Source organism: Magallana gigas, chromosome 3 (genome assembly GCF_963853765.1).
Source record: "Magallana gigas chromosome 3, xbMagGiga1.1, whole genome shotgun sequence".
Taxonomy (NCBI): domain Eukaryota; kingdom Metazoa; phylum Mollusca; class Bivalvia; order Ostreida; family Ostreidae; genus Magallana; species Magallana gigas.
This window is the reverse complement of record NC_088855.1, coordinates 20,670,177-20,731,124: the sequence shown is the minus strand read 5'-3', so window position 1 is coordinate 20,731,124 and position 60,948 is coordinate 20,670,177. Positions and strand designations below refer to the sequence as shown.

The 60,948-nt window shown below is 33.9% G+C and overlaps 4 protein-coding genes and 1 long non-coding RNA gene across 11 annotated transcripts; 1 reads left to right on the top strand and 4 right to left on the bottom strand.

Annotated features, from left to right (window-relative positions):
- Nucleotides 1-20,224: 20,224 nt before the first annotated feature.
- LOC117692637 (uncharacterized) lies at nucleotides 20,225-22,264 on the bottom strand. Its single transcript, XR_010711925.1, has 3 exons — nucleotides 21,977-22,264; nucleotides 20,802-20,962; nucleotides 20,225-20,498 (listed from the first exon to the last, which is right to left on the bottom strand). It is a non-coding gene; the product is annotated as an uncharacterized lncRNA (long non-coding RNA).
- Nucleotides 22,265-22,856: 592 nt separating this feature from the next.
- LOC117685302 (putative nuclease HARBI1) lies at nucleotides 22,857-28,770 on the top strand. Its single transcript, XM_066078853.1, has 5 exons — nucleotides 22,857-23,690; nucleotides 24,758-25,095; nucleotides 25,190-25,441; nucleotides 25,650-26,421; nucleotides 27,634-28,770. The coding sequence occupies exons 2-4, from the start codon at nucleotides 25,010-25,012 to the stop codon at nucleotides 25,891-25,893; spliced, it is 582 nt and encodes a 193-aa protein (XP_065934925.1). The 5' UTR covers nucleotides 22,857-23,690; nucleotides 24,758-25,009; the 3' UTR covers nucleotides 25,894-26,421; nucleotides 27,634-28,770.
- A 419-nt stretch (nucleotides 28,771-29,189) lies between these two features.
- On the bottom strand, nucleotides 29,190-32,854 carry LOC105328116 (uncharacterized). Its single transcript, XM_066078854.1, has 7 exons — nucleotides 32,758-32,854; nucleotides 32,563-32,667; nucleotides 32,123-32,313; nucleotides 31,508-31,994; nucleotides 31,071-31,159; nucleotides 30,732-30,853; nucleotides 29,190-30,615 (listed from the first exon to the last, which is right to left on the bottom strand). Exons 1-3 carry the CDS (start codon nucleotides 32,780-32,782, stop codon nucleotides 32,126-32,128), a joined length of 318 nt encoding a protein of 105 aa, XP_065934926.1. The 5' UTR covers nucleotides 32,783-32,854; the 3' UTR covers nucleotides 29,190-30,615; nucleotides 30,732-30,853; nucleotides 31,071-31,159; nucleotides 31,508-31,994; nucleotides 32,123-32,125.
- Nucleotides 32,855-32,914: 60 nt separating this feature from the next.
- LOC117690941 (uncharacterized) lies at nucleotides 32,915-34,884 on the bottom strand. Its single transcript, XM_066077757.1, has 5 exons — nucleotides 34,829-34,884; nucleotides 34,397-34,631; nucleotides 33,628-34,026; nucleotides 33,171-33,357; nucleotides 32,915-33,103 (listed from the first exon to the last, which is right to left on the bottom strand). Exons 1-5 carry the CDS (start codon nucleotides 34,882-34,884, stop codon nucleotides 32,937-32,939), a joined length of 1,044 nt encoding a protein of 347 aa, XP_065933829.1. The 3' UTR covers nucleotides 32,915-32,936.
- Nucleotides 34,885-35,320: 436 nt separating this feature from the next.
- Nucleotides 35,321-43,759, bottom strand: LOC105345752 (uncharacterized). Of its 7 annotated transcripts, none has more exons than XM_066078850.1 (7): nucleotides 43,347-43,759; nucleotides 42,584-42,759; nucleotides 42,205-42,291; nucleotides 41,596-41,658; nucleotides 36,948-36,995; nucleotides 36,669-36,764; nucleotides 35,321-36,250 (listed from the first exon to the last, which is right to left on the bottom strand). In XM_066078850.1, exons 2-7 carry the CDS (start codon nucleotides 42,594-42,596, stop codon nucleotides 36,009-36,011), a joined length of 549 nt encoding a protein of 182 aa, XP_065934922.1. In that variant the 5' UTR covers nucleotides 42,597-42,759; nucleotides 43,347-43,759; the 3' UTR covers nucleotides 35,321-36,008. The 7 variants fall into 7 exon arrangements, 5 of the variants coding, with proteins under 5 accessions (XP_065934922.1, XP_065934923.1, XP_065934924.1 ...); XM_066078851.1 differs by having other exon boundaries at nucleotides 42,584-42,726; XM_066078852.1 differs by having other exon boundaries at nucleotides 42,535-43,759.
- Nucleotides 43,760-60,948: the final 17,189 nt, after the last annotated feature.

Here is a 60,948-nt window from a genome sequence, read left to right as displayed (position 1 = left end):
CCCCCCCAAATCTCGGTTTCTAAGCCAAAATTTATCTTGTGTCAAAGTTTAAGACAAATCTGATTGTTCATTTGATGACCACCCAGCCTCCTTTATCTTTTTTCTTTTATCTTTAATCTCTGAATTTTTACATAAATTTATTTTAGTAGATTCTGAATAGAACAAATTTAATGAAATTTATGATAAGGAACAATTAAATCTTGTGTATATAAATGTATATTTTAAGGTTGTATGGGAGACTTCAATGTTGTGATGTATTGTTCATCGAAATAAACAAAGTAATGAAGTGTAATTATAGAAGTAGTTTCTTTCCCAATATTGTTACCTAACAGCATAGTGCAGTGGGTTAGAGAGTTTACTACGAATCTTTAAGTCATGAGTTCGAATCCTGCTCGGGGTTTACAATGTTTACCTCTCCAAATATTTTTAAAAGATATTTTTTTGGTTAGATATTGTAAAATTTGAAAATTCTAAACCAGTGAAAGTATTTTAATTATAAAGAACTTTAATCCACTTTAATATCGACAGATGTCCCATACCACCTTAATGATTTTGAAAGACTTTAAACTAATTTTGGATTAGAAAATCTTGTGTTTTATATCTTGCTTTATTAATGTTATTGAAATTCCTTTTCTGTTTCAATGGGATGAATAAAGCATGTGTAAAATACGGTAAGATAAAACTGCATTATGCACAAGCTGCTTTCTTTTGTAGTAAAATAATGCTCTTGTTTTACTGGGAGAGAAAGTAAACTGTGTGTAATTTAGTTTTTTTGTGATGTGTATGAATGAAGAACTTATTCTTATGTCAGATGTCATTGCTTAGAGAGGATGTAAAATGTATAGTTAATTTTTACTGTTTGCTAGTAAAATAATGTTAAATACGAAGGGTTCTTCTTCATTTGATTGCTTGAATTTAATTTTTAACCTATGTGTTAATTAAGACTTCAAGAATAATTGCTGACACTGAACATTGCAAAACTGCGAATGATGGCGGAAAAGAGAAGATAATGACACTTTTAAAAAACGCTTTATGTAGAAAAAAGAACTTGCCATTTTCCCCCCAAGTGCCGGAACTGCCTAAGGATTAGGGTACGCACTGCTAGTATTTGATGTGTGTAAAATGAATTTGTAAGAAAGAACTCTGATCTTGGAAAGAATTTTGATTTATATTGAAATATTGAGGAAGGACCACACTTTCATTTGTGTATTCACGTGATGGAAAATCCACTATCAGATTTACATAAGGTGTGTTGTGTAAACACCTTTTGTAACAAAGGTTTTCAAATTTACAAGGAATCAGGTTCCATATGCCTCAAAGAATGAACAATGAACGGACATTTAAATCACTATCTGGTATGATGTGTCAGAATCAAGGAGCTGAACACTGATGCTTTATATAGAAGAAAGGATCACAGTACACGTTCAAAAGTGATGAAATCCCACATCTTGGATTTAAAATTCATGTGACGGAGATATCAACAAACCCATTTGATGTTGTTCCATAAGTATCGAGCATTGTTACAAAACAATTTTCTTTTTCTTTTTTTGTGTTTAAAATATTGTTGTTTTTTTTTTATAATAGTTTTATCACATATTAAGATTTCGCGACTAAAAAGTGGGTGGAGCCAAGAAATTTTCTATCCCAATGTGATCTTAGAATTAAGATTTTGAAAATGTTACATAAACATGTTGTAATAGTTAAAAACAACAACAACCCGAATGTCGAAAATTTATTGGTCCTTTTAAATGACTGATTGATGCTCTTGTAGTTATTGTAGTTTTAAGTTCCTCAGATAAAAGGTCTAACAAAAACTTTCCGATTTTAAGACTTGGAAAACTGTGGTTAGCATTGTATAGTTATAGAATTTTAATGACCACGAAAATTCATGGAATAAAGTGTGCATGGAAAACCCAAGGGGTATATGGGCCCCTTTTCCAGAATATATGTCAAATAATATTCTGAATTATCATAATTGACAGTCAAATTTAACGAACCATTTAAATCCCTAATTTGAACATTTTAAACCAGGTAATCAAAGGAAAAATTCGAATATTGAAATTGTGTAAATTGCGGGCAGGCGGGGGTTGGGAGTGGGCGGCTGCCAAAAGGGTTCCATTTTTGTACGGAAGTTGTTGTTTTCCAGATCAATTGTACATATATCGAGATGTGCATATTGCTAGGATTATGGTTTTGGTTATTTATGGAAAAAAATGGCAGTTGTTGAACTGAAGTATATTTTACAGAGATATTTCATATATATATATATATATATAGAATACCCCCATTTCTCTTAATAGGTAGTGTTTATCAATTCAGGGTTTACAGATTATAGATGGTTGTCACAAATAGACAGCTTTTCTTTTGTTATATACTAAAAAAATGGAAATCCCCCATTTCCCGCAAAATAAGACCAATACACAGAATTGTGTATCTCTCTGTAGTTTACTTGCGAATCAAGTCTTATTAAAAGAGGTTCAAAAGAGTTTAAAACTTTACACAATGACAATGAACGTCGAATTCAAGCAAAAATGTAAATTATTTGCTATATCTGCTTGTTGGATCGGAAGATGGCTGAACAATTTTAATATGCCTTTTTTTTTATTCATCATTTCTTTCATTGACATTTCTGGAATTTTTTCTTGCATAATGACTGAAAATATAGCACAATTTTTAGGTGCTTATTGTTAAAAAAAAATGATAAGACAAATACCACTCTTTTCATTCTTGCATAGGAGTGTCTATTTTTACAGGCTTGTTCTCACTATATAATCTAGCTTACTTTGATATGATATTCAGCAACCTTTCCGAACTTATTTCCAGTAGTTCTTTAACATGTTCTTCAAACAAAAAGGTTTTTTTTAGTGTTAAGTCCAATACCTGTCTTAGTGGATGACTGTTACAAAGATGACTACATCTTTTGATAAAAAGACTTCACAAAACCTATTTCTAATATAAAATTTTTTTAATTGCTAACAGCAGAAACAATTTGGATTTCAATTTTTTGTGTACCGTTGAAAAAATGTCTTAGATCATAATTCGGTTCTTCTTAAACAAAAAAAGGCTGGATCCAAAGTGGTCCCAAATCTTCGACTTTTGAACACAAGTGTAGAAGACAATAGGCATTAAATGTGGCGTAACGCTCTGTATAAAGTTCTTGTATGCCAATACTAAACTTTTAAACAACATTTAGGTAATTTCAGATCAAATCTGTAAAATAAATATCTTTAATAGTAAGAAAGCGCCATGTACTTACGTACAAAAATGGTCATAATATTTTGAAAGGAGAGAATCTTCCGAAAGGGGTAGAGAGTAAAATGTTTTAATTTCAGATGCTTTCCACCCACCATATCAATTTTGTAGGCTTGAAATCAAACAATTTGGTCTTAGTTTATTTATTCTTGCATTATGTACATCAATATGTCTTATAAGAGACCATTGCTCATTTTTGTGATCTAGATCTATCATCGTAACACCACCAACACGAAGTGGAAATCTTCACAGTGTGGAGAAAGGGGAAAAAAAGAAGATAGGTCGCGTCTGACATTAAATCAAACTTAGGAAATGACAGCAAAAAAATATTCATTTGACTGCCATTTCTGGCACAAGATCTCGTCCTCTTATGATTATTTGATTTCACCATGTAGAGTCAATGCAATGAAATTTATGGTTAAACGTCAGTTACATCTTTAAGAATGATAAAATAAGTCTAAAATAAAAGGGACATAATTTTCAAAATTGTTTCCATTTGGTCCTTTAGGGATATGGTGATGAAATACTTTCCGCTAGTCAACGAAGAGTTTGGTCATTTTTCACAGTTCCCATCCTTTTTAATGCCAAGGAATCACTTTTCGTCTGACCAAGATGAAGAAAACCATAGTCCTCTGAAGTATCCTCCGTATCCGATGGTAGCTGATGCATCTGTATACAGATTAAGTTCTTCTGATGTGATCTGCGAAACATTGTAGAACAGATTAATTCCATTCCAACCATTTAAGAATGTTAGCCACATCCTTATGTCTTCCCTGCACGCTGCGTTAATTGTAATGTGGTAGTGCAGTTCTTTGACAGTTGTAGACAATCGAATGAGATGAGACACAAAAGATCTTCCTGGTGGAATAACTCTGCTTGCAAAATTCAGATGACCTAATAATTGTAAGAGTTCCCTTTTTGTACAGCTTTTCCGTGAATAAAAGGAAGTTAGAAACTCTTTAATTCTGGACAGTTTGTCACCTGGTAATCTGGCTTCCATAGCTTCAGAATCTAGTATTATGCCCAGGTATTCTAGGCACGTTGTAGGTCCTTCAGTTTTATTCAGCGCCATGGGTATGTTGAGTGAAGTAAATATATGAAACAAAAGTTTCATATTTGTTTCTCCGTCTTCTTCTGGACGCTCAAAAGTGATGAAATCATCCAGCAAATGGAGTATATGTTTTACACCATAGTTATTGGTGGCAATTTAACACACTGCTTGGGATAAATAATCAAAGACTTTAGGGCTAGAACGGCATCCAAATGATAATTTGTTGTAGTAGTAATAACTTGACTTCCACTTGATGCAAAACAAATGCCACTGAGAGGGTAGGATTGGTACCAATTTGAAAGCGTCAGATATATCGGTTTTGCACATGGTTGTTCCCTTTCCCAGGCTTTGAATTATTTTGATGGCATCATCTATCTTCACATATGACAGGGAGCATTCCTCTTTGTTGATCAAAGAATTAATACTATTTTGTTCACTGTCATGTGGTGAAGAGAGATCAACAATTAACCGAGGTTTTTTGGAATACCTCCCTGTTGCAACACCAATAGGACTCACTCTATAGTTGGTAAACGGGGGTTCTTCAAACGGTCCTGTCAAGAAACCTTTTTCCAGTTCGCTTTTCACAAGTTTATCAACAACTTCGGGTTGTTTTCTTGCAGATAATAAGTTTTTGCATTCTAATGTGTCTATTCTGGTATTTGAAATCATAGTGTCGAATCCTAAAATGAATCCTTCGCACAAATATTGAATAAAGTTTTTATCTGGATGATTACAGAGTTCTGATCTCAAGTTACTAACATTTACAGGTGTTGAAACTTGCAGCGATGTTCTTTCGGATTTCGATAGTCACTTTTTACTCTGAGAGGGATTCGTTTGGCTTGTCTTACACTGTGAGGATCCATGGTCATTTTCATGACATGCGGTACAAATGTGCTTAAATTGGCAGTTGGATTTAAAGCATTTGTTCTCGTTGAAGTTGTTACAAACTTCTTTGCGGTTGATAATTTTACGTTTTCTACCGTACTTGTCTGTTGTTTTCCTGTTGGTGGGATTATTCTGTACGTTCTGGCCAATTACTGGAATGTAATTGTTATGTTGACCTTGCGGGCAGAACGCCGACAGATGCATGCTGGATGTACAAGTGGAGCACTTGTTTGCTGTAGCATTACCAACTACCATCATAAGGAGGCCAAGATCTTTCATTGACCAGTCAATTTTCACATTGTCTCTGAGGGCGGTTGCAGCTCTTGAAGAAAATTGACAATGGTAGTCATAGAATTTGCCACCATATACGTTATGGATATCGACTATGATTGCTTCATATCTATCCAATTCAACCCGTCTCTCCGGATATCGTTGGCACATGACTCTTTTATATTTACCAAATGCGGTAATAAATTCGGCAATGGAAAGCCTCCTGTGGAGCCGTTGATCTTCCTGCTTTATCAAGTTGATAGTGATGTTATTCGGCTTGTCCGATTCGAATTTGGGGATCAGCAGTTCTGCCATATTCACGTCTTTCCCCTCCCATATTTTTTTTTTAACTTCTCGCTAACCATATCGAGGTGCGAAAGGGATTCTGATGGGACGCCAAATTCTGTTCTAGGGAGTGTGTACCCACCTGCTGTACATGTAGATGACGTTGGTGACGCTTGTTGACGGATCGCTGCCATTGCCGTGTCCAATGTGCATGATGTGTGGTCATCCTTTTCCTTTCTCCTCTCCGATACAAGGGTCATTACAGTATTTTGAAGACCTAGTACTGTCTGCTGCATGCTCTGCATAGTATTGAGCATGCTGCAGACTATGTCATTGTTCATAGTCGCGGCCGCCATATTGGACGAATTTGCACTCGATCCCGATTGAATAGTGAAGGATGGGCTCGATCCCGACCCCGACTGTGAAACATTTACTCCCAATCTCGCTGTTTCAGTAGGCCTAGAGTTTGCCTCTGGGATAGGTTCAGCGCTCGGAGGATCACTCGCGGCATTTGTGTTTTCCCCGTCTCCCGAATTGATATTGATACGGGCATCTGAGGAGTTCGCGGGGGGCATTCCTTGGTTTTCCAAATAAAGTTTTTTCATTACAACTTTCCCGATATTCGACGGGACACGAATGCCGATTTTAGCAAGTTCTTCGATGTAACGCTGGGTTGTCCAATTGTTGATGTGGCCATCGTCCCAGCGATTTGATTGTATGCGTCGGTTTCGATTTCGTGAACGATCAGCCATGTTGATGAAAGTAACTTGATCCTCAGCGTCCGAAGTTAAACAATCAGCGTGATACTAAATATCACTGTAAATATCCACAATTTTGCACAATCACATTCTACACGAAAACGATATCTTCAACGAAGGTTAGTCTTCAGTAGGTAGAGTAATAGAAAAGTCCGTGAAACGGGCCAAAAAATTTGAAGATCACAATTTCTTCACAATTTTATCGCACTGCTTACATGTAATTGAATCTCCACTATAAAATAACAGCCAATCAGATTGAAGCAACATAAATTTAGAATCAATAATGGCGGAAAAGTCAAATCCGAAATAAACCTGTCTTTCCAACATAAACCTGGCTTATTCCATAAGCCTCAATTTATTTCTGAGATCACTGTTTCATTAATTTGTTCTTCATGTAATTTGGTTATTTGTTCATCGAACTGCCTTTTTTCTTGTTCAAAGTTGATTGAGTGTTTACAAATTTTTTGCAGAGTCTGTGTTCTCACGGAGTTGCTCTCCATTTCTCTGCATTTAATCTCTCCTTCAATGTATACGAGTGCTTTTTGAGCAACTTCTTTGGTCTGTTGGGCGACTGTGTCTTGCCAAAACTTCTCGAATTTTTCGTTTTCGTCACCAACTAAATTTAGGGTGCACACGATGCGATTGTGGACCGTGTTGGGAATTTCCCGGTTTGAATTCCGTACCTTAAACTCTCTTTTCTCTTTGCCAGTACCAGTCTCTGTTCTAGGATGGGTTTGATGAGCTTCATCCCTTTAGATAGGTTAGTGGATACGTTAACGCTATCGTTGGACTCGGGTGCAAAAAAACGACGGCATCCTAACATCCAGGCATGTCTTAAACTTATTAGAACCCGACACGCTTAATGAAGCATTTGGTCAATTGCTTTTATGTCATAGTTCCCGGCTGTAAAACTTTCATGGAAATCTATGGATACCCGGCTGTAAAACTTCCACGGAATTCTATGGATATTCCATGAAAATCCATGGAAAAAGTGTCCATGGAAAAAGCCTGGAGTATTTGGACTCCCTGTCCAGGATATATTTGACAAAATAAGGGTGGAAAATAACTGGAAAATGTCCATGGAAATATAGCAAAAAATTCCATGGACAAGCCATGGACTTGTCCATGGAATTACACTATATATCCATGGACAGCTCCATCTGTCCATGGAATTACATGGACTGATCTATGGACACCCGTCCATGGAATTACGTGGCATTTCTCTGGAAAGCCTGGAAATCATTACATGACAAATATTGCTTCATCATGAAACAGGCTTAATCCACTTAAAAAAAGGTTCAATGTACATGAACAGTAGTATTGTCCAAGAATTATACAAATCTGCAGTATAACTACAAATAAAAGACTACAAAATTTTAAATGTTATAATCATGTATTCTTAAATTTTAAACAGTTTCAATAAACAGTATTTTATCTCTCAAGACAAAATATATTATGAACAAACAATGCTGAATCTATATCATTAAAGTTTAACAAGATATCTGTGAGCCAATGCTCACTGGTAATACCCCCACTCTGATGTGAATATGCATAATGAGCAAAGTTGACATTTAACAGAAAGCTGACATCTGATTGGTACAAAAATAGATCCCAATGCATGCCTAAACAAATAGTGTGTAAAAATTTCAAGCATCTGCAATAAATGGTTGCTGAGAAGTCTTTGTCGAAAATTTGAAAATTAAAGCTAAAAGTAAACAACGTCGTCATTTACAGAAAGTTGATGTTCGATTGGTACAAAAATATAACCTACTATATGGCATGCCTAAACAAATAGTGTGTTACAATTTCAAGCATCTGCGATAAATAGTTGCAGAGAAATCTTTGACGAAAATTTGTTTGAAAGTTTTGGCTTAAAATAAACAAAGTCGTCATTTAACAGGAAGTTGACGCCCGAATGCTACAAAAATATATCCCACTATATGGTATGCCTAAACAAATTTGACGTTTCCATGATTTCATGTTTCTTCAACAGAGAAGGTGGTGGGGAATCAACGCCCATAGCTACTGTTTTCCTTTCCATGGTTTCATGTTTCTTCAACATAGAAGGTGGTGGGGAATCAACGCCCATAGCTACTGTTTTCCTTAAAGTAAATTGACAAATTACATGATAAAGCTATATCTGTATATCTTATATATTTCTTTAACTCTAAGACTTTTTATCAAATGATTTAATTCGATCATTTTACAGTTTAATATTCCCTTTTCAATACTCACTGCAACTGAGTCATCTCCAATTCTGCTGCTATATCTTCTAACTTTTTTTGAAATCAAAAGCATTTTTAATATACAAAATATTGATACTGCTTATATACGGTAGCTGCATTAATTAATGTAGCGCTCCAACTTTTTTTGGAGGAGATCCATTTGGGGGACCTCATAGGATCTCCCGTTAATGGTACGGGAGTGAATCACTCCTGCAACAATTTTGGTTTAAGTCATATAAAAATGATATTATTGTTTGCATTGATTTTCTTATCTGAACTCTAACATTGAACTTGTATAGTGCATACATATATTAGTCCAAAAATTTCAAGAATAGTCCTTAACTCCACATATTGGTTATTTTTATTGTAATTGTCAACAATTCTATTTGAATTTGTCCAATGAATTGTAGCCCAACTCTAGGAAATGTCGGATAACAAAAAATTGGAGAGTGCTACTTTGTAGCAGCTTCTGCTTTATATAATAATACTGGTTTGCAAATGTTTTCAACTGAACTTCAAGATTAGAATTATATGTGTACTTACTTTTTGCTTTCGAGCAACAACATTTTTAGTGTTTGAAGGCGAGTCTTGCACTTGTTTCCTTTTTCGCTCTCTGCAGTTATAAGAAAACAAAGAATAAGTAAACTAAACTTCATCCGAAGACCTAACTTGTCAGTTGTCATCTCTTTTTTTGCGAAGCATTTATCAATAAAAAAACAAAGAATAAATCCTTTAAATGTCCAAACTCAGAGATGGTAGGTTACTATTTAAGTTAAATTAGATGAAAAACATACTTTTTACTGCTTCCAGCTGGGCTCCCTTGTGAAGCTTTACTACTTGTCTCTTTTAATCCTGGATATAAAAAATATTATTTGTCTTGTTGCAATTCTGAGTATATAGTCTTGTAAGGCCACAAAAAACGAATATTTAGATTCTCATCCTGATTTTAAAAAAAACCATGGGGCGTGTGGTTGGATTTTATTTTCTTAAAAAACTCTTTTTCACCATTCATGTTCTAGAAATAACAACAGCTCTATTTTTTTTAAATTGTTAATGCTAATATGAGTAAGCACAAAAACCAATATGTATTCTTTTAATTCCATTTTATTTCAACTTAACTGTAAATGCATGAAGACATTAGTATCTTATATCACGCAGGACTGGAATTAAATGATGATCCACATGTTAAGCAGCCGTTAAAATGTTTTGAATTTTTTGTAAAGCAACCCAATTTTTAAAAAAAATAAAATACGTCGGGGCAGGCAACTTTCAGAGGGGCTGGCGGGGATGAGAATCTAAAGATTAATTTTATGTAGCCACACATATGAACATTTATTTTAAATGAATTATTTGTAAACAGTAACATGACTTGAACTTAATCAAGCTTTGTTTACACAACCATGGCATGAGTTTTAAGTTCAGTATATTGTTTGTAATTGATATGGGACTTTGAATTAAATTGTATAACTTGCAAAAATTTTCTAACTTACCCGGTAGATATATGTAGATCATCACACTTTAGACACAAAGTTTAGGTCGGGATTTTATAAACCATTTATTGATATGTCTAGTTACATTAATAATACATACACAATACAAACCTGAATATGGCTTATTTGTTGTCAATGTGTTTTCTGAGTCATCTTTACTTTCCCTGGTGTCCATGTATTTATGTTTGATCTGATAATTATCAGCAAGTTTTGCTTTTAAAACTGATCGATCTTCTGTAAAGTATAAAAATAGCTCGAATGTCATAACACATTCACATAAATATCTTGGTGCAGACTCAGGCACGTAGCATCCTAATTTCCTTTTTTTTTTGCTTGTCAGGATTTTTTGGATGAGTCTGCCCCCCCCCCCCCCTTTTTCAAAAACGATGCTACGTGCCTGAGACTGTAGTCATATGAAGATTGAAGAACATACGTCTATATCTCGTCGTATCCATTTTGAAAAAAAAATTGTGACGTCATACACAAAGAAATGGGGGCACTTTTTTCCAAGTTTATCTACTTGATTACTATAAAAGTTAGAAAATATAATGCATTTGACTAATATTGCACTGATCGATTGTATTGATATGTATAAAATTATAATACTTGTTATGTATAGACACCATAATATACGTACCATTTATCACCGAGATCCGGGCCTTGAAGGGTCTTTTACCGTAGGTAGCCAGTATGTAGTCACCCTCCGCATACTCTTGGAGGGGTTTTCTTGGATGTTTAACGTTTTCTAAACTTATCAAGCTCACGTAAAGACCTTCCCAATGCACGAGAACGTACATTGCGGTTATAAATTAATTTCCCGCTCAAAAAAGCGCGGTTTAGAAACTTTGGCCAATCGGATCGATTAATACGGATTCTGACCAATTAATCTATTAGACACATTCTTTAGCGACTTCAGTAGATTTGTACACAAACTGATTCGTACATTTTTTTTTCATCTTACAAGTTAAAAATATATATAAACAATTACAAATGGACTCTGCATTTTATTCTTGTGAATGTATTGTAAATTTTACAGATTCAGTGTGGAATCATGGCGGTTTACGGCTCGAAACATTTAATTGATTCAATGACGGCTTTTTATACTACCTTTATATTTAAATTTTGATAAAAAAATGAAAACAATGGTTTTATTTTGGATATGACTCAATTCTCTAATGCACATTTACCGTTATATTTTAAAATGTAAAATTATGGCTATATGAAAGTATTGCAAACATTTGAATAAAAGTTACTGTGCATTTGCAGCTAAAATAACTCACATTACAAACAATTTCGACAAAAAAATACTGAAAAAGGGGATTGGATAGCCTTAGATGACCTGATAGTGGGAAAGGCTGATACTGTTGCATGCAGGCTCGTCAGGAATGAACTGGTGTATATTGGAATCATTTGCATAATCTTTTTGAGCCTCCCTGTTTTTATCACTCGGTCATTTAGGATATGGAAGAATTCCTAAACCGCCTTGATTATCAAATTCCTAAATTGATAATTAAAAAAAATTACTTAAAAGGAATAAGTCGCTTCTGTTTAGAAATTGGAAGGGCATATACCATTGACAACCATGATTAATATCTATTTTAATCAAATCTGTCTTAAATGGATATAATTCTTACATTTGTCATGACATGTTGTTATTAATAGGTCATTCATATTCAACGCTCGGTAAATTGTGGGTTTTTATTTATTTTTTTACATATGCAAGGTTTTAAATGCTTAGTATGTGTATAATAATAGACATTGCAGTAGTTATCCCGGTCAATTAAGCCAAATTTCAATAAAAAAAAAAATGTACAAAATTTGTTAGCAAAACAAACGACATAAAAGGGTATCGCGTTATTTCGCCTATGTTAAATTTCGGCCCTGACGTCGAGACCGGCATGGTTGTATTACGAGTTTGTCATTGCTATAAATAAAGGTCATAATGTTCAGGCAAATTAAAATTACCATGTGTACATTTTGTTCTCTAATATTTCTTAAGTTTGCTTTGTTTACAATCGATGCATAACATTCGGGTTGAATAAACCTAATCATTCAGGGACGAATCCAAATAGGTCCCTTCTCTCAACATTCCCACGATGCATTTTGGTTTGTTTTTTATTGCCCAAAAAGAAATGATTTTATTTACTTTGAATATTTCTATTTTAAACGGAGACCGATTCTGCTGATGTAAATAGGAGAAAAGCCATAACTTTTTAAAATGATTGATCTGTATAAAAAATTATTTAATACTGTACTAACAAAAAATCGGACCAAGCAGCTTTAAATTAAAAATTTCTGCAAGCATATTACCTGTGAATCAAATAATATTCACAGCATCTTTTATTCCTAATATGCACCTGTTTAATATCCATCAGGGACTACTTATGTTCGGGACTGAGGCAATATTGTGCCTAAGTGCTTTAATTAGTTTACAACGACAAATTTATTTGCAAATGAAAGAAGGTTCTGAAACTTGCAGACATTTCTCGTGAAAAAAGTTAGTTTACAGTATGATATAAAATGTTTCTAGCTGACCTGACCCAAAACTCAGTTGAAATGAATTTATCAATTGCGATAGTTCTTCAATACGTTTTGAATTTTAGTAGGGTTTTTTGAAGGGGGAGGCTGTAAAGTGCCTTAGAGATTTTTTTACTCATATTGACGCAACCACTTGCCAATTTAGACCTGAACTCAGTCTGCATGCCAAAGATCTTGATATTTGCAATTTGTTTTTTTCTTTTAGATGTTGCTCTACACATCTTTTCCCACCGATGTGTTTAACATAATTGACCAGATTCTCAAACGCATGGCACCATTCAATTTCTATGATGAATGGGAAGTTACCAGTTTTAGCTTAGAAGACCAGCTGCTCATTTGTTTGATGAAACTCTGTTTGGACTTTAAAGATTTAGATCTTGCTGTCAGATTTTGGAGAAGCCGTGCTACAATATCAAATATTGTGAACACATTTATTTCTGTCTTAGACGACATTCGATTGCGTATTAAAGGCAATAGAAATACACTCTAAAATGTAAAAGTTTCTATGTCAAAATCCTTTAAAGATTTTACATATGCAAGAATAGCCATGAATGCTGAGGAAGTTACTCAAGATATTCCATTCAATGTGAACGAACAATCGTTAACATAAAGTAACTACAAAAGCTGCCACACTGTTAAGGGCGTAATTTGTGTTACTTCAAATGGGACACTTCTATTTACATCCGATTTATATCCTGGATCATCTTCCTATGCTGCTTTAGTAGAGCACTGCGAAATTCTCCAGTTACAGCCTGGAAATCTTGTTTTAGCGGATAAGTATTCAATATTTATGACAAACTTTCTACAGGGGTATCATTGAACTTCACTCCTTTTTTGTCAAGTAAATCTGATTATACTTGAGGAGAAGCAAAACAGTTTAACAAAATAAGACGTAGTAGAATACATGTAGGGAGAGCGAAATATGTGGAATATGCGATGTGAATGAATAAATGTATCAAATTAAAAAAAAAAGAAAGTATGTTCCATCTCAGTACAGACATTTGACAACAAAAATATTTCAATTGTTCTGCTGCTTAGTTAATCTTCAGGCTTCTTTTCTTAACGAAATTGCAGGCAAATATGAAATAGGGAGAAGAAATGTTTTCATTAATATAAATAATGCAGTAAATTACATAGAATGTACGGATCAAGATGCACTTACAACCATTACATGTGTGTAAATTATACAAATATATTATAAACAATAATATTTTGTTCTTTTGTTAATAACGTGATGACAATAGGAATTGTAAAAACGATTTTGATCTACTAGTTTATGTTTTTATATGCCAAAGCTTTCAAAATTATTTAAAATGAATAAAAAAATACAAAAAAAAATTATGAATATTTTAATTTACAACCCATTTCACTTCATTATTAGATGTGTGTGCAATTACATGTAATTGTATTTTTTAGGAAATATTATAGTAAAGAATCATTATATAAAAAAAATATTTCAATATTTTAAAATGCGTTGACTGTGATCAAATGATGATAGTTTGTTTTACCGTAAACATAATTCTGTAACTTAAATCCAGGTTAATAAAAAATAATATATATATATATATATATATATATATATATATATATATATATATATATATATATATATATATATATATATATATGTATCACGTGTACATACAGTACCGATCAGACCCAACCTAACACCAGACTAAACCCCGGGTTTACTTTTGGGGTTTACTTTTTGAAAATTTGGGTCCACTCGGGGTTACTTTGGGTTTACTTTGGATTTACTTGGAAATTGCTTTTGAGGTTAATTGTACGCACTGAAGTGTGAAGCAGATCCGTGTTTTATATTAGCATTCTATGCCTGTTATTCCCGCCCCTTGTATATTCCGAATACACAGTTAGCGTGTTTTCAGGGGTAAACCTCTGACTGGGTTTACTCTCTGTGTCCACTCTGGGTTTACTTTGGGTTTACTCTGGGTCCACTCTAGTAAACCCAGGGTTTAGTTGAGGTTTACTTTCTGTTAGGTTGGGTCTGATCGGTACTCTATATCATGCATATGTTACCAATTGATAATTCCGACAAAGATGGCAGGAATTTTGAAAAATAAAAATCTAACATTGTTGAAATGTTTTGAGCCAATGTGTCGTTATTCAATATCCTGACAATTTTCATATCTACTAGAGTATAACAAGATCACAGCAAGAAGTTCTTGAAAAATGAAGTTGTATTTGAACCTGATGCCAGTAGTCGTGTGTTTTCTTCAGAGTCAAACTCCCATCTTCATCAGTGACTGAAACAGTTCATTTTTCCTGAAAATTAGAACAACTAATTTTATACAATAACGTTAGACTAGTTTTGTACAAAAATAATACATATTATTTACTAAAACCATAGAAAAACCTTCAACAAGGAATGCAATGCAAGTTGTTCTACATTGACGAAAAATATACCTAGCACAAAGGAGTAGATTATGCCAAATTAAATTAATTCCCTGATTCTCAGGCCAAATTTTTCAAAAATAGATGAGGGAGGAAGGCTTTTTTCTTTTTTCTTGGTAAAAACAGATGAGGGAGGCTCTTTTTTTTTTATCTGAGAAAGAAACTAATTAACTATCTAAAATTAAAAAAAACAAGATATTCTTTATTTAAGCTGCTGTTTAATTATTTAATAAAGGTTATTTATTAAATATTTAAACAGATAAACAGAAACCAATGTATACTATGAAAATACAGTCCAACTTTCAACATACAACAATTAATGTTTAATATTTAAGTCAAATCAAAACATTTAGTCCATATCTCGTTAATATGTGAACTGGGTTTTTTTTCTCATTTTTTCTGTTTCTATGCTCTCGAGCTTTGAACATTCTTGCGTTTTAATGGGGGCTGTCGTTGTGAAACAACACAATCATGACACATTGGGTACTGTCCTTCTGCATCTGTGTCTTGTGTCCCGTAGTGATAGCATATTGGGGGAAATACATCAGAGCTGTAGAAGGGGTTCTCAATTGGAGATGCACAGGCCAAATTTGATCTCGCATAAACTTTCTCCAACAGAGCACATATACGGGATGCTTTCTCGGGATTATCAGGTTTTTATTCCTAAAGTTCAGATCCACATACAAACTGATAAAGTCCAACAATTTTGCCAATAATATATCCGAGAGCGAGAAAGCTTCTAAAATGGCCGAAAATTGGAATTGTTGTAGCTGCAATATTGTAGGCTTCTCCCGATTTTTTTTCTTTTCTCTTTCTGGGAAAGGGCTACTACGTACTCCATCCCAGTCAGCATCCATATGTTGGCCCAATGTAAAGCCAACAATACTCCTTTTGTTGGCCCAATGTTGAATTCCAACGTTGGGCGAATTTATTGGTTTAACGTTGGTGCAACATTGGAAGCAGATTATATAGACGTTGGCCCAACATCAAATATATGTATGTTGGGTTAATTCGCAAAACTACTTCCTTTAGCTTTGGTTTATCTTGTTTTGGTCCAATGTTTCTCTCGCGTTGGCTCAACGTCTCCTTTGGTTGGTCCAACATTTCTTAACGTTGGTCAAATGTTTGTTTCACCGCACATTTTGCCAAACATTAGTTTACATGGAGGATGGACCAATATCACAACACACACACCTGTTCATTCAAAAATCTTATCAAATAAAAATAAACGAACATCAATTAATAAGTGAAAAAAAAACAAGATTATAATATTTAGATGGTATGTTTATTATTGAATGAAGAAAACTTTTTATCTAATTGATTTTTTAAGGATAGTTAAAGCCAAAATAAGAGAACTACGTTAACTGTTTAGTTAAAAAAATATTAGCTGGACTACTTCCTCAGCAGCCTTTTTCTGCTTTCTGTCTGCTTTCCCCATCTCTGTCACAGGAGTACCGCAGCCAATCTTTGGCAGCATCCTCGATGTCTTTGTTTGTTGCATCTCTACAACACCGAGTTTTCCTCACAGTAAATGTCAAAATAGAAAATTAAACAACACCTGTTAGTTATTGAATGACACACTACATGTACATCATAATAAGCATTTGACTTCTGCAAATTACCATATACTGTGGTTTTATCAATATTCGTTGAATACCAGTTTTCGTGGATTTCGTTGTTAAGTTGATCCACGAAATTAAATGTTTAATGAAGTGCAATTTCTATTAACATTTTGTATTGATAGGGTCATTGGCCACGAATTTACGTATCCTTGAAACTGTGATTTTCACTATATCCACGAAAATTGATACCCTCAAATATTAATAAAACCACAGTACATAAAGTATTTTATAAGAAAAAAAATGTGTAAAAGTCTCAATAAAGAAAATGTTAAACATGTGTTTATTAAATTATTGATGTTTCAATATTTCAACCTTTAGACTTTTAATTTAGTTTATATTGTGTTTGTTGTTTTCATTTAATTATCAACACGTAATATTTTATCAAATAGTATTTTTGCATTTGTAAGTTAAAATAATACTTATAAACATATATTTAATATGATTTCAAAATATCAGGATGTAGTTATAATTTTGGATTTTAACTATGTTAACAAGGAATTCATTTTACCAAATTTGTCGGGATTACCTCCCTTCATTTTTCATAATTTATTTTACCAAGTCTGTTCGGATTACTTTTCTTAATTTTTCATAAGTGCAAATGGAGAAAAAAATCTTTTGTGATAGAATGTGCCCTATCTAAATGGAAAAAGTTCACAATTCCATGCATACAAATTTCAGAATAATCCATACAGTAGTTTAAGTCAGGTCAAAGTTATCTCAAAGAAAACTTCAATCATTTCATTTGGGAAGGTGGGGGAAAATTAAAGTTCACAATATATGTTATACAACGTTTATCTTCTAAATAAAAAAAGTATAATCATAAGTATAAAGCAGCAGAACATCTTTCAAAGGTGAGATGGAAAAGGCATTTTTTCTTCCTCTCCGTAGCTAATTCATTTTTTTGGCAACAGCGTTGTTCAAAATCGCAGCCCTTACTCTCCTCACACTTTATGTTGTCCCCGCCGATTGTTCCAAGTTTTCTTATCTTAATGTAAACAGTAAGTTTAATTTTGTGCTTAATAATAACACACTATCAATCCTCAATTCATTGTTCATGAAAAGTTTTCAGGTATAATAACAAGATATAATTTTTTATGAAAGTTTTTTTAAAATCATATTTTTGTTTTATTAAACTTTTATCAAACATTTTCAAAACTCACCATGCGGTTTCTGATTTAATTATTTTTCATTGCTTCATTTACTTCATCGAACTTTTCCAACGATGTAATTGTTTGGTAGGCAGCTCTCACTTGTCTTCATCATCAACCTGGACCGGTGGCAAATCTAACCTTTTCAGAAGATTTGCGGCATAGTCGTATAATGCTAAATTTGGAGCATCATTTGCTCTTTTCCTTCGAGAACTTTTAATTTAAACTCTAAAAATAAAAATTAAAAATCATTGTCTGAAAATGATCTGATTCATAAGAAATTAATGAGACCTATGAGTATCATAGACTGAGCAGATGTCCTGGCCTTGAAATTTCCTGAGAATATCAAATTTTAAGACTTGTCTGTTCATTGGGTGTGCTGGCAGTGTTTGCGAAGTTTTCTTCTTTTTTTTTTTTTGGTGATCGTGGGCGCATTTCAGAATCACTGTCACTCGACTCTGTGTCTGAATCATCATACTTTGGATTCGGCCTTTAAAGAAAAAAATAAATGACAAAATAAATTTGTTAGTAACCAAATACAATATACAAAAGCTTAAAATATTGACCTATGACTAAAAAATTTTTAGGTCGCATACAACTTTTAATTCAATGTTGATTTGGTTCAAAGTCATTGCAGAGTCTTTCAAACGCCCTGTTTATGTGATGTATGAGCAAGATAGGACTAAGTGTAGAGTATATATGCTGAAAGCAACATGCTCAGCCTTGTTCGAAAGGGAATAATAATTTTATTATAAAAAATTATCTTTTGAACAATTCCTTGAAGGGAAACCCTCTCATTCCTCTGCTTTGTCTTAATTGTTGCGATGTCAATATTGTCTGGGTTAATATTGATATGTATATGTTGCCGACTGATGTCATCTGATGTGTCTATTATCTGTTTTATAATATAATGATAGTAAAATCAATGATATAATATGTAAAAATGCACATTTTTAGAAGACATTGTGAAGTGTTTATATATATTTTTTAACAAATCATCAATGAAGAAATGAATTCATTTCAACAGCATTTACAAGTGGTCCATGGGCCACATCACTCATCTGACAGACAGTTGCCATAATACAGAGGGTTCCACTTATAGCAGTTAATCGAATAATTCAATTAATTTGATATAAAATCAAAACACTGAATCATTTCTTCCCAGTCAGCATCAATATGTTGGTCCAACAAAGCTGATTTTGTTGGCCCTACGTTGTATGCCATAGTTGGTTCAACATTCTAAGTGCAAGTTAGTTTAACGTTGGCCCTACATGTTGGCCCTACGTTGAAATTTGATGTTGGGCCTACGTTGTCCCATCACAAACATATTGTGTTGGCCCAACATTTATATGTATCTATTGGCCCAACGTACTATATGTAAAGCTGGTTTATGTTGGCCCTACATTGGTTATCAATATTAAGCCTACAATGCACATCTAGGAATTCCTCAAATGGCCAAACAATGAAGCAGAGCACTCTTTCTACATTGTAATTGATGTACGGGTTTAAAGGGACTTGGACACGATTTGACTTAAACATTTCAAATTTTGTTTTTCCATTTTCAATGTTTATACTGATAAATATAGAAGTTTATAATACTATGTCAAAATTTGAAACTCAAATATCAAGTTATAAGCAAGATACAAAGTTCATAATTCTTTGTTTGTAAACAAAGCTCGAATATTATCATTTTTACATATGTGTTGTATTGATGTAAGTTTTATTCAAATGTAACTTTCTTTTGTTGATAATAGTATTTATGAAGATATTGAATTAGTTTAAATTGTTTTTTACATGTCACTTTGTCTAAAAAATGGTAAAATTCTACATTACATTTTTTGTAAACAACTATAAGACTCGAGCTTTGTTTACATAACTATCAATTCTTACCTCTTTATCTCGCTTGTGACTTGACTTTAACATTTAATATTTTGGTCAATCATTTAAAATGCACAAGTAAATCATTTTATACATAAAGAATAAAAACAAAACTTATGATCTCAAATCGTGTCCAAGTCCCTTTAAACTGGCCAATAAATTTCATATATTGGCATATTTGGCTTATAATATTCCAACCAATACTATGAACAATGGTTCCACATAGTAAGCTAAACACTTAGTTATGGTAAAATGTAATGTTATTCCTATGATACACATTCAAGAACGAGTTGCGTAGATCAAGCTCGCTAATACAAGTCCTTTATATAATTGTGAGTCAACACATCTTACATGGACATCTGAGCTCTAAATATCTAGGTCATCAATGCACTTGATGACCTCAAATACCTTTAAGAAAAAAACCCTTCACTGACTGTTGATTTCCTTTATATAAAGAATATTACAAAAATAAATCCCAAGTTTTCATTTAATGACAGTTCAAAAATTAACTGCCTTCACTGTGTCTGTTTTCATTAATTGCCCTTTCAATTTCTGCCATCTTTTTTCTTTCTCTTTCCCTTCTTCCACCATATCTGTCCTTCGCAAACCTGAACCAGTCCTTGGCGACATTGTCTATTTCGGCATCAGTTGCTGCAGACGTAAATCTGTTTTTTCTCACAGTACCTTAAAAAAAGAAGGATTCTAATTAAAAAAAAAGTTATTGATCAAATAAATATATTTTGATACAGTGATTTATCAGTGCCTGGGTATTAAAACAAATATCTCAATGATAGCATGTTTATTATTGCGTGTTTATTAATACATGTAATATAAAGTTTGTAGAAACATGTAACAATATTTACAGATACATATATATATGTATCACATAATTTTTACTTTACATTTTGACAATTTTTTTTTTCTCTTTACCATCTTTCATATAAATATACGAAACTAAATTGCTAAATAAAAACATTGAAAACGTACCGATCAAAACGTTGCGTAGTTTTAGGTTTTTTAAATGGAATTTTGTCCCCTTTTCCCACCCAGTTTATTTTCGTTGCTAGCTCCTTCCCTATCATGTGGGATAGTACCCTTCTCACTGTAGTCTTCATGTTCTCACGACCTATACTTCCTAGTTCTTTGACCTTTTAAAAATTAGAATGACAACTTTGCTTATTTTTTAACCAAATTTTCAAACAAATTTTCGTCAAAGATTTCTCAGCAACTATTTATCGCAGATGCTTGAAATTTTAACACAGTGTTTGTTAGGCATGCCATATCGTGGGATATATTTTTGTACCAATCGGACGTCAACTTATTCTTAAATGACGACTTTGCTTATATCTTAACCAAATTTTCAAACAAATTTTCGTCAAAGATTTCTCAGCAACTATTTATCGCAGATGCTTGAAATTTTAACACAGTGTTTGTTAAGGCATGCCATATCGTGGGATATATTTTTGTACTAATCGGACGTCAACTTATTGTTAAATGACGACTTTGCTTATTTTTTAACCAAAATTTTCAAACAAATTTTCGTCAAAGATTTCTCAGCAGCTATTTATCGCAGATGCTTGAAATTTTAACACACTTTTTGTTTTGGCATGCCATATCGTGGGATATATTTTTGTATTAATCAGACGTCAACTTCCTGTAAAATAATGACTTTGTTTATTTTTTGCCAAAATTTTCACACAAATTTTCGTCAAAGATTTCTCAGCAGCTATTTATCGGAGATGCTTTAAATTTTAACACAGTATTTTTTAAGGCATGCCATATCGTGGGATATATTTTTGTACCAATCGGACGTCATCTTCCTGTTAAATGAGTACTTTGTTTATTTTAGCCAAAATTTTCAAACAAATTTTCCTCAAAGATTTCTCAGCAGCTATTTATCGCAGATGCTTGAAATATTTTAACACACTATTTGTTTAGGCATGTCATATTGTGGGATATATTTCTGTACCAATCGGATGCCAGCTTTCTGTTAAATGTCGACTTTGCTTATTTTGCATATTCACATCAGAGCGGGGGTATCACTAGTGAGCATTGGCTCACAGATATCTTGTTTTATTTAATGTCATTGATGCTCATTAAGAAAATCAGAATTTTGAAAAAAACAGTTGTTTATGTTTGAAAAAAATATGACATGTACATACATGTACAACTCTGTTAAGAACATCGGCATTGTCAAGTTGATCTTCCAATTTGTCTAATTCCTCTCTATTTGATATGGGAAAATGAACCTCCACTGGCAGTTGTTCAAGTGCAGAAGATTCATCAGGAACTTCAACCTTCTCCAGTTGCTAGTGTTTTGCAAGACTTGAGTACGCACTTTTTCTAGAGTTGTTAATAATTTTAACCTCAAATGTTAAATAATGAAATGTACTGAACATATATACACTGCACATAATTCAGAAGAATACCATTTTACATAGAATTATATAACTTTTATTTATTAAATTATTACCAACAGAAATGTAAATTCTAATTAACGAAGTAAAAAGTCAAGGTATATGTAAAATTGTTTACCACTTGTTTTAGAAGATGTGCTTTCCATCATACTAGACGTACATGTACTCTGCAGAGAAGGGAGTGGAGGTGTAATGTCCCTGGCTGCCTGTTGCATCTCTCTATTCGAAGAAAAAAGATCTTGTAACATTTTGCATTTTGTGCACAGTTATGTGCATGTATATTACGTTTGTTTAAAAATAATCCTTGGTAGCATAGGAGGTTGTAGCACAGAAGGTTCTGGCCGTTTTGCCTGATTTTTCCTTGGAGACTTCCTTTTTGGTGGTGGTTCTTCTTCACTTTCATCTGAGGACTCCATATATCTTCTATTTGGCCTGCAAAACAAAATAAAATCAACTTTGTTCACTTTAAAATGAAAACTTGAATAAAATATCTTCTGCTTCTTAGTTAGTACAGATCAATATGATTTTAAACCTTTTCTTCCTTTTTCCATCCTCGATTTCCTCTGCTTCTGTTTGGATGTCTGATGTAAATTCTGCATCACTTAGCTTTTTTCTGGCTTTTATATAATCATCTATAACAAATAAAAATGAATTGTATTAAATAAAATTACATGCACTCAAGTAGTCTGTTTAACACTCTTAAAACTCATATTATCTTTAAGCATAATTTTCACAATCATATCTTAAAGATATTCCTATATGCTACACATTGTTCATACAGAAAAAAAACTTTAAATAAGTCAGAAACCAACCTGTTCTGTACAAGACTTTCACAGGCAGCTCTTTGAAGTCACTGCTTGGAAAAATACATTGCTTCACAGCAACTTGTTTTTTCTGTGATGATCTAAATGGTGGCCAGCGACATTTTCACCCTCTCTGAGCCATATGTAAGGAACTACCTCTATCTCCTTTTCTTCTGTGAATTCCACCATAACAAACTTGCAAGAAGACCTGAAAACTGTAAATTTTTGTGCTACTGTAGCCCTTTTCACAAAAATTCTTACGATTAATTTCTATCGTAAGAGAAAACGTACGATTTTGTCGGGTTTCACAAAGATTCTTACGAGATTCTTAAGTGTGAAATCCATCGTAACTTTACGACAGCCTCTACCCTCTCTTAAGTCTAAAATATTTTTCGTAAGTGTAAAATATTTGTCGTAAGATAGAAATAAATAAACAAACATGGCTGCGTTTTTGTTGTTGTTTGAGAACGAGAGAGCTTTGCGAAGAGAGAGAGAGAGAGTTTTCCGGGACAGAGGAAACCCTATTGACAATTTTACGGACATCGAGTTGATAGCGAGGTATCGTTTTCCAACAATAACTGGATTAACTGACTTTATCAAAGATAAGAGTACAACATCCCACCTCTAGATCCCATGCCATCCCTGCACTTGTACAAGTAAGTTCTTCAATTATTTATAAATTTCTTAACTCTTGAAAGAGGAGAGCTAACGGTAGTCAATCATTTCGTACTGCTACAATGTATTTTTGTAATGGTGCGTTTCGCCGCTATTGGCGATTCGCACCGAGACGATTCGCCCTATCAGCAGACATTTCGCTTTTATAGACACTTCGAACCTTATAATATAATCTTATCAATATATTAAGAATATTTCACAGGTGTATATCTGTTTACATAGTTTGTAATTGTTAATTGGGTCATTAATTAAAAATAATACAGATGTCACAGAAGAGGTAAAAATTACTATCAACAAAGGATAGGTACCATTTTATAAATTAATTCAGCATGAATGGTCTTTACGATTGGATCGTCAAATTTCATCTCTGTGACATTGAAGAGAGGAGGCCTAGGGGCCACATCACTCACCTGAGCATTACGGCTGTGAAAAAGCAAAAATCAATTTTGTACATGCATTGAAAAGCTTAAATGGTTACCCTAGGGGGGTCACAATTTCTACAAACTTGAATCTATATTATCTGAGAATGCTTTCATATGCATCTCAGGTCATACATTGCATTGTTGTGAGAAGATTTTTGAAGATTTGCATAAGTTTTATCTTTCTAAGCCCATTTAGGTTCTTCTTCAGAGGAATTTTAAATGATGCCATTAATTTGTCACTATTGCGTAATTATCTCCCCCTGGAGGAGGCATGGTCCTTCATTAAAACAAACTTGAATCCCCTTTACCCAAGGATCAATTTTGTGCCAATTTTTTTTTAAAGTGGCCTGGAAGCTCTGCATAAGCAGATAATTATAAAATTGTGAACATTTTATAATGACAATGACAACAAACAAATTTCAATCAGAAAAGCTAAAAAGTTAATAATTCATTCAAGTTGATCATGATTAAATAACAACCATTAATACCTGATTATAAAATAAAGTGATGTTGTAATTTTGTAAATCAAGTGTTCAATAAGTTCCAACACAGTTAAGATTGAGAATAATCAATATAATTAAAGTCAAGTAAAAACAAGTTGTACTGAAAGAAATAATTTCTTGCAGGTCTTTGTTACTTTGCGATTTCTAGCAAAGGGAGATTATCTTTCTGAGGTCGCAGACACGCATGGTATTTCCTTATCCCCTGCCTCAAGGATCATTCATATTGTGTGCTCTGTACTTTGTCTCTGTCTCGACAATATCAGATTCCCAACATCCCAGCAAGAGCTAAAGAAAGTGAAGGACGAGTTCTTCAACATAAAGGGATTTCCAAATGTCGTTGGAGCCATTGATGGCACACTTGTCCCCATCCAAGGCATGGCAGGTGATGAGGAACCTACTTTCATTTGCCGGAAAGGATTCCATGCCATTAACATACAGGCTGTGGCAGTAGCTAATCTCAGGTACATGTTTACAACTTTTCACAAGCTTACTGATTTATTGTTCCCAATGAAGAAAGAAGTTGATATATATGATATACTGTTTTATCTTATTTAGTTTTACCAACATTGTGGTAAGATGGCCAGGATCCACCCATGACTCTTTCATTCTGGCTAATTCCTTCTTGCCACAAATCATGAGAGGAGTGAATGGATGGTTCCTGGATGATTCTGGCTATCCACTGAAGAAATGGTTGCTGACACCATTTGCCCAGCCATCCAACCAGCAGGAGCAGCGGTACAACTCCTCCCATTGCTCGACGAGGAATACTGTTGAGAGAGCTTTTGGCGTTCTCAAGAGCAGATTTAGGTATCTTTCATAACTATTATACAAATCTTGTGCACAAAGCTCCAAATATAAAATCTAACCTGTAACGGATAATATCTGTAACACCACATTTGTCAGATAATTTGTTTAAAAAAATGGATTAGGGCAGCATCATGAGAGAAACTGAAGAACCATACACTTTACTACATCTCCAGTTTCATATTTACAAAAGCATTATTTTTTCATACAGATGCCTTCACAAAACAAGTGGTAGCCTGCAATTCAGGACAGAGAAGTGCATCAAAATCATTGAATGCTGCTTTAAGCTTCACAACAAGGCCATTAGTGAGAGGGTGCCCCTGCAAGCAGGGAACAATGCTGTGCCAGTGTACCACAACCCATCGTCGGAACCCACGGGTTTTCTATCCGTTACACTGCTTTCAACCCATGGGGGCAATGCTCCAAAGACGCTCGTATCTAAAAATTATTCATGAGAAAATAAACGAAATTTATTGGTCCGGGTGAGCTCTGCTCGGAGTGACTAGCCAATCAGAAAACTCGTAAGATACGGCATTAGCATCGACTGTAAACATGGCTGCTGCAGAGAGCATTTTTAACTTCGAAGAACTGAAAGACTTTCAGAAGGCCGCGATAGAGCATCTTATAAAAGGAAATGACGTTTTCCTGGCACAGGAAAATCCCTCTGTTATCAGGCATTTAATCCAATGTTTAAGAAGGAAAACCACATTTGTGCACCGTTTGTGCACCGTCCTCGTAGTATGTCCGTTAATTAGCATAATGAAAGAGCAGACAAATTATTTAAGCGAGCTTGGATTTTCGGTTACTTATATTGGCAAAGACGGAAAAGAAAGTGATTCTATAAAAAAAGGAGAGTACGACTTTCTATTTTCATCACCAGAGGCTGTTGTTGGGAATCCCGAATGGAGAGCGATGCTTCTTGGTCCTGCAGGAGAGCGTGTGAGGCTACTAGTCGTTGACGAGGCACACACAGTTCTCCACTGGTAGGCTTACAGTCAATTTTTGAATTAACCTTGGCAATTTAAAGTATTTAAATATAAATATTAATTTAAGGAGGCCGATTTAGGTTTTTTTGCGGAAAAACTACAATAGCAAAACTCTTTATTTTTTAACCATATGTAATTTAAACCAACTCTAGTTTGTATGCGAAGGTTCATGAAAATCGACCGTCTGGTTCTTTTAAGGGACCATCTCAAAATAGAGGTACATTTACTATAGGAATGTATAGGAAACTGTCATTTTCCGCACATCAAAGCAGTTTTAAAAAATACTACAATAGCTTTTTTTCTCAAATTGTTATATATGATAAGTAATATCATTTCGTACCTTATTTGTAAAAAATACAAAATTCTACCGTCTGGTTTTTAGTGGGGGCCATCTCAAAATATTAAAATGCACCAAATTTTGCTATATATTTGGATCATCACAAATGATGATTGGTATAATGGATTCATTCCAAAAATGAGGAAAATATCCTCGAGGATAGCATCATTCTGTATATAAAATTTCAACAGCGTACAATTTTTACTTTTTCTTTTATGTTATTTCTTATAACGTACTCCTACAAAGCTTCACTTTATCATTACGTCATTAAAGCGCAATGGCAATGCTCCCCTACCGCACCACGTAAAAATCGTCTTAAAAATAAAAATTTTCTTTAAAAATCTAAATATTTTTATCTGTATTTTGTTTATTGTGTTCAATTTTATAAATGATATCGAAAAAAATTCATAAGAAGTATAAAACAACTGTATTATATTAGAATGCGCAAAAACATGCGCAATGCAAACTAAAGTCGGCCTCCTTAAATCAACTTTAATGGTGCGCCTGCTATGCCAATCCGAGATTCCTCTGACTCTAACCCCCGCTATTATAGTGACGTGCGGGGGAGAGTCAGAGGAATCTCGGATTACTGCTATGTATATTCAATCTTGGTATTATTCTATAGATGAATAAAAACAAGATATATTGATGATTTTTGCCTTTTGAAATGTATACAGTAATGATGTATATGTGGATACTGCCAAATGGATAGAAGGTTGACAACAATCATATTAAAGCCAGTCATTAATGACTGAAATTATTAACAAGGACACTATTTATGATTAACATATATTTTACTGCTGTTTTATGTAGACAATTGTTACCTTGCACCCTAAGGCCTTGATTTCAATTAAAAATGTTTTAAATTTTAGGGGAGAAAGTGATGATTATGATGAGCCATTCAACCAGTGGTATGGAAAGCTGGGCGAGCTACGTTCTTTAATTGAGTGTCCAATTCTTCTTTTAACGGCTACTGCCAACAGTTCCGCACGAAAGAAACTGCAACAGAAATTCTGCATGAAGAATTGCCATGAAATTATAGACAATCCAGAGCGCTAAAACATCAAACTTTTTCTTAAAAAGATTAAGAGTACTACTCCACAGGATAAACATTTATTTTTTCTTATTAAAGCTGAACACCGCTCGTAAATAGGCACCGTCACACAGATACCTGGTATATAAACCCATCGATTTCGTTACACCCGATTGAACACCTGAACCTCGTGGTCGACATGTAGTATTCCTTTCGTGGTCTTTAGATTTTATGCATTTTTTTCTTATCTTATGTTCATTTTCTGTTCGTATATAATGCATTGACCAATTTATTTGATGTTAGTATTCTCCTGGCTTCAAAAAGTGCGTACTAAAATTTGATAATTTCATCGCGACCGCGTTACACGGCGAGGCAAAATGTACGTCCACACAGGTGAGACCTCTACAGCGAAGTACTTTGAACTGTTTAGAGGTCTGTCCCTTATATAAGGGTTGTAGGGACAGCAGTGATTAAAGAGAAATATGGCGGACAGTGCCTATTTACGAGCGGTGTTCAGCTTTTAGTTACTTAAAGATAAGAAAGAATTGTGTCCAAGGTTTATTATATTTTGTACTTCTATTAATGCTTGTGGACAGTTAGTTACTACATTAAGACTTAATTTAAAGGAAGAAATAAGACATGTTCAAATGTATCATTCTAAAACCCCAGAATTAATTATAGAGGATATCAAACTAGATTTAGATGATCCAAATGGTAATATTAGAGTTTTAGTAGCTACAAGTGCTGCTGGCATGTGTGTTAATTTTAAAGGCGTTTATCATGTTATAAATTATGGACCCCCAAAGGACATGGATGCTTTTGTACAGCAGTTTGGAAGAGCAGGGCGGGATGGTAAAACTTCAATGGCTTTACTTTTGTTCAATGGAAGACAGTGTCAGAAGTTAGATAGTGATATAGAGAATTATATTACCAATACCGATAAATGTAGAAGAGAGTGTCTATTGAATGCTTATAATTCTAAACCGTCCCCGTGTGTTAAACATTTCTGTTGTGATATATGTGATAAGTTGTGCAATTGTAACAATAATTGTTCAGATTTTTAGCACCCTTATTTTGAATTTGTTTTGTCAGATGTTTCTACGTCTTCTGATGAGTCTGATTGTTTTGATTTTGAGGACTTAACAATTTAATATATGTACAGTAAAACATGCTTATATTGTAATACTAGTTCTGTAAATTTTGATTTGTTAAAACATAATATGTGTAACCGTCAGGTTTATATTACAATATACTTCACCTCCTCTCCGTTGAAGTGGTAAGGAATGTTTTAATTGATTGTTTAATTTTCAAAGCATTAATTATGCATCTTAAAGTATGAATTCAGTCATCCTAATAAATCAATTACTTTTAAATATAAATGTTGTTTATTTATTACAATAAAGTGTTATGATACATAAATTCTATAACTGCAAAAATATTTCAAAATACTGTTGAACCAATGGCATGAGTTATGTAAAATGGCATTACATTGAAATAAAATATTGTTCCATTGATGAGAATGAATAAAATCAAGTTTCCAGTTGACATACTGCCGGTGCAAAGCACAGTTTACACAATTACATGTATGTACAGTGAATTTGCATAAAATACAAATAATTTGTATGAAAGTGAAGAAATAATTTGATATCGCTGCATATGTAAATACTAGGCATGTAATATAAAAGAATAAGGACTCATTCTTTAACATTAACCCAGGTCAGTAAATAATCCAATTGGGGAAATTTGAACGATACCTTGAAGCAAACAAACACAACAAAAGTCCTGGGACCAAAATATATATGTAGTAATTTACATAAATACTGATGCAATTTGTTGATGTCTGTTTATCCATTCAAACAAATCTTTTGGTACAATTTTACTAATAGGAGCTTGAAAAGATGAAAAATTGTCCCATTAAATATCTTTAACACACCCATATTTTCTGAGATATTCAACCATTTTTTCAATGTCAGCTGTCTTGTCAACATCTGGTCTTGTGTGTTTAGTTTTTACACTTCTAACAGTTTTTCGTAAATTTTCGATAATGTCCTCCACAACTTGAGTTGTCATGCAGATATTCTGAGCTGATTGGAAAGACTTGTTAGATCCCTGAGTATTCAGTTGCCGTTTGATATTACCAACTTGTAATTCAACACAATTGTCATTAGGAATGTTATTTTGGATACCACCTTTCAAATTCACGGTCATATTTCATTTGTATTCCGCACTTTCGGCTGGAGATAAAACAGCGTCGACATAAGCAATCATTCTCCACAGCCAGACAGTATACTTAGTATGGTGAAGGGATGAGGCATATAACCATTCAAAGTACGCATTCCTAACAATCTTGTCGCCATCTCCCATTTTGTAGGAATCAATGGTATCTCTAAAAAGCAATGACATCTGAAGGAACGAGTGCAGAGGATTAACTTTCAACTTGCATGTTTCAGAATCTGAGAAGACAAAAGCATGTTTCTTTTGCAGATGCTTTTTGAACCAAGCTGCTCTAGAGTATGTTTTTCCACAGACAGCACAAGCATAGCCTGTCTCTGACATCATTGAATTCAGAACTGACTCATCTTTGTCTAGTTTAGAAATTTCATCATGGAGAAAGTTCAAGCTTGAAAAATTGTTCAGTTGTAAATAATCCATAACTACGTCTACTTGTTTCAATAACCAGTTGGCAATTTGCTCATTACTAAGCAAGGAAAATGGAGGCAAATCTTTTGGCACAGATGAAAGGGCTTCCATGTTCATGTTGTCTAGAAAAGTCCCCACTATGTATGCATCTGTAACATCATCAACAAATTGTTGATGGGACCTATTAAATTATAATTGTAAGGCATAAGTACTTTTACATAAAGGCATCACTGATACAGTACATGTATCATTTTAAATATTGATACTCAATTATTCAGTGACACAATGTACATGTACCTAAAGTTTGACGTCACATCTTCAGGTCCTGTAACATTCCGTCTATTGATCAGGTTCCTCAGATGGTACAGGCTGCCTTTGTCTGAAGAACTTTTCTCGGTGTAGAACTGTTGATAAATTCCCTGTAGAAATGAAATTTGTCACACATATTTTTAACGTACTATTAAAATGTATACTGTGGTACATTTAATACATCATCATTTTTATTTTTTTCACAGAAAATAATTTAACAGAATTTATTGTCTTTTCATTATGTGCTTCAGGATAGAAGATTTTAACACACTAAGCCTTGCATTCATTAACAAGCATTAATCAGATTTATAAAATACAAATAATTACAGATAATACAGCACGATAATATCCATGTCGTCAAGTGGAATGGATCGGGAACATCATTCTTCAAATAAGAAACAATCTAGGAATCAACTCTGGAAATTATGTAAAGAACAAATCAATGCATGCATAATACTTTAACTTGAAAAATAAAAACAAAAAACCCCACAAAATCAGTAACTGTAAAAGGCATCTGTTTGAATATATATAAAATTCTAAATAAGTTTACGTATGCTGGAATAATCATTTTGTTAACAACATAACTATTTTAAAATCTTTACACAAAAAATTGTGTGAAGTGGTAATTTGATATCAGATATAATAAAAATGATTATAAACTTTTTCAATATGATATGACTGAGATTTTCAAGCAGATACCAGTAATAAAAACAATAAAAGACAAAATCAAGAAACAGAACAAAATGAACATCTCTTCCACTTACGATAAGAAAATTCATTTCCCTGTGAAGACCCTCTGGACGGTGAATTAGGCAAGTTTGTCAACATCACACTTGTTCAGTTGCATGTTCTGCTGTGCTGTAATTTTAGCCCTTTCGTTTGTCAGTACATCCCCACCAAAGACAACCCTTTCAATAACTCTTTTGTCCGTTTGTCTGGCATGTGGAACTAAAAGTTAATGAATACGCTGCATGATTGAAATCATGCCACTAGCACTATTTTCACTAGCTTCAATCAGCTCACAATTAAAAAAAAATTCAAAAAAAAAACCAGACTGGTCTTAGTTAGTTCAATAAACTTGTGTGCAATATAAGGAGGAACGACACTTTTCACAGGTTTTAAAAAGTCAACATATTTTAGAAGAATGTGGGAGATGTGATGTTTTATATTCTCCTTCAGTGATTCCTGCTGACATTTGTCTGGGATCCAGCATGCTTTTGGCAGGGTTGAGATATTTTTCTCGTGCCTGAGCTTTAAATTAAAAAAAAGAAAAGAGAATATTCAAATGTAAAATAATCTAAAATACATGCAAATTGAATATGCATCAAGCATATTTAAAATGTTGAAAGTACATGTACTTGACTCAAACATAAACACACCTCTTAGACATCCATATCTTTCACAGTTATGTTTTTTAGTTTCATCATGACCAAAAACCAATGAAGACTTTTTCTTTGGGCATCTGATGTCATTTTAGATGGTGTTATGGTAACATCAATGTTGTCTCCTAACATTTCTATTGATGGTAGATTCTTTTCAGAATTAATGGAAGTCTTTAACACGGACTCATCTGTAATTATAACACAGTTAATACAATGAATGAATACACATGAACATTGTATTGAAACAAATTAAATCAATCAGAGTTTCAGTTGGAATTTTCCACGTACAATAACATCTAAATATTGTCTCTCATTGACACAATCCTATTGTTGCGTTTATCAGGGTTTTTGCTGTGTGTTTTTTTTTTATTATATGAGAAGAATTATTGCTAAATACCTTTGATACTTAATACAATATACCGGTATACATCACTTACCATCAATAGAATTCCTTGAGTCCAGTGTTGAACTGTGAAATTTTTCCTGATTTTCAACTTTACCAGAAGCACACACTTTCTTGTCTGATGCAACAGTACCCAGAGCTGAAATGATACAATTTTTAATCCTCATTTAAAAAATAATTATTTATAAGAATCAGTTTGATTAGGGAAAACAAGCAGATAAACACACACCATCAAGGAAGGAGGAAGATTCCATTTCTAGGGGCTGTGGACTGAGAGCCAATTCTTCACATCTTTGGACGCATGTCGTGTTTGATGTACCAATACTCATTACTAAAAAACAGTTAATTCAAAGTAGATTTTTTTTAAAAATCAGTTAATCATTGATATAGCTGTGCTGAAAGTAAGAATTAACCTAAATGAGGAAAACTCATACTTTTAAAGAAAAATTTAAATTTGGAAAACGCACACACAACATCATGGCAACAGGAAGATTCCATTTCCAGGGGCTGTGGACTGAGAGCCAATTCTTCACATCTTTGGACACATGCCGCACTTGATGTACCAATACTCAGAACTGAAAAACAGTTAATTCAAAGTAGATTTTTAAAAAATTTACTTTGTACAGAAAAAACAGAACTCACCTTCAAGGCAAGAGGAAGATTCCATTTCCAGGGGCGGTGGACTGATAGCTGATTTCTCACACTGTTGGCCATATGCAGTAACAGTGGATTTTATTTTTTCCTTTTGCTCTGCAACAAGATCCCTCTTCTTCCTAAGGACACTTCTTGGGGACACACATATACCCATGTCATGCATCCGTTGTAATCCCTGCAATGTCAAAATGACATATATTTTTTTATGTACATATTATTAGAGAATCTATTCTGGGTTATCCTGCAAGTACATGTAGTATATACCCTAATATATTTGTAGCTTAATGTTTCACTGGAAGTTTCAACTCAATTATCCAGTGAGATTGTCTCTACTATAGACACACTTATAGTTTGACAATACTCTAAGAATAGAGTAAAATATTTCTCAAAATGTAAAAAATATATATTAAAAAAACCTACACACAACAAGTGGTTAATTTCTCACCTCTTTTGTCAATCCACATCTGTCTAATGAGAGACCCACAATGTACTGAAGGACTGATGCTGCAGTTGTAATGAAGTGTTTCCTTTTCACTATACAGTTGAGAATATCAAATAGATATGGTGCTCTGTCTTTTAAAACACTGGATAGTTTATGTGAATCAAAGTGAAGAAGATTCTTATTTTCTGTAGCCAGTATTGTGTTCCTTTTCTTTGACAATTCACACATTTCACTTTTTATCTGATTTTTAATAACACTTAGCATATCGTCTTTGACATCTTGGTATTTTGATAATGCTCTCATAGATGCCTGATTGTTGTTGAGGATCTGTTTAACCAGTGTCTTCCATTTTGTGTCGTGTACTATTCTTACTCGCTCTATACCCTTATACTTTACGATAACCTAAAATGAAAATACAATTGTTTTATCACAAAGCAAAGTATTTTCATCTTTCATGAATCAGGACCATTGCATACTGCATATAAACCATTAAGTTACACCACCTGCCAAAGACCTAATCTCACCAAGTACCAGTTTTCACCACCTCTATAATATTAAATAATAATAGGTGTAAATTTGTGACATGACATTGTACTGGTGAGATATCATACTTCAATGGCAAGATTTGGTCTTTCGCCAGTAGTATTTGATTTTTTTGTTATTAAATATCATGTTCATATTCTTTTATGTATGTATTTCATTAATTTACTATAGTAATATAGTTCATGTAATGTGCATGTATACGTTTAAAAAAAACTAAAATATTATTTACCTTGACTTCAAAATCGTTGTCAGCCACTCTGGTTTGGGTTGACTTTTCTTGATGTGAAAGTGTACACGTGAGAGCTGTGGAAACCTCTGATTTCACTGGGGAACATGTACTACTAGTACTATAAACTAGTTCCTTCCTCGACTTTCCATGTTTTAACGGAGTTTTCGTTAGAGGGCGCTTTGGCTTGTGTTGAGATGGTGGGGTATCAACAGACCTGCCTCGTTTACCGAAAAACCTGGCAAAGACTTGAGCTCACCGATTAGCTGGCTTTTTTCGACGTTTAACTTCTCAACTCGTGTGCGCAGGTCGAGATCTATTTTGTTTAATTTGTTGATTTTGTTTAAACAAAAACAACATAATATACCTGGACTCGTTAAACATAAATAGTTCAACGGTGTTTCCAGAGATTTCAACGACTCTATTTTTCTGTACGACTTCTTGTCTGTTATAAATCCATAACACAACCTGCATACCATGGCCGAAGCCATGCTTCTTTACTAAAGATATCTTCTTTACAGAAGAGTTCCACACAGATATAACACTGATTTTGATTGGCTGTTTTAAACTAATGAATATTTATGCGAAACGAGCGTCTTTGGAGCATTGCCCCCACGGGTTGAAAGCAGTGTAACGGATAGAAAACCCGTGGGTTCCGACGATGACCACAACCATGATCTATACAATGGAAATGATAATGATGGATTTGCCTTGAGACAAAGAATTGTGCAACGCTTTTAAATATCATTTGTCAAAATGAGACTATCAGATGGCAAGATAAATAATGTACATCTCTACATATACATTGTGATTTTAAAGTACATGTATTTGAAAAGAACTTAAAAATCTTTTATCAATTTCTATTTGTGATCTGAATAGAAAAAAATGACAAATGTAAAGAACAGTGAAAACTTTTAATATTGGTCAGTTTGTCAACAATAACATTTTTAAAAACAATTTTGGTTTGTCGACAATAACATTTTTTGAAACAATTTTGGTTTTTCAACAATGTCATTTTTTGAAACAATATTTCAACAATAACATTTTTAAAACAATAAGTATATAAGTGCTCTTGCTGCCAGATATTAACAATATCACAAAAATGTCTGTAATTAGAATATCTATGAACAAGTGAGCTAATAAGAATACCTTCATGGAAGAAGTTTTTATAAAACAAATTGTCTGATGAATGCCTAACTAGATTTGGTCAAAACCAGAAGTACATTGTAGAGGAAGAAAACAAAATGAAAGCATGTCAACCCACCGGAAGCATATTGGTGGATCTGAGCAATTTTCTCAGCTTGTTATAGTTAATTTCATAAATAAAATTAACTTTTTTGATGCAATAAAGATAAATTTATAGAACACATCATCAATTGCATTGGAAATTACCCTTTCTTGATTAAAATAGTAATACAGAACGTAAATAGTCACATGTCATACTTACTCACATTGAATTTAGCTAGGTTCGATTATTATTTTAGTCCAGTTAATATAATAATTTTGCCTGACAAAATAAATATCATATTAAGCGGGGTCCACTGTATCCCTATGTTATTGCATCAAATTCTTTAAACTCACTCACTTAAAATTTGTAAGGATTAAACTACATGTATTAACTAAATTTTATAACAGGTGAAAATGAATATGGCGAGGGAGACTGAGTTGACTCATGACATTTCGTAGCTATGACTTCCAGAGCGGTTGTTGTTCTCCTCTGTATCTCTATAAGCTCGCTCTGCTGTTGAACAATTTTCTCCAGCAATGAAATCTTCTTCTTTCTGTAGTCCTCCGCAGTTTTGTTTTTTTCTCTTTCCCCATCAAGAAATTCTCTTCTAAGGTTGTATGATTCATCACCTGAAATAAGTAAATAGCATTCCTTTAATGGGTTTCTTCTTTAAAAGAATCCCTCATAAACAAAGTATTTTGGGTATAAAGGAATAACCTTGACTGCCAGTCTGTATGCCTGTCTTTCTGACCATGCAAATAGAGCCAAGCTTTGATATTATACACCAAATACAAAAGATCATTAGACACTCATACTTGACACAAAAATTGCTTATGATTTCAGGGTTTGTCAATACATTATACATGTATATTTATTAGAGAATAATCCTATATAGAAAAACACTCAACATCATTTTTATCCAGTTCCTCAGAAAATTATTGACAGTCATTAAATTTTCACAAATGTCCGTCAGAGAGTTTTCCCCATATCTTTATTGATTTGGATTTTGGTTAGAAAATTGAATTATTTAATATAAGGTAATGATACCATCGTGACAATATGGTCTCTTCCGTTTATTCTGCTTTCTTGAAGATGGGCATATTTGTCCAGGGTTCACACCCGGCATTGAATTGGCAAAGACCACTGTAAAAGAGAAAAAAAAAGTAATTTCTTACAGTAAGATCCTCACTAAGAATAAGAATCAATAGAATTTACTAAATTAACATTAACGATTGAGTAATTGTTTAACAAGTTAACTTTAACATGAGTGTTTCATCAGTAAAAGTTAACATAACTTTCTGTTGTCTGCTGAGAGAAAGAGAATACCTGTCTCAAACTGTTCTTCCTGCTGGACATCCTCACCACAAGCAGTTTCTGAAATAGGAATAATATATATGAGAACTGCATGTTTAATTGATAAATTAAAGGAGACTTACTTGTAAGGCGAATTCTCCGAGGCATTCAGGAACGTGGGGGCAGGTGAGATATGCTTGCTAGTTCCCAGATCAGTATTTAAAGAATCATGTGATCAATCGATAACTGAATAATAATTTGAATAAATTGCAAATTAATAATAAAAATTATATAAGGGTGGGACAGGGTCGGGCACCTGCCCCCACGTTCCTGAATGCCTCGAAGAATTTCAATCAAAGTTCGCCTTACAAGTAAGTCTCCTTTAATTTATCAATTCTCCTTCGGCATCCAGTCACGTGGTGTCATGTGAGACTTTAAAGTCGATTGATACATGCTTAAAGGATAATGTAAAAACGTACTTCCAAAACAATTACAATATTTATTTGTACAATGTGACTATTTCTTCGTTTTTGACAAAATTCCTGAAGAAAAACAAACATCATTTTCAATGTTTTTGTCATAATATTTCGCAAAAGTCTGAGCAGATGTCCAACCAACACTGTCCATGATCGTAGTAATCGGAACACCTGATGATTTCGCCGCACTCGAAGATGCCGCCCGAGTGCTGTGCGCCTTATAAATAACAGTATCTATCTTGGCGTTCTGTAAACACAACTTAAGCCACCTAGCTAAAGTATCAGTAGATACCGCTTTATACGGCTTTTGAGTTGAAATTAACAATTGCGAAACATTCTTTCTAAACACCTTTGTTTTATCTAAGTAATCTAAAATACAAGAAACAACACAAATACAAGGATTATCTACATAATGCTTAAATTGAAGATGTTTCAAATGAAAACCTGGTCTGCTCTGTTTCATTAATTCCTTAACATCAAAAATTATTACAGAAGAATTCTTATTGACAGTCATAAACTCAATGTTTAACGCTTTCAACGTCTGCAGTCTTTGTCCTGAAACTAAGGCCAATAGCATGACCAATTTCATTGATAAACTTAATAATGACATGTGTCGGTTTTTACCTAAACTAACTAAATAATCTAACACTTGTCTAACATCCCATGTACTGGAATAACGTGGGAAACTGGGATTGATGTTAAACACTCCTCTCTTAAATCTTTTGACTAACGAATGTTCCCCTAAATTCGAGTCATCATCTAAACAGACAAAGGAAGATAAAGCACCCCTTGCTGTATTTAACGCACTATAACTAAGTCCTGATTTATGAAGTGAAGTTAAATATTCAATTACCAAGTTCACCGAAACTTTATCAGATCGATCAACTTTCCAATCTATGAACTGAAACCATTTGTTTATATAAATGCCATACTGTTTATGAGTAGACCTTCGCCAGGACTTCATAATGATTGAAACTGATTCCTCTGATAAACCGCGTCCCTCGTATAATTGCCGGACACATGACAAGCGAGGATGTGGAGTTGTTGTGAAGCGAGTGAATCGCAGACAGCCGATTCGGTAACTTCAATGTCTTTGTGCTGTTCGGAATCTTTATGGGCGGAGCTACACACATCCTCATTAGCACCGGAAACCATAATTGTGTTTCCCAATACGGAACAATTAAAATTCCGTCGGCCCTGTCTTGCTTTATTTTCTGACACACTCTGTCTATAATGCTGAAAAGAGGAAATGCATAAATAGTAGAAAACTGTTGCCAATTAATTGTGAATGCATCAAAAGCTAAAGATCCTGGGTCAGGATTCCACGAAACATAGTTTTTTAACTGAGTGTTTATACGAGATGCAAATAAATCAACACTTGGAAAAAATAATCTTTTACACAATGCATCAAATATATTTGAATTCAACATCCATTCTGTGTCGTCTCTAATTTTCCGACTCTCCCAAATTTTTCTTGTAATATCATTATATTTTGAAGATCCTGTTGACCCGAAATGATTGATACAAGCAACAGCAGTTGAATTGTCAATATGAATCTTTATATGTTTTTCACAAAGAATTGATAAAAAACTCTTCAGTCCTAAAAAAACTGAGTACAATTCTAAATAATTAATATTCGGGGCATAAGCAACCTCTGATTCTGTCCAATTACCCCCAGTTTTAGAATCACGTAATACTGCGCCCCATCCGGATAACGATGCATCCGTGAATAACTCAATTTGAGGATTAATACGTCTTATCGGAGCACAAGTGTTCAACACAGTGTCATAAAACCACATCATATCATAATAAGCTCTCTCTGATAATTTCATAGGAGAATCAAAATTTCCAAAACTCTTTGACAAAGCTTCAATCTTCTCAATTTCAATCGTTTTAGAAAACAACATTCCGTAAGGAATTGCCACTGAATAAGCAGTTAATAATCCCAAGAGTTCTGAAATATTGCGAATTGTGTACGAATTTTGTTGAATAAACTTAATCTTTTGCCGCAAGGTAGCTATCCTCTTATCAGTCAGACTTATTGTCATTTCAACAGAATTAATTTCAAATCCTAAAGATGCAAATGACTGCGTAGGTTTAAAAATAGACTTCTCTTCATGTATGATAAATCCCAATTTTTTCAAAAGATCACAAGTGTAGAACACATTGTTTGCACATTCTTTAAACGTTGCACCCTGTAAATACACATCATCAATGTAAACTACAGAGATAAATCCTTTTGATCTTAACGAAGCAAATACTGGCTTTAACAATTTTGTAAAAACTCTTGGTGCCTAACTTAGTCCCATTGCCAGACATGTGTATTCCATAACATTGCCCTTCCAAATAAATCTTCTAAACTCGTGGTGCACATTAACCGTGTAGTATGCGTCTTTCAAATCGATCTTAGCCATGTAACAATTCTGAGTCATAATATTTAAAACAGACTGAAAATGTTCCATTTTGAAATGTTTGTACACAACAAATTCATTGAGATGTTTAAGATTTAAAATAAGTCTAAAGGATCCGTCGGATTTTGGTACCGTGAAAACCGTAGATATAAATTCATCATCACAATGGTTAGCTTTGCGAATTATGCCCTTCTTATCGAAGGAAAGAATGAGATCTTCAATTATTTCTGAATCACTCTTACAAGCAACTGTGGGTCTAGCCTTTGTCTGATATGGAATTTCACTAAATTCAATTTTATATCCTCTAACAATATCAAGAATATAAGTATCTAATGTCAATTCTTGCCAGTATTTTATATACTTTGATATACGACCAGCAATGTGTGCACTGACCTGCGAGTCTAGAACTTCTTTGCTTTGTAAGGGGTCCGCACACTGCTGCCCTTGTTCCATACGGATGACTGGGTGTTGTCTCGGGTTTGTTTCCCCCACCCCGTCTTTCCCTTCTTGGATCCATTTGTCCAAGAAGGCCTCCTAAAAAAGGCTTTGTTGACGATTGATATTTGTCAACTTTCTGTCCAACTTTGTTGGCTTCCTGAATCAATTTTAGTTGATCGGCAATGTTATCTCCAAAAAGCATTTCCGTCACCGGAACCTGGTTAGAACACAAGGATCTACAATCCGTGTGCAAATCAGGCTTGATGTTGTTCCTTCGATATTCATTCATGTCATCATTAGCCATAGAAAGGACAACCACGGTATCCATAAGACTTTCGATTAGCGGTGAAATTTCCTCATTTTCGCCTTTTGGATCCTTTTCAACCAGTTTTTCCAGAACATACGCAACCGGTCCAAAAGCCCGGAGAAGAGAGGATTGTGTTTTCTGAAATTCAATATCCTTTGATCTCGTAGTCGTTGAAATCTTTCTCCAAATTTCGGGATTAACCCTCGGAGTAGAGAGGTAATCACAGTTTTTGGGGCGAGGATTCTTCTCCAATAGATCAGTTCTTCTTTTTTCATCATCCTTTTTTGTTTGCCGATCGCGAACAATAGATTTCAGAATTTTAGATAGTTCTGAATTAATACACGGCCCCGTCTTTTCGGAAGAAGTGAATTTGTCTGAAAGTTTAGACAAAATTGAAATATTACCGTCTGGCTTAGCTTCCTCTCTTTCTTGCGAAGAGTTTCCTTCTACAGAGAGATTATCTATCTCTATATCATCGTTAGATGATTTTCTTTTCTTGGTAGCGGGCTCCTCACAAAAAGTGTCAATCCGCGCATTTGTGGATTTGATTTCCTCAATCACCAAAGACTGAAATTCTTGAAACTGTCTTTGTTGTAATTCGACCAGAAACTTTATAGAATCGCTTAATGACTCCGGAACAGATTGCTGTTCCTTTATCGGAGTACTTGTTTTTTGAGGACTTCCGAGATTACTCGGGGCATTTGCCACCTCAGTAGATATATCCAAATGTTCGTCAACTTCCAATTCTTTAGCAAGTCTTTGCAATAACGAATCAGTCATATTTCACAGCGTAAAATTCCGCGTAAATTAAATTTCACGATAACAATTATAACCAAAGCACGTGCGCTCGCACTGGGAATAGCAGCAAAACTGATCTGGGAACTAGCAAGCATATCTCACATGACACCACGTGACTGGATGCCGAAGGAGAATATCAACTATCAAATATGTCTTCATTATCAATATTTTTTAAAGCCATTCATCCAAAAGATGAATTGTGGCAAGTTTTGTTGAAATTAGCCAAGTTGTTAAAAATGTGCATAGTTTACCTGGAATAGAGGGTTTCATTTGCGTGGTGGAGGCAGGGGATGCTTCAAACACATATGATGTTTCTACAAAAAGTTTGTTAAAATATTATGTAAAGAAAATAACTATTACTATGAAACCTGGTTCACAGGTGCATGAAAGTCAGGTCAATATATCGGGTCTCATTGGTTAGCACACTGGCATTCCAGGTATGTCAGAGTCCCTGAGGCCCTTTTAACAAAAAAAAACAACAAACAAAACAAAAGAAACAAAAAACGACAAAGACCAAAAATTTCATTCTGCTTAGAACTTTCTTATTAACTATATTAACTAGAAAATGATTTTAATCTTTTAAAAAGGTAATATGTTGAGTAATATTTATTTACACTAGCAATTTTAAACAAAACCAGTAATTTTGCATGGTTTTACAATCAACTTAAGTTTTTGGTCTTACTCATAAGCTTTTTTTAATTTAAAGGCTTTTATGAAACAGGCGCTTGAGTCTTGGTTAAAATGTGAAATTTTCACCACCTGTGACACTACATAAGCAACAAAGAATTTTTTTTCTACATTTCCTCCATCAAACGAAAATTGTGGATATGGCAAAACTTTGTAATTAATTCATGCATTACCCTTCTCCATAATCAGACTTTGTGATGGAGCTGAGGTGTCAACCCCTCCTGGCACCCCTTCCAGGACTTTGATATTGTTCCAACAATCTAGATTTAAGTAAAATTGTAAACATGTCCATTAAATTCAATATACCATGAAAAAAAATTCTTGGTTTCTTAGTTACATTTTGTACATAATAGACAAAAAAAAAGATTACAAATAAAACAATTATTATGGGAAATTACTTCATCATAATGTAAATTATAACGTTTTATAAATTTACTTCAAAATGGCAAGTTGTTTGTATTTTAATGAAGTCAATGTCAAAGGAAAGAAAAATGTTAACTCACAACTGAACTGATATATTCACTGCAAATAGTTTTCTAATTTATAACATGCCTTCTGTTCCCATGATTTTAACTCCTCAACAAGAACACTAGGGCTTCCTCCAGTGGCATGGAGCCCTCTTCTCCTCTTAGCTTCACGTTTTTTTGATTTGGGAGCTCAAATCCTGCCATTTCTTCTTTACGTCGCACACCTCCCTCTCAAAATTATAACAGTTTACTGCATTTACCCTGAAAGCATTCAAATAATTCAATTTCTTTTATAAAGTTTTGATTCACTATGATACAAGGGGCTATTTATCTCCCTCTCTCTCTCATCTTATCTATCTACTATGATATATTTGAAGATGGAGTTCATTTTATATAAATTTTAAAAAATTTAATCATCTTATTATAGAGAGGCAGGTGTTGCTTATTAACTTGAATATGTACATATATTGCACAACTAATGTGGAGTTAAAATTATGATAATTTTTTTTTTGCTTTTAAAGCATGGATGAAAAAAAATCACTAATCAAAAATAATTATCATTATTGTTTAATCACAATGTCTTAAAGTTAAATTTAAATCTTACTTATGTTACATAGTGATCAATTTTACAGTTGTAGACATGTACGTAAGCTGTACATTTAGCCTACCAAATTTTGCTCTCCAAATGATACGAAAGCATCATGCATTGGAGGAAATTTTTAAATTCGCTTCGGTGATAGCGCTGGATATATAAAGTTGAAATCTTTTTTTTGTACATTTTTGTTCTTCACAAAACAACTTGATTCAACCCAGTTTTATTAAGTCTATATAATCTATCGTGTACTCACTGTGACGTTATCTCGACCCAGCAACGATTTTTTGTTCATTGGTGATCGATGGTGTAAATTTTCCTTTTATCAGTCTGATGTTATCGGTGACACCTTGTATCAACACCTCTATCTCTTCGTTTGACCAGTTAGGTTTTCTCTTTGCTATTTTATCCATTTTTAGGTGGTCAGACGACAAAATGATATAAACACGGAAATACGTACCGCGCATGTGCATATGAAACGAAAGTAAATTGTCAAGAAAGCTTTTTGTCGTAAGTGAAATCGTAAGTGTGCACGTAGACTAAAATTGCAAGAATTATCGTACGAATATTTTTTTACTTACGAGTGCGTATGTGAAAAGCACTTTAGAATTGACTTACGAATTTCTAAAGTCTAAAACTTACGCAAAATCTTAAGAATTTTTGTGAAAAGGGCTAGCTATGAAACTCATAAAGTAAAAAATATACCGGTAATCTTAATAATAATACTTTTAAAATATTAGTATTTTTATACTAAATGCATTTACTTGTATAATATATGTACCTATCAAGTTCCTAAAACTTTATCTTAATAGTCACCAGGCAGCATCTTTAATGTCTTTAATGGTTTCTGAAAGTTCAAATAATTCATTATGACCAACTTTTTCAGGGGATTTATTGTGACCATGGTCATCAAATAACTCATCCCTAAACATTTTTCTGAGTTCTTATTGCCATTTTTAAGAGCACATCCTGGTCACGGCACCAAAATGTAGTAAGGAAGGGAGTGCACGCTTCTGCAAACCAGTAAACAATCTGCTGATCATATGGCCGTGTCACAGATTGTCCACTAGCTATGTGCTAAAGCAATGACTGCCTTACAGGCTTCAATTCGAATCACTGGATGTGCTTTTGGCAGAGAGTGACAACAAAAGACTGATTGCAAATTAATAATTTATATAACAAAATGATACGATGATCCAAGATAAACAATGACAATATGAGATAACCACTATGGCTATAAATATGCGTTGTGAATAATAAACTAAAAAATATGAAGAATTTGAATAATAACATTCTCAAAATATGAATACTTTGTTAATAAACAAAAATCAGAAAATCTGAATATTCACCAGAAATATATATAAATATAAAAAACTCTAAGGAAAAAGTTGGAAAATAAATATTTTCCAGAAATATTAATAAATGTGCCTGATCCTCAAAAAGTGGAAAAATACTCAAAAAAATGTTCTAAATAATTCTTATAAGAAAATATAGTTCAAAAATATTTATTCCAGAGGAGAAAATAAATTACTTTGCCAGAAATAAACTTTTAGGAAATAAATTCCGAGTAAGTCAATGAATGACTTAAACAAATTTCACATTTAAAGTGAAAGTGGCCAAAAGGCTGCAGAAAGTGAGTTAGGTGCTGTTGCAGTACCTGAGTGGAGTGTTCTGCTGGACAACTCAATGAGAAATGGACAAGACTGTCCTTTTATACCCGCACTAGACAATGGAAAATCAATAACTTTTATCGAACTGACCGATTGGATTTCCCTAACACCGATTGACCAATCAGAGCGAAGCTCACAAAACGGCTCGAAATACAAAAGTTAAACAGGAAGTTACGCAAAATGTTTACAAATGGAGGATCAGGCAACATATGCAAGTACTTCGCGTTGTGTTTAAGTTAACTATGTTTTAATAAGATCAAAATAATGAATATACACAACTAGTCATCAAATATCAGGATGTAATGATGACTTAGGTAAGCCATTTCATCATATATAAAACCAGTTTTCCTACACAGGTTTCCCTATTGATTACATGCATTTAGTCTGTTTAGGTGTAATGAAAAGAATGCTGTAACTTTGGATTAAAGGGCCACTAACATGCAGAATTGGTACCCAGATGACTGAACAAAATTCTTTGCATCTAGTAAATCTATCAAATCATATTCAAAGTGATTTTGCAAGAAAACCGAGGTCTGTCAAAGATATTGATCGCTGGAAGGCTACTGAACTGCGACAGTTTTTGCTTTATACTGGCATTTCGGTGCTGAAAAACACTTTACACATTAATATGTACAAATTTTTTTTATGCTTTCAGTTGGAATCCATTTACTTTTGAAAAAATCTCTCGGAACTACATACAATGGTTATGTTCATGAATTGCTTGTAGCTTTTGTGAAACATTTCTGTGAAATGCATGGCGATGAAAATGCAGTATATAATATACATTGCCTGGTACACTTGGCAAAACAGGCACAGTTGTTTTGAAGTTTAGACAACATTTTATCTTTCCCATATGAAAACTACCTATCAAAACTCAAAAGAATGGTAAGAAAACCAGAATTTCCATTACAACAAATAATAAGGAGACTTTCTGAACAGGTATTTATTAAAAAGGATGCAATTTCATATCCAGTTCTAAAAGGTGCACACATGGATGGACCTTTGTTGGATAGTCTGATCAATGGTGACCAGTTCAAGAGTGTGTCAACTCAAAAATACAAAGTGAAAGTAAATGGAAAAGATAATTGCTGTCGTGTAGATGGAAATATTTGTTTGATAAACAATATTGTAAAGAATGAAGATGTTTTCCTGGTTTTGAAAACATTTACGCAGAAGAAAAGCTTCTTTACATATCCTCTCGATTCCACATTATTAGGAATTGCTGAATTATCTCAGTTAGATGTGGGCTACAGAATCGCAAACCTGTATGAAATATAAGCAAAATGTGTGTTACTTCCATATAAAGGAAAATATGTTGCTTTTTTCTTTCTCTGATGCGGTTAAAAGATGTTATGAAATCTTGTAGGGCAGAGACAACACCAAAATCTCTTGAGTCGTGTTATTCTAGTACACCCAAGCCCAGCGACCCTAAGGTACCTTTATTTTCAAGGCCAAGGGAGGTAACAGCATCATATGACCCAAGGTTTGAATTTTCTCCATCCAGACTTAGAGATAGGGATGAAGTGTTTGATAGGAATGTTAGAAACACTGGATCAGTAACTGATCCATCGTTCTTGGTCACTCCTAACCGACCAGAGCCTAGATATGAACCAATGTTAGGGACTACTGGATCTGCATATGATCCAACCTTTTTAAATGCCCCCTCTCCCATAGGAAGGTCTGGTTACACAAATCCAAGGCAGGTCACATTTCAAGACTCTAGACAAGAATTTCAAATTGCACCAGGTTATTCACACAGTACACAGACAGATTTTCCACCAAACTGGTAACCAAGTTATTCTGTGCCTATACAAACACATGCCCCACTGCACACAAAGTGGTTGAACCAGATAAATTTGACCCCAATACCACTGAATGGACAGATTACATGGCATATTTTTAACATGTTGCACACTGGAATAGGTGGAATGACGGTGAGAAAGCGCAACGCCTTATCATGTGTTTGAGAGGGTCTGCCCAGAAAATACTAAGTGAACTAACCTACCATCAGTGCACAAACTACATTACTCTCACACAAGTGATCAATCAAAGATTTAATCCTCAAGAGGGAGAGATAGTTGCTCGTTGTGAGTTTAGGAACAGAAAAAGAGAGATAGGAGAGACAGTGGCTCAGTGTAGTGCGGCTCAGTGTGGGTATTCTCTGAAGAGGTTGGCACAGCGTGCATTTCCCAATGAACCTAATTCTTCCTTAGAGATTCATGTAATCGACCAATACCTAAATGGCCTGGGAAATTATGAGCTTAAGAATAATCTAACTTTCAAACATCCTCAAACATTACAGCAGGCAATCTCTTGTGCATCTGAATACGAAGCAATTGAAGGGCCTTTAGATAAGATCTGAGAGCCAACATTTTGTCCTGTATCTGAAAGTGGTGATAAAGTTTTAGCAGTCAAACAAAAGAGTAAGAAAGTTGAAGAGAAGGAAGACTTAGAGAGCATATTGTCCAGATTGTTAGATGAAAAGTTAGAGAAACTGTCGACAGAGAAATTAGAGAGTGAGAGACACAAGAGCAAATTTTCTCCTCAACCTCAAACTTCAACTCAATTTAAGTCATTAGAGAGAGAGAGAGAATGAACAGAGAACCTACCTTGTTAGAAACATTGTGTGTGATTATTGCGGAAGAGTGGGTCATAGACAGAGTAGGTGTTACATCAAACAAAGAAATGAGGGCAATAGAAAATCTTCAAAGACCCCTGAAAAAGTTAGCGCCCTTTCTCAAAATGATAAGTCGGAAAACTATCTAGGGCTGGTCTTACTATGACCGTAAGCTCAGCCCCTCAAGTAGAAAATAAAGAAGAAAATCGGTCATGTACTATGTTAGTGAAGAACATTATGTAGAAAATAGGGTCAAAGTGACAGTAGGCAATCCCTCTAAAGCTTGTTTGTACTTTAAGGTTAATATTACTAACAACCCTATTAACATGCTTATTGACACTGGGAGCCCCTTTTCAATCAATACGAAAGTATTAGCTGAAATTTTGGGGGTTAAAGTTCAAGAAACACAAGTTGATTTATGTTCTCCAGATGGAGGGGAGATAACTGTCTATGGGAAAGCAGATGTTGAAATGGATATATTGGGACAGAAAATTGGTCAAGAATTTCTCATAGCAAATTTAGACAAAGTAAACCTCCTGGGAATAGATTTCTTAGAAAAGGCAAATGCTGAAATTAATATCAAAAAGCAAATTCTGAAAACATCATTTGGCAGGTTTAAGTTGTTCAGAAATAAAACCAACAGTTGTGCCAGAATTCAAGTTTCTGAGACTATTTCTATCCCTCCTAAGTCAGAATACATTTTTCAAACTTGGGTTGACAAACCTTTCCAAGGGGTGAGATTAGTAGAACCCACTAAACACTTGTTAAGTAAGGGACTCCATGTGGTCAGATCTTTGTGACCCTATCCAGGGAGCAGTGACTGTATCAGTCCTAAACATCAGAGAGAAACCTGTCACTATTGAGAGAGAGACAGTTGTAGGAACGATATAGAGTGTGAATTCAATTTCTATAAATCAAAAACCTACAACAAATCACTTTACACAATCCAACCATGAAATACCAGCACATTTACAACCAATGCTGGATGAAATCCACCCAACTCTTACAGAGACACAAAAAGAACAAATAAAGGGTCTTATTTTTGATTACCAGAACATTTTTCAAGTTCCTCGAGAAAAGTTGGGTCAAACCAATATTACCAAACACAGAATTGATACTGGTGACCATCTCCCTAAAACAATTCCCCTTAGGAGACATTCCATCTTACAAAAACAAATCACCAGTAACAGGCTTGAGGTAATGCTAAATGTAATGGTAATGCATTGCAATGCATCACATGTTTTCAAAGTAATGTGTAATACCACAAAATTAGCATTACAAGTAATGGTAATGTAATGCATTACTTTCCAAAATCTAGTGTAATGCTGGCATTACATGGCATTACTATGCTTTTCTATGCAAGTTCATTTCTAAAACTGTGATGAATTGAATAATTGAAATTGTATTTGATTAAAAATTTTTTTGAAGAAGAAAAATAATTATTGAGATAAAGGTAGTTTAGTTGTATGATTTAAAAAATCCATTGTTAAATTGTCAATATATCAAGCCATAACAACACAATTTCAATACATTTTAAGAGTGTTATTAAGAATTTTATATTTGAAAAATTTACTACAATTAGTTGGGCATTCAATGAATTCTTTACTGTGAAGAATGTATTAACAACACACAATGCCCCCAGGATAATCTGAGTATCAAAACAATCCATTGTTTTAAGAGGTGCTAAACACTCCATTTCCCACCCTTCTCTTAACTGTGTTCCATTAGAATAAAGAACAGACATACACCCTTTAAAGCAAAAACGAATGCACTGTCCAGTCATGATCTCTGAAAGCTTAAAAATTATTTCCAGTAATGAGTATTATAACCTTTTTGAAAAAATTGTCTCTCTCTCTCTCAACATCTGTATTGAATATTGAATAGTTTGTACTGAAAGAAAATACAAGATTCATGTATTTTTGAGGCGCATCGCTATCAGCGATGTAGCCTCATTGCTGTCAGCTCACTTCTCTCGGCTTATATACAAGCGGCGTCATAGAACTCAAGTATCTATGCGCCAAAAAATATATAGTGCCGTTCTGATTGTTACGTATTTTCCACCAGGAACATATATTCAGTATTCGTTTTAAAAATGTCAACAAATCATTACAACAGATATCTCCTTTACACATTGAAAAAACATCAACATCAATGAAAAAACAAAACAAAGATTAATACGCATATGAGATAGACTGGCAATGCCTGCAATGCGATGTACCTACGATAGGACCAGTCAACCGATGAGATAATTTGCATAACAACAGTTCGTACTTCAATTTAAAAGCGGCGACGTTAATTGTTCGAATATCGGAGGTAAAAAAAATGAAATAATTTCGTATATAAAATATTTATATTAAAATGAGAGTAAGTTGCTGTCTTCCTATAGCTAGGAACAGATTTCGTATTTCATCACTTGATAAAACGAATAAGACGATGTCCAACTGAATGAGGAAAAGCGCGCCACCTTCCCCATGTGTAGAATGGCGATATTTAACAACTTGTAGTGATGTTTTTAGCTACCTTCAATGCGATGCGCCGCTCATGCCTTCAGGCCTTTGATTTTTATATTATTGCCTGAACGCTCATATCTGAGATTTTCAAACCCGACAGGATGCAGTTAAAAGATGAAACCTTTGAAACTTTGCTGATCATAAAGTGCAACAGCTGTCTTGTATAAGTCATTAAATTTGAACCTGATAGTGAACATGAACCTGTAAATATGTTTATTAATACATATACATGTAAGTGACAACTTCAGTGACTACTATGCACTTCAAGAGCAATGTGAAATAATCGCCCTAAAAAGAAAAGGCAGTCCAGGATCACAGAGTTCATCGATTGGATCCCATAAATATTGAACCGGTGGTCGAGTGAAAATCCCTTATGAATATGTGATGCGTTCCTGCGGTGTTCTAGTGCTCGGGTACTGATATGTGACTGACAATCATGTAATGATTTTATTTTGTAGTGCCCATAGGAAATGTTTGTAGTTTTAGTGCTGAATAATAAATTCATAAAAAATAAAGTTGTTTTTCTTTCCGGAAAGATTTAAATTATACAAGATCATTCTATCTATAAACGCACTTCCGGTTTAAGAGGGCGTCCAATACATCGTATGATTATGGATAAGAGCAATCACATGCAAGTAAATAATGATTTAATCTGTAACACTGGTAAATAATATTGCATAGCGATTAAAAAATCCAATAAAAATACCTGGTAATTATTTTATTATGATATTTATTACATTAAATCGTTAAAATAGAAGTGTGGTTGAAAATAATGCACATATAGATTGTTTATATTTCATGATTTTCTTTATGAAATGCTAAACTGGGTTATCTGACATTCGGTTAATCTGATAATTTTTGCCTATCAGAATTTTTTTTTTTTTTTAGAAAAGACTATCAGATTAAGCGGAACCCTCTGTACATGTAAGCGTGTTTTATATACGAAACATTTGCAAAAACCTTTTATTTAGCTTTTAAATTACTTTAGATTTTTTAAACTTATTGTCGAATTTTCACAAAATAATGGTAATGGTAATGCATTACTTTACTCATGTAATGGTAATGTAATGCATTACTTCAAGAAATTTAAGTAATGGTAATGGTAATTTAATGCCCAAATTCATGAAGTAATGGTAATGTAATGTATTACTTTACAATGTAATTCACCCCAAGCCTGATCAGTAACGAAATTGACAGTATGTTAGAAGATAAAGTAAAAGAACCCAGTGACAGCCCATGGGCTGCTAATGTTTGTCTAGTAAAAAAGAAAGATGGAACCAATAGGTTTTGTATAGACTTCAGAAAATTGAACTCTATTACACGCAAAGATGCCTATCTGCTCCCTTGTATTGACGAGACTCTAGATACTCTGACAGGGCAATCTTGGTTTTGTACATTAGACCTAGCGAGTGACTACTGGCAGATTAAACTAAATGACGATGACAAACCAAAGACTGCATTTACATCCCATCGTGGGCCTTTTCAATTTACGGTCATGCCTTTCGGTTAAACCAATGCCCCCGCCACTTTTAAACGTTTAATGGATTCTCTTCTAAAGAATTTGACTTGAAAAAAATGTTTTTGTTATCTAGACGATGTTATTGTTTTTGGGAAAGATTTTGAAACTACCCTTGAAAATTTGAGATTGGTTTTTGAGCAATTTAGAAAAGCAAATTTGAAATTAAAAACAAAAAAGTGTCTCCTATTTCACAAGAAACTCCCCTACTTAGGGCATATCATTTCTGAAAATGGCATTGCGTGTGACCCTGCTAAAGTGCATGCAATTCAACAATGGCCCACATTAAGATCGAAGAAAGATGTCAGAAGTTTCTTAGGGTTGGCTTAGTACTATCGCCGCTTTATTCTGAATTTTTCAGAAACTGCTAGTCCAGTTGTACCAGTTGACCAGAAAATCAGTCAAATTTAAATGGGATGAAAATTGTGACAATGCCTTTCAAAAACTTAAAGAGAGTCTTATTACTTCTCCAGTTTTGTCATTCCCTATAGATGCGGGTTTATTTATTCTTGACACAGATGCAAGCAATTTTGGTATGGGAGCAGTATTAAGTCAACAGCACAATGGGGAAGAAAGGGTTCTAGCTTATGCAAGTCATACTTTGAATAAATCACAACAAAATTATTGTACCACAAAAAAAAGAGTTGTTGGCTGTTGTCACTTTCTTAAGACAGTGTAAGCATTATTTGTTGGGAAGGAAAATATTATTGCGCACGGATCATGCTTCTTTAAAATGGTTAAGAAATTTTTAAGAACCAGAAGGGATGCTCGCCAGATGGCTGAGTATAGTTGACACCTTTGACCTTGAAATACAACACAGGCCAGGTACCAAACACCAAAATGCAGACAGTCTATCTAGACTTCAGGTCAAATGTAAAAATTTGAATTGTCCATGTTGTGATTTTGAAAATAAAAAGTCAGTTTTTGCTTTGTCTCAGTTGAGCAATGGGTTGGAGGATGGCTCCAAGGAACAGGACTGTTTTCAGTCTAACTACCCCTTTCATAGCAAGGAGCTGGACTGTAAACAGTCTAATCATCCATTTCATATTTTCCCAGTTATTGATCCTAATATCTCTGAGGATCTAGATGATCATTTTCATGAGACAGATTGCTCAAATTGGTTGAAAAACTTTACAAAAGATGAAATTAGAAAAATGCAATCAAATGACCCCATTATCATATTTTTTATTGAATACAAGGTAATTTAACAAAACAAGCCCAACAAATCTGAAATGAAAGGTTTTTCTAGAGATACTAAAATCTTGTTTTCACAGTGGGACATCTTAGAAATGCATGATAATATTTTGTACAGAAACAATTACAGACAAAATTGTCTTCAATTAGTATCCCCTGTAGAGATTCAAAATGATATTTTTGAAAACCTTAATGTAAAGAAAATTGCAGGGCATTTCGGTATTAAAAGAACAGTCTCTTCTATCAAGCGAAGATTCTACTGGCCTAGAATGGATGAGTGCATGAAAAGATGGTGTGAATCTTGTGACATGTGTGCTAGGTGTAAGCCAGGTCCAGGTGTAGGAAATTCCCCCATACAACAGTTAAAGTTGGTGCACCTTTACAATATATTGCACTAGATATTGTTGCCCCCTTATCAGAAACTAAAAATGGAAAGGACTATGTGCAGTATGGTCAAATATCTGCCCCCGATTTCAACCAATTTTTAAATAGTATCGTATAAATATAAAATCTTCACAAATCATTGTATGGAGGATGCCTATAACTTTAATCTTGATTTTAGTCATTATTGCTCATTCACTATTTATCTATGACGTCACCAAAATGACATATTTCCCGCAAATTTGCAAACAAATGAAAATATTGTCATTTTTGCTCTATATTTTGCATTCGGAAGTATAGAGCGCAGGTCTGCTCAAGTGCGATTTTAACATATTTCTTTCTTCAGATAGTTATACACATTATACTAAAAAATGGTACTTGAGCAAGCCTGCGCTCGATGTTTCACAGTCGAAAAACCATCGGAACACACCCATATTTTGCTAAAAAACATCAATTTATCAAAATAATGCAATCTTCATGACGTCATTTCTACTTTTTGACGTCACTGTGGTGATAACCTTTTACACCTTTATTTTCAATATGATTTTAACTATCTTTCACTTTATTTTTAAAGCTCTTTCTAAAACTTTGATTTTGGGGGCAAAAAATGCATAAAACCGCACTTAGTCCTTTGTACATTTTGGTCATTGGTGATTATTTCACCAAATGGAAAGAAGCCTTTCCAATCAGAGACCATACGGCCCTAACAGTAGCAGATAAATTAGTCACCAATTTTATTTGTCATTATGAATGCCCAGATCAAATTCACACAGATCAGGGGAGGGAATTTGAATCTCACTTATTCACGCAAGTTTGCACTTTATTAGGCATTGAAAAAACCAAAACTACTCCCTATCACCCACAATCTGACAGCCTCGTTGAGAGATTCAACAGAACTCTCAGACAAATGTTGAGTATTTTTGTGTCTGAAAATTTTGATGACTGGGATGATTTACTTCCATGTTTATTAATGGCTTATCGAGCTACAGAACACAAAAGTACCACATGTACACCTAACCTCATGATGTTAGGCAGGGAAACTAACTTTCCATTTGATTTAATTGTTGGAAAGCCCCCTAAAACCCCTACAGAAAACTGCCCCGTAGAATGTGTTCAATGGCTACAGCAAACAATCTTGAATGCTCATGACATTGCTCATAAAAATCTAAAACAAGCTGCAAACGGACACAAGTCAGATCATGACAAAAATGCTAAAAAACGAAATATAGATATTGGGAAATTTGTTTGGAGATGGTATCCCCCTCACGCTAATTTAAAATTAGGATTAGGGTGGACGGGCCCATATCTGGTTATTCAGAAAATTACTGATCTGACTTATAGAATTCAGAGGTCCCCAACATCATTTCTGTCCATATAGACCATCTAAAACCATATTTGGGTTTAAGAACCCAACCAGCATGGAACAGGCGTGATACTGAATCCACTCCAACATTGCAATCACCTGTGCGTGCTGAACTAAATCAATCGGTTGATTTGGAAGATAATCATTCTCCTCCACAAAATAATCAGTCTCCCCCACAAAACGAGTTAAGGAGTAGGGCAGGGCGGCTGATTAAGCCAAAACAAATATTCAGTCATTCGTAAATAAAGTTGGTTCTGTTCTGCATCATATATGTATAAACACGTAACTATAATGGAAATGAACAATTTCCAAATACATGTTACATGTGTTTTATACATGTAATTAAAGTACACTGTGTATTGTTTGAATGTAATTATTGTTTTATTTTTAAGTTATGATGGAAGTGCTAGATTTGGAAGTTTCGACCGAGGAGATCCAAACTTTAAATGAGGATTTAAGACCTGTATGGGATACGGAGGGAATGACCTGCCCTGTGGCAAAGTACCCCAGCCATCAAACCCAATTAAAAACCTTTAGGAGTTACATGATCCATTGGACAAGAATGCATGTTTCAACTAAAAAGTTGTTTAAATGTTCATCCTGTAAAAAAAGTATTCAAGCCAAACATAAGGCCCAGCATGGAAGGCAACATACTGAGAATATTGAATTCACTATTGTGACAGTAATTAATAAAGAATACATTGATCCCGAATCATGTGTTCCTGCAAAACTTTTAAAAAATACAGAAACTCCGCAAAAGCCAGTTGAGTCCCCAAGGAAAATTTCTCAAAGAAAAAGAAAACTAGACGTTCAGAAATCACTTCAAAATACTACTATTCTTTCTGAAAATTTGGATCCTGATGTCTACAACTCCAGAGACGAAAAGTTATATTTCTTTGAATTTGATGAAAAAACCACCGTTACTTATCACAAGAATCCTCCGTTGGGCCAAAAATGCGCCTGTAGAGCCATTGAATACACGGAAGTCTATTACATATTGAAATAATTGAAATCATTGAATTAGAGACTGTTTAAATTAGTGATCTTTATATAATTACACTTTGATTATATTGTAGTTATTTATTTACTTGTGAAAAATTTATGATGATAATCACTCATTTCATTGTGTTGTAAATACATGTGCCAGAGTGATTCAATATTTTTATTTGATACCAAATAGTAATGACCTTAGATTTCTATTTATTGGTCATTGTTAGATGTTATGTATTTGTTTGTATTTCCCAGTTTTCCTATGGTGATTATTTATATTGCACACAAATGTTTACACATTTGTTTTCCCAAGGAGGGAAGAGTGTCGGAAAACTGGTTTTATATATGATGAAATGGCTTACCTAAGTCATCATTACATCCTGATATTGATGACTAGTTGTATATATCCATTATTTTGATCTTATTAAAACATATTTAACTTAAACACAACGCGAAGTACTTGCACATGTTGCCTGATCCTCCATTTGTAAACATTTTGCGTTACTTCCTGTTTAACTTTTGTATTTCGAGCCGTTTTGTGAGCTTCGCTCTGATTGGTCAATCGGTGGTAGGGAAATCCAATCGGTCAGTTCGATAAAAGTTATTGATTTTCCATTGTTTAGTACAGGTATAAATGGACAGTCTTGTCCATTTCTAATTGAGTTGTCCAGCAGAACACTCCACTCAGGTACTGCAACAGCACCTAAGTCACTTTCTGCAGCCTTTTGGCTACTATCACTTTAACTGTGAAATTTGATTGACTCATTCATTGACTCACTCGGAATTTATTTCCTAAAAGTTTATTTCTGGCAGTAATTCATTTTCTCCTTTGGAATAAATATTTTTGAACTATATTTTCTTATAAGAATTATTTAGAACATTTTTTGGAGTATTTTTCCACTTTTAGCCTTTTGGCTACTTTCACTTTAACTGTGAAATTTGATTAAGTCATTCATTGACTCACTCGGAATTTATTTCCTAAAAGATTATTTCTGGCAGTAATTTATTTTCTCCTTTGGAATAAATATTTTTGAACTATATTTTCTTATAAGAATTATTTAGAACATTTTTTTGAGTATTTTTCCACTTTTAGCCTTTTGGCTACTTTCACTTTAACTGTGAAATTTGATTAAGTCATTCATTGACTCACTCGGAATTTATTTCCTAAAAGTTTATTTCTGGCAGTAATTTATTTTCTCCTTTGAAATAAATTTTTTTGAACTATATTTTCTTATAAGAATTATTTAGAACATTTTTTGGAGTATTTTTCCACTTTTAGAGGATCAGCCACATTTATTTATATTTCTGGAACTTTTTCCTTAGAGTTTTTGATATTTATATTTCTGGCGAATATTCAGATTTTTGTTTATTATAAAATTATTCATATTTTGAGAATATTATTATTCAAATTCTTCATATTTTTGAGTTTATTATATACAACTCATATTTATAACCATAGTGGTTATCTCATATTATCATTGTTTATCTTGGATCATCGTATCATTTTGTTTTATAAATCATTAATTTGCAATCAGTCTTTTGTTGTCACTCTCTGCGAAAAGCACATCCAGTGATTCGAATTGTAGCCTGTAAGGCAGTCATTGCTTTAGCACATAGCTAGTGGACAATCTGTGACACGGCCATATGATCAGCAGATTGTTTACTGGTTTGCAGGAGCGTGCACTCCCTTCCTTACTACACCTGAAACCATTTGAGCAGCTAAAAAGGGGGATCTTCCAGTTTGATGTCCATCATTTAGAATGTCAATAAATGATTCATCAGTTCTGAGTGGGGCATCAGTCTCCGGGTATGTCATTTCCCCACACCATCATCCAGATTAAGTACATTTGTCACAACCATAGTTTCCAGAGTACAGTTTTACACATTTCACAAAAGCTCTGGCCGGAGTATCACAAATAACAGAGCGCAATTTAATCCTCAGTGTTTTACCACCAACTTCAATTTCATTATCTCTTAATTCTAAATATTCATCAAGAAATCTTTGTAGAAAATCACTCACATTGTCTGGTTTCTTTAAGCCAAATAATAGACCAATTATAAATGGCTCTCTGTTTTCAATATTGCGAAGACTTCCAAGAATGGGCCAAAACTGATGCTGTGTACTTTTGAATAAGGGCAATCCATCAATGTTGATTTGAAGATTGAAACAGTAGTCATCAGGCAAACACATGACCATTTTATTTATTCTACTAATCACACAGTTAAGTAATCCAAAATGGTGATACTGGCCTCCAGCTATATCTAAAATATCATATTGTTTTTTGTTTTGAGAAGTGTTCTTGGATCTTTAGGAAGTTTTGGATTGTATGGACGGAAAATTTTCAAAATACCACCTAATGATGTTTTAGATACTTGATATGTAGTTGCCCATTCCTGTAATTGAGTAAGAACTGATTTATTCTCCTTGTTTTCTGTTTCATGCTCAGACTCTGTGTCACTATCTAAAAAAGTACCTCTGCTGCCTCCATTGGAACATTGAGTGCTTCATCACTACATGTTACTACTGTGTCATCTATTTCACACAAATCATTCTCAGTAATACTCATTATACTGCTTCCTGTATCACACTGGTCTGGCCTATTGGTATTTAAACTACATTCGACGGGTTGTGTTGATGTTGAGATTAAATTGTGACATGTAAATTTTCTCTGTACAGGTGTATCTTGGTTTTCTGTATTTTCGGGAAAATTTATCAGAATCTTCTTGTAGATCTTCAACTTGTCGTCTTACAGAACGTTTAATGTTTAATGGATCTTTATTTTGACCAGTAAGATCTACCGCCACGAGATCCTTCAGATATGCTTGGGTTCGTTAACCTTATGTTTGGTATGATCACTCCTGCAGCTAGCACTATTATATCACTACAAATTAGATAAACTATAATAAATTTACTTTCTGCTCAAACATCCATCTCAGTTCGTATTTGTTATTGTTTCTTATATCCCGATCTCGATTGTTAAAAGTAGGAAATTTCGAACCCGATTTGCCAGGTCATTCTAACCCTATCGATAGCACTTGACCTTTATCAATAATGAAAGTCTCCGCGCTACGCACCATAATGATATATTGATATAATCAAAATCATCAAGCTAACCTTGAATTTTTTTCTGATTGGAACAAGAATATAGGAAATTAAAAATTAATACAGAACTTCAAAACTTAATCAGTCGGAATAAGAGTACGTTATACTTTTATATATCTATATATATTTCCAGTCTTACTTACATACTCATAAATGACATTCACATATCGATTTAACATTTTCAAATAAAATTAAAGTTTTTACGCATTTCTATATATTAAGAACAAGTTTTCCCGCCCAGTCCGGATCAGCTCGAATAAGCAGTGTATGTGCATTCACAAAAAAGAAAAAAAAACAGGCTCTTGTATTGCTATTCGAATAAAATATTATTTTCATAATGTATATAATATATATACTTACATTTCATGATCAAAAGATCCAGTTGAAATATATATTCAGTATTATTCACAGATCAAGACGAGATGCACGTGCGTTTTACGAACTCGATCGGTCTGACCATCCCAGATGTATCAAATAACACGAGTTCTCCAGAATCTTGCATAACCCGCTGCCCCATTTTGCTTAAAATGCTAATGAAAGGTCAAGTTATCGGCAAACACCGCATGCACAAAGGAAAACGTCTGAATTAAACAAACTTGACCTTTTACGATGTGACAACAATTTTTAAAACAATATATAACAGCACACTCTTGTCTTTTACTAATTTACAATTTACAATTGACTCAATGACAATAAAAAAAATTAATTTAGTAAAAGACACTTTTTTAAGCATGGTTCGAACTCAATTTTTATCTCATATTCACATGTATATCGCGTACGTACGTCTCTCTCTCTCTCTCTCTCTCTCTCTCTCATAATCTCAGTGTTAACAAAGGCCCATCGTTGGCAAAACCATGCATGCAGTGATTGTGGACCTTAAACTTGTATATTAACAACAACCCAACTTCAGACCATGCAGCAATGTCTGCTATTATGACCTATAAAAAGCCATTTTTTCTCGCATATTTGTATATGACTGTACTAGTATTTTTGGGACTGTATTTGCAAATTGGACAGGATCAACATTTATTTTACTTAATATGTATGTTGTCTCAATGTTGGCCCACAGTCAGCTGATATGTACATTGATTCATTGTGATATTTTACACTACGTCGATGCTAATTGATCGATTATGTAGTATATAGAGCAGCCATTACCGACGCCATTACATTACTTTTATTTTTATCCGACAACGAATTAGCAAAAAAAAAAAACATTTTTATTATTTCTATATGTCATTAACATGTATGTATTTCATCTAACATTCGTAAAGTGGTTCAACGTTGTACCAATGTTGCTTAACTATTTTTTAAAATTAAAAACTTTTGTACATCTTAACACACATCCAACGTTGGGCCATCACAATAAATTAAAACCAACACGTTGTTAACCTTTCAGAGAGATGTGTATTCATACATTAGCCCAACGTCGGGCCAACACAATAAAACCAACACGTTGTTAAACTTTCAGAGAGATGTGTATTCATACATTAGCCCAACGTTGGGCCAACATAATAAAACCAACACATTGTTAACCTTTCACAGATGTGTATTCATACATTAGCCCAACGTTGGGCCAACACAACAAAACCAACATGTTGTTAACCTTTAAAAGAAATGTGTATTCACTTATTAACCCAACGCAATAAAGCCAACTCATTGTTAACCCTTTACAAAGATGTGTATTCATACATTAGCCAAACGTTGGGCCAACGCAATCTTTAGTTAATAACAAGAGTTAAGTAAAAAACTGTGCTTTACTCATTAGGCCCAACGTTGGGCTAACTATGCAACGCCAACACCAACATTGAACCAACAGTAAAACCTTCTGCCAACGTTGGGCCTTCATACACATGCTGTCTGGGTCACCATGCGGTTTCTGATTTCATCATTTTTCACTGCTTCATCGAACTGTTCCAACGATGTAATTGTTTGGTAGGCAGCTCTGGTCTTCATCATCATCCTGGACCGCTGGCAAATCTACCTTTTTCAGAAGGGGTTGCAGCATAGTAGTATATTGCTAACTTTGGAGCATCGTTTGCTCTTTTCCCTTGAGAACTTTTAATTCAAACTCTAGAAATAAAAATCATTGTCTGAAAATAATCTGATTCATAAGAATTTATGAGACCCATGATTATCATAGACTGAGTAGATGTCCTGGCTCCGTCGTCACCAGATCTAGTAAATGAAAGTGCTTAAAGATTTATGAAATTCAAGATATGAATTCTACAAATGGTGCTTCATAGCAATATCTTTGTTTTATAGGGTGTCCCGGGGCTTAATTTTTTGTTAAACACAATGAAAAATCATGTTTTAAACAACCATTTTCTATGAAATATGAAGGATAAAAGTAACCAATCTCGGAGTTTTGTCCGTTTTTTATAAGAGAAATATATCTAGATTACCTACAGTCTCGCCTTGGCCTCCTCTTTAAAATGATGTCAAATTGAATATAGGTACCGGGATTACTTTTCCCGTGATAAAGTATAAAATGTCAAAATATTGTTTTATTTT

What these genes read in the sequence shown, in the direction of transcription:
- LOC117685302 (XM_066078853.1), top strand. Translation starts at nt 25,010, where the DNA reads ATGGCAGGTGATGAGGAACCTACTTTCATTTGCCGGAAAGGATTCCAT. An exon ending in GTGGCAGTAGCTAATCTCAG is followed by an intron (nt 25,096 to 25,189) that starts GTACATGTTTAC and finishes TATCTTATTTAG; the next exon opens with TTTTACCAACATTGTGGTAA. An exon ending in GTTCTCAAGAGCAGATTTAG is followed by an intron (nt 25,442 to 25,649) that starts GTATCTTTCATA and finishes TTTTTCATACAG; the next exon opens with ATGCCTTCACAAAACAAGTG.
- LOC105328116 (XM_066078854.1), bottom strand. Translation starts at nt 32,782, where the DNA reads ATGGAATCTTCCTCCTTCCTTGATG. An exon ending in ATCTTCCTCCTTCCTTGATG is followed by an intron (nt 32,668 to 32,757) that starts GTGTGTGTTTAT and finishes GTATCATTTCAG; the next exon opens with CTCTGGGTACTGTTGCATCA. An exon ending in CTCAAGGAATTCTATTGATG is followed by an intron (nt 32,314 to 32,562) that starts GTAAGTGATGTA and finishes TTATAATTACAG; the next exon opens with ATGAGTCCGTGTTAAAGACT.
- LOC117690941 (XM_066077757.1), bottom strand. Translation starts at nt 34,884, where the DNA reads ATGGCTTCGGCCATGGTATGCAGGTTGTGTTATGGATTTATAACAGAC. An exon ending in TTTATAACAGACAAGAAGTC is followed by an intron (nt 34,632 to 34,828) that starts GTACAGAAAAAT and finishes AGTCTTTGCCAG; the next exon opens with GTTTTTCGGTAAACGAGGCA. An exon ending in GATGTGGATTGACAAAAGAG is followed by an intron (nt 33,358 to 33,627) that starts GTGAGAAATTAA and finishes TTGACATTGCAG; the next exon opens with GGATTACAACGGATGCATGA.
- LOC105345752 (XM_066078848.1), bottom strand. Translation starts at nt 41,326, where the DNA reads ATGACTGATTCGTTATTGCAAAGACTTGCTAAAGAATTGGAAGTTGAC. An exon ending in GGAAGAACAGTTTGAGACAG is followed by an intron (nt 36,765 to 36,947) that starts GTATTCTCTTTC and finishes TCTCTTTTACAG; the next exon opens with TGGTCTTTGCCAATTCAATG. An exon ending in GAGACCATATTGTCACGATG is followed by an intron (nt 36,251 to 36,668) that starts GTATCATTACCT and finishes TACTTATTTCAG; the next exon opens with GTGATGAATCATACAACCTT.